Genomic DNA, 72,089 nt, shown 5'->3' with positions numbered 1-72,089 from the left:
GGAGTATGATGATGAGAGTGGGTTTGAGGATCTGAGAGGTGCTACGGATGGTGATCGGGTTGATAAAGGTAAAGGGGTTGTGAATGGTGATTTCAGTGATGAGGAAGGCTTCAATAGTGATGAAGTGGATTTGGATTATGAAGTTGGTGGTGGTTCAGATAAGGAGGACAAACAGGATGATGATAACGATGAAGCTACTCGGTATCCAACTCATAAAGATGTTAAGGACATGACGAGTTATAAATGGGAGGTTGGAACTGTATATGCTTCAAGAGAGGAATTCAAAGACACTGTAACAGCGTATGCGGTGCAAACAAGAAGGAGGGATCAGGTATGTCAAGCTTGACTTGGTTAGAATTAGGGTTGTTTGTCAAGAGGGTTGTCTGTTTTGGTTATATGCAGCAAAAATGAGTGAGGAAGAGACTTGGCAGCTTAGGTCGATGAACCTTAAACATACTTGTAGCCAGTCACATAGGGTTGGAATAATGCATACTGCTTGGCTGAGTAGAGCCTTTAAGAAGAAGGTGGAACATAACCTAAAAGTCAAGATAAAGGACCTAGTGAACAAGGCACAAAGGAAGTGGAATCTGACTGTGACAACATCAATGGAAGCTAGGTCAAGACAAGCTGCATTGGATGAGATACAAGGAACTTACTGGAACTTGTATAAGAGGATCGTTGATTACTGTTCGGAGCTGCTATGGGCTAATCCAGGGTCATCAGTGATGCTCAAGGTACAGAGGTTCCCTAATTTCGAGGTTGAAGAACAGCACGATGAATTGAACAATTTCTGCATATTTCAAAGAATATACGCGTGTCTAGCTGCTTGCTAGAAGAGCTTCTGCAATGTAGGAGGTTTATTAGGTTAGATGGCTATTTTCTCAAGACACCTCAAGGGGGCAGCTATTGACCACGATAGGTTGGGACCCTAATTATCAAATGCTTCCAATTGCGTATGCCATTGTGGAGTCAGAGACTAAAGACACTTGGAAGTGGTTTCTCCTGCTGTTGATTGATGATTTTGGTGCTGAGACAATTGGTAGATCAACATTCATGTCTAATCAGCAGAAAGTAAACAGTCATTGAATCATTTAACATCTATTTATTGAATCATTTAACTTCTATTCAAACAATTATTGTTATAACACAACTTTTTACCTCCTTTGTTAGGGGCTGCTGCCTGCTTTCGATGAAGTAATCCCAGGTGTAGACCACAGGTTTTGTGTCCGCCATCTGTACAGCAACTTCAGGAAGAAGTTTCCTGGGCTACACTTGAAGCAATTGATGTGGAGGTGTGCAAAGGCTACACACTGGAAGGAATGGGAGAGAGAGATGGCAGTCATCCGACAGATCAATGTGGAGGCTCATAGACATCTGAATGCTATTTCACCTAGATTTTGGAGCAGGTCCAGGTTTAGCTTTCATTCTAAATGCGACACTCTTGTAAACAATATGTGTGAAAGCTTTAATGGTGCAATAGTAGAGTCTAGGGAAAAGCCTATAGTTACAATGTTGGAAGAAATTAGGGTTTATTTGATGAGCAGATGGGTTGTTAATAGAGAAAGAATTCAAAATTTTAATGGTACAATTTTACCTCGCATTAAGAAGAACACACTACCAGTCGGTACTCTCCACCGAAGGTCCAAGATGAAGCCCATCAGAAGCTCCACACAGCACCCACCTGTACCAAAGGAGAAGGATGCATCTAGCTCTAGCCAACCAGCCAGGACTGTCTCATTCAGTCACAGCATTCAACTTCATGTCTCTCCAAGAAAGTTGAGGCTCATGGCAAAACTTCCACCAAGAGCTTAGGGAAAACTTTAGAGAATTATGATCATTTCAGATGTGTTATGTTATTAATGTATTGCTGAGTTGAGTACATTCAATGTTTGTGACTCTTTATTTTGTCTGAAACTTATGTAATAGGGTTTATGCTTCTTGTTTCTTAGATAGCAACGGAGTTGTTTTAGGTTTGTGGATTCAAAGGTTTTCATCTTTTGTTGTTGTTTCCCTTTAACTGGACAATATTTTGCACAAGTGAATTTGATGGTGACTGAAGTTTTCACATGTTGTTATTTTTCCGCTATGCTTATTAATGAATTTGATATAGTTATGTTCTGTCAAATGTGCTTGTGGTGCTCTCTGATGCCAGTTCATTTAGGCAAGTTTGTTTACACAATTCTTCAATATCACTTCCAGGCTAACAGATCCAATTTCATTGCCAATTTCTTCTCAAATTACAGATACAGCAACTCACTTACATAACTAATCACCAACACCCTAAACCGAACTCATTAACACAGACTCTGTCCACTCACAGCAGCAGATTCTCATTAACACAATACAAAACAATTTACAAAACTCATATTCATTCAAACACGCTTTAAAAGAGCCCTATTTTATCCCTTAATTTCATTAAGCATATTTCAGAGGTATGACACAAGGTAGCCCCTATTTCTGATTCAACTAAATCTGCAACAACAAAAAAAAAAAAAACCAATCCATCCAACCGTGCCCAACACTGCAGCTACCTTCAACTTTCACTCAATGTCCCTCACTTTTGCTTTCAGGGCTAAATTTTTTCTCTTCAACCTTGCAACCTGCAGATCTTCACTCTCACCTTTTGGGTCTGTCCATCAAAAGAACTCACACTCTTCTTTAATCTACAAGATCCCACCAGAGTCAGTACCCAGAAGTAAAACATTACCATCAATCAAGAACAAAAATTAAAAAAAATGAACCTCATAGTAGACGCAACCCCAAAATCGTTGCCCAGGGTTATTCTTCGTTCTCGAAGTTCATAGCACGGGTCTCTCACCATGTCCACAGAAAAGCTCCATCTTCTGCATAGATGACCGACTACGAGACGACCTTGAGCTCTCGGAAGCCATGGCTCCACCCAGCTTCTCCAACCGTAGCAGCCCCTCGATTACGTTGGTTGGGGGTGAGATTTTGATTTAATCGCACCCTCTCCAACCAGTTATAAAAAAATAATTTTTTTAATCATTAAAAGGCTTCAACTACCAATAACAACTGAAAGGACAAAAGTGTCCGAAAAAATTGTTTAATGGAGGAGAGGATAATTTTAAAGCGTTTCTGAGCGTTGGGGATGATTTTAATAACAAAAAAAAACTGGGGACAAATTTGATTTTCGCCCCAAACCTTAGGAACAAAAAAGTACTTATCCCCTAGTTCTAACAGCTTTATAACTAACTGTTAACTAGTTTATGTGTCCTTTACAAAAACTGACTAAATAATTTAGAAGTTAACAAATAAGAATAGCGGTAGATGAGAAAAATAAACCTAACTCACAAATCATATAGGAAACATCTGAACAAAGGCTTTCTTTAGGATTTAAAGTATATATGTAAATTAACTCAGCACAATGAATTTGTGTTTTTCTCCTTTTTACGAATTTAGTTTAGATACAAAATTATTTTGTTTATAGTATAAATAATAAATCTTTTATTTTTACTAAAAGAAATTGAGTAAATACTCAAATAGATCTTTAAGGTTGCGTTTGTTTTCGAGAACAGGATAAGACAAGACACTAAAAACAAGACATAAAGAATAGAGATACAAAATTTAGTGTTTTTGTATTTTCTTTGGTAATAAAGTAGAACAAATTATGAAAATCTAATTTATTTTCATTCAAAAAATTTGAGAAAAAAATATAATAATAAAAAGTATAATTATGAAAAATTAACAAGAATAATGAAAGAAAAAATGAAAAATAAGTTGTGTCTCGTATTAGTGTCTCTGTGTCATTCCTGTCAGGATGGACACAAAATACACTAATTCAATGTCTCTCGACACAATGTCTCTGTCCATGTCTCATTTGCCAAATACGATTTTGTGTCTCAGTGTCCCTATTTCAGTGTCCCATCCCTGTAAACAAACGCAGTCTAAGAAATTTTGCATCAGACATTTTTGTCTCTAATTAAATTTTATTACGTTGAGATTCCTGAATTTTACAAAAGTAAGACATATAACTTCATACTTTAGTTAGACTTGTTATTTTCACTTGGACTATTAAGGGAGAAGAAGTCAAAACTTAAGTAACAAATTACGTGAAGTCAGTAAAATTCTGTTATGAGAAGAATTCAGTTAGCGTGGCTGTTAGAGGTAGTTAGAGGGTGTTAGTGCAGTTTTTATTAAGCTATAAAATAGGAGCTAAGTGCCTTTGGATAACTACTCTCTAATAACACATTTTCCTCATTTAGATCTTAATCAATTTTTGGTCATTAATTTCTCTGCATCATTCTCTCTTCTTTGGTCATCAGTGTCCTTTCTCAATAGATGCAAGATCGTTCACATGGTATCAAAAACCGGTTGAAAACGATTATGGCTCTACCCCTTACAACTTCATCAACAAATCTCAAGAACGCACTGGTTTCTCTGGCAGACAAATTTGAAGAAAATAACTTCTCAACATGGAGGCACAACATCCTTCTAACAATTCAGACGCTTGAGCTTGAGGATCATCTCGATCCGTCAAAAACCTCATCACAGCAAGAATCAATTACAATTGTATGTTGAAGAAAGTAAAAGCACAGATTCTACACAATAAACTCCAACCCCTTCTGCTACAAAAGATGAGGTCCCTGTAACAACGTAATCCACACCTACATCAACAATTCAAAAGGACTCATCCAAATACAAAGAATGGAGGCAAAATGACCTTGCACTCATGACTTGGGCTGTGTCCTCCATAAACAGTACATACAAGAATAAGATGGTACACTGCGTTACTTTTGCTGAAATGTAGAAAAAGATTAATCACATCTTTACCATTTCTTCAAGAACACGTATTCAAAGTTTAAAGACTCAGCTTAGAGCTTGCAAGAAAACTACAGCAATTGCTGAATATCTCTCTACAATTCGCAAGATTGCAGACTCTCTCATTGCTATAGGTTACTCATTTCAAGAAGATGATCACATCCAAGCTATCTTAGATAGTCTCACTGAAGAATATCAAGGCTACATCACATCATTGATGTCTCGAATGACAAATTTCACAATTCATGAAGCTAAATCATTTCTGCTTGCCTATGAAGATATGCTCGAGAGATTTAAGAAGCCTGAACAAGGAATTGTTTTAGCAAATTTAGTTCAAGCTTCTCCATTTTCACCACCAAACTTTGGAAGAGGCAGCAATGGAAGAAGGGGCCGTGCTGGGAGATCTATGAGAGGGGGTGTTAGATTTATGAATTCAAGACCCCAATGCCAATTATGTGGTAGGATGGGTCATGTAGTGCAAAATTGTTATCACAGGTTTGATGCTCAATTTCAGAAATCCATCATCTTCAACATTTACTCAGACTGCAATTCCATATGCAAATTCACTTCCACCACCTCCTCCAGCATCCTTTCATCAACCTCGAGCATACATGACCACCTCTTCCACCCTGAATGACAGTGCATGGTATCTAAATTCTGATGCTTCACATCATATTACTACTGAACATGCCAATTTTCTGAATTCCACCGATTCATCACAAGGCCCTGAGCAACTTTGTTGGTAATGGTCAGGGAGTACCTCTTTTACATGATGGATCTACAATTCTTTATGATAAATATCAAAATATTTCATTTAAATTAAATAACTTACTGCATGTCCCTTCTATTACACAAAATCTTTTGAGTGTGTCCAAATTCGCTGAGGATAATAAAGTCTATTTTGAATTCTGGCCTAAATCTTGTATGGTTCGTGATCAGGTGTCCAAGGACATTCTCCTATAAAGAATAGCTAGAGGAGACATTTACTCGTTTGATAATCTAGTGGTGCCAACAACATCTCATCTGAATCCTACTACAAGCAATTTGTCTAATTCTGTTTCACATTGTAAATTTGTTAGTACAAAAGATCGCAAAAAATCACGTTTGTGTAATGAGGATCCTATTAATGCTACTGATTGTAATAATTCCTCTATCAATAGTAACATTGACACTAGTAGTGGTTCTTTCTTGAATAATAATGCAGTAAAGAGTTCATTTGATTATATCTTTCTATCCAATTATACTACACCTAATTCTCACTTTTTTATACATGATTCATTAGGATCTAATGCTAATTTTGTTACTTCTTCTATAGGAACATCATTAACACCTTTTATAAATTATCCTGTGGCTTATTATACTTATAATAAGAAAATTGATGACTTAGAGCTCTGGCATAAAAGACTTGCCCATAGCTCTCTTAGGACAGTAGCTCAAGTCATGCACTAGTGTGGCATACAGACCTCACCAATTGATGAAAATCATAAAGTGTGTGAGTTTTATACCATTGCAAAAATGCATCAATTACCATTTAAGACATTAGAATCTGTTTATACACAACCCTTAGAATTAGTATATGTTGACATTTGGGGCCAACTCCCTTTCCTTCTCATCATGGCTACAAATATTATATTAATTTTTTAGATGCATTTAGTAAATATACTTGCATTTTTCTCTTATTCAACAAAAGTTAGGCTCTGGAAGCTTTTCAAAAATATAAATTTTTCATTGAAAATCAAATAGGTTGTAGAATCAAGGCCTTGCAAAGTGATCATGGCCAAGAATTTCTATCTAAAACCTTTTCTACATTTCTCTCTAACAATGGTATATTCCATAGATTGTTATGTCCATATATACACCAATAACAAGGATCTATAGAGAGAAAATATAGGCACATTACAGAGTGTGGCTTATCTCTCTTGGCCACTGCTTCAATGCCTCTTAAACATTGGGATTCAGCCTTTCTTATTGCAGTCTATGTCATCAATCGCTTACCTACTCCAGTTTTGGACTCTAAAAGTCCTTCTGAGGTTCTATTTAAGAACAAACTAGATTACTCTACTTTTAAAATTTTTGGGTGTGCTTGCTATCCATTATTGATACCTTATAACAAAAGAAATTTTGATTTTAAATCTCAAATGTGTATTTTCTTAGGATATGATTCTAATCATAGTGGTTACAAATGTTTATCTAAAGAAGGCAGAATCTATCTTGCAAGAAATTTAGTGTTTAATGAGTTTCTTTCCCCTTATCACACTTTGTTTTCAACTATTAGTACTAATCTTTCAAATGCAACAGCTCCTTCCAAGCATGTCATTGACAATGCTACAAGTTCATACTTTCCTGTCTTAGAAGAAGTACAATGCCTTCATCGAGCACTTCTACTAATTCCAACAATATCATTTATATTACAACCCCTACAACCAGTGCTGATATTACTTCTAGTAGTCAAAATACACCACTTATGATTTTTGATTTAAATACTATACGTCTACAAGCTTCTGCTGCTAATCAGCAAACACACCACCAGTCCACGACAATTCCAATATCTGGAATTGAAACAAACCTTCTCCCCATTCCACAATTACCACCACCAACCACAAAAGAGTGTAATACCCACCAAATGATCACTAGATCGAAATCTGGTGTATCAAAACCAAAAAACTTTCTAGCAAAAACAGTTACAATATTGATTTAACAAAAGAAACCCTAACTACAGTTCAACAGGCATTACAATGCCCTCATTGGAAGGAGGCCATGGACAATGAAATCAAGGCTCTCTACAAGTGTAATACTTGAACACTAATAGATCCACCACCAAATGCAACAATGGTGGGTTGTAAGTGGGTTTTTTCAGTGAAGAAAAATCAACATGGTGAAATCCTTAGGTACAAAGATAGATTAGTTGCCAAAGAATTTCACCAAATTGAAGGAATTGACTATGAGAAAGTCTATAGTTTTGTTGTACGACCTATCATAATTTGAATAATCATAACAATAGCATTAACACAAGGCTGGGTTATGAGACAATTCGACTTTGATAATGTCTTTCTCAATGACAAATTAGAAGATAAATTGTTTATGCAGCAACTTTCGGGCTACACAACTCAGAATTCTACAAGAGTGTGCAAGCTACACAAGGCCCTCTATGGTCTTAAGCAAGCCCCTAGAGCATGGTATTTAACCCTAGCACACACTCTAAAACAATTTGGATTCTCTAAATCAACCTTAGATATAGCTTTATTCATTCGAAGATCTCATAATTATGTTATATACATGATCATTTATGTTGATGATATAGTGATTACAGGCTCTAACCCAAATGAAATTGATGATTTAATTACTTCTTTGAATTCAATTTCCTCTCTAAAAGATTTAGGCAAATTCAATTATTTTTTGGGGTTAGAGGCTCAATTTTTGACAAAGGATAAACTATTACTAACACAATCTAAATATGTACATGATCTATTAATTAGAGCAGGGATGAACCAGGCAAAATCAATGCCAACACCAATGGTGTCTTCATTAAGATTGCACAAGAATGATTTAGAAGGTTTTGACGAACCTTAGAAGTATTGATCAATTGTTGGAGCACTACAATATTTGACCATCACACGATCGGATATTGCTTTTGCAGTAATTAAGTGCTCACAGTTCATGCATCAGCCAACAATTGAACAATAGAAGGCTGTCAAGAGAATCTTGAGATACTTACAAGGTACCCCTAATCAAGGATTAGTGTTTAAAAAATGTACTGACTATAGAATTATTTCCTTTGCCGATGCAGATTGGGCGACAGATTTAGATGATAGAAGGTCGATCAGTGGCTATTTGGTGTTCTTTGGAAGCAACCTCATTGCTTAGAAGTGTGGAAAATAATCAAAAGTTAGCAGGTCGAGTACTGAGGCAGAATATTAAGCGGTTGCCTCTGGTCGAACGGAAGTCATATCTATACAGCAGCTTCTTCAAGAGTTGCAAGTTCCACAACAAGTGACACCAACGATCTACTGTGACAATAAGAGTACTTGTCACCTAGCTGTGAACCCAGTTATGCATAGCTGTTGCAAGCATCTTGAAACTAATATACATTTTTTGAGAGAGCTAGTTAATAGAAAGCAACATTTTGTAGTTAATATACCTACACAAGATCAGATAGCAGATATATTGACTAAACCCCTGTCTTGTAAATTGTTTGAATGGTTTAAGTCCAAGCTTATGTTGGGAACAAAGCCCCAACTAAGCTTGAGGGGGGTGTTAAAGGGAGAAGAAGTCAAAACTTAAGTAACAACTTAAGTAACAAATTACGTGAAGTCAGTAAAATTTTGTTATGAAGAAGAATTCAGTTAGAGTGGCTGTTATAGGTAGTTAGAGGGTGTTAGTGCAGTTTTTATTAAGCTATAAAATAGGAGCTAAGTGCCTTTGTATAACTACTCTCTCTAATAACACATTTTCCTCATTTAGATCTTAATCAATTTTTGGTTATTACTTTCTCTGCATCATTTTCTCTTCTTTGGTCATCGGTGTCCTTTCTCAATAAGTGCAAGATCGTTCACATGGACAAATAGATCCTCAAAAGTGTGACTTATTTTTGTAAGATTCAAAATTCTCAACGTAATGAAATTTTTTTGGAGACGAAAACGTCTGACTCGAAATTTTTTAGAGACCTATTTGGTATACTCAAAGAAATTAAATAAGAGGCAAAATAAAAAATATCAAGGATGCAGAACATGAAAATTGTGTTTGGAAGAGAGATTGAAATTGAGAGACTAAGAAATTAAATTAAGTCTCTGTATTATGTTTGGTGTAAAATATACTGAATTGAGTTATGTCTCAGTATTATGTTTAAATTAAAAATAAATATGGAGATTAAGAAAGAGTAGATTTAAAATTTAAAAAGTTAAATAAATATATTTTTGATAAAAAAATATTATTAAAGTTTCAATTTCTATCTCCAAAATTTTAATTTCTGTGTCTTTATTTTTTAGAGTTACTGAAAGAACTAAAATTTTAGAAACAAAAATTACCAAACACAATATTAAATCTTAGTCCTACAATCCTAAGTAACCAAACGCTACCAAACCATAAGATTAACTTCAATTGCAACTATGTTTTTTGGTTAGGACCGTGGGCCACAAAGGATCCAGACCCAGAAAACAGAAACCGTATTACTTCAATTGCATCTTGCAAGTGGAACTTATTGAGCCTAATGGGCCTTTTCCTCGTGGGCCAACTCTGGGTGTTTATATTTTGATTTTTTTTTTCAAAAACTAATAACATTGGAAAATGATAATAGAAACTTGTCAAATTACCAACTAATTATTTGATATTTATATTTTATTTTTGCTTTTTAGATCCTGTGAAAGAATAAGTAAAAACACATGAAATTGACAACTAATGCTTTTACTTTTGACTACCTTCTTAGTTATTTTTGGTGAAAGCAAATAGGAGAGCATTGATTTATTTAATTACAACATCTTAAAAAATATAAAAATGAAAATGAAAATCAAATAACAACGAATATATTTGAATTGATTTATTTTTACAAATACAGAAATATAAATTATAATTAATAATTAAAATAAAATAAAATAAATTGCCAAATGACCGAATCAGAGGTTTAAAGATTAGGTTCCGCTCTTTCTCATTTCTCTCTTTACTCTCACAACTCTCACTCACACACTCGCTAACACTTTCTCTCTCCTTTTGCGGCTAGGGTTTTTCCTTTTCAACCCTATTTTCTTTCTTCATTCCCAAATTCACCGAACCCTTTTTCTTTCCATTCTCTTCTCTACACTCCCATCTCAGTCTATTTCTCTATTCATGGAATCGTTACGCGTTTAGTGGTTCCTCTCTATCGTGTTTGGGGGAAAAAGGGAAGAGGGAAAAGAAAACATCTTATTGGTGTTTGGTTTTTGTTTTGGAATTGAAAGATGACTACCATGAACCCCTTTGATTTGTTGAAAGATGATACTGAGGATCCTTCTCAGCTCATCGCCAACGAGCAGCTCAAGGCTGCTGCTGCTGCCGCCACCGCCGTTCCGCCCAAGAAAGGGGCGGCGGCGGCTCCGCAGAAAGGAGGGCAGCAAAATAAGCCAGCTCAGCTCCCTACCAAGCCTACTCCTCCTGGTCAAGCTGGTGAGTTTTGATTTTCCTTTTTCCCCATACCCCTTTTTTTTTTTTATAATTTGATTGATTCATGTTTCAGTTTTGTTATCTTTTATGTTGTACATGATTTTTTTTTGAGATGATGTGGATGGAGTATTTTTAGAATGATATTCTTAATATATTCTTTTAAATGCATTTGGTATTGAACTATTGATGTGTGATTGTTATCGAGGCTTTTGGTAGTTATTGTGAATATTGAAATGTTAGTTGTTTGCATGGTGTTCTTTTGTGAGACTGAAATAGCTTATTTATGTTTTTAATTAAATCTAGTTGATTTTTTAGGGTTTTATTTGTAACATGGAATGTTTTGGGTTATGTTTGTTTTTCTTATCATTCTCATTTTAGTACTTTCTTTCATTTTTGGGGTACATTTTTAGTTTTGTTCTTTCTCTTTGCTACATATATATGGTACCGGTGTTGTTTTCGTATAATGATACTACAGAGTCATATTTCTTTGTGCCTCAAATTTGTGTGTACCAATTTTTTAGAAGTCAAATTCCTTTGTTGAATTGGTAGTATTTGTAAGTGATTGTAGATTTTGTTCAAGCTTTGCTTTCAAACATTGTAGAGTTGTAATTTGATAGAAGTTGCTACAATTGGATTGTTAACATGTTATATATGTGTGGTCTGGTGATGTTTGATTCCTCTTGATGCCTGTTTGCATGATTATCTTGTTCTCATCTATTGATATTTATATTTATTTTCCTGTCTTAATAGTGAGGGAGGCAAAAAATGAGGCTTCTCGCGGAGGCCGTGGAGGTGGACGAGGTGGTGGGCGTGGAGGTGGACGGGGTCGTGGTTTTAACCGTGACTTTTCAAATGATGAGGGCTCATTCCCAGCCTCTGGAGCCCCTGCTACTCAAAGTGGTTTTGAGGAAGGAGATGGTGGGAGGACCTCAGATAGACGAGGCGGTTATGGTGGGCGAGGCCCTTACCGTGGTGGTCGCCGGGGAGAGTTCAGCAATGGGGAAGCTGGAGAAGAAGGAAGGCCAAGAAGAACATATGAACGCCGCAGTGGGACTGGACGCGGGTAATGCTGTCATTAACTGGTGATTTTGATGCAGAACCTAAGTTTCTATCGGCATTAATTTCCCTTGTTCTATTTACAGAAATGAGTTTAAGCGTGAAGGTGCTGGACGAGGAAACTGGGGAACACAGTCTGATGAAATTGCTCAGTAAGCTCTCTTCTTACAATCCATTGCTTCTGTAACTTCAATCTTAATTATGCTTGTATTGGATTCAGTAGGATGAATTTCATTCGGTCTGGTCTGAAATTTATTTAGGGTAACTGATGAAGTCGTGAATGAAGCTGAAAAGAATTTGGGCGAGGAGAAGCCTGCTGGTGAAGATGTGGCTGATGTAAACAAGGAGAGTCTTGCTGAAGAAGCTGAACAAAAAGAGCCTGAGGATAAGGTGATTTTCTAACTTACTGAATTTTCTTTATTGATGACAATCTGTTTCATGCTTTAATGATGAATTATTCTGTCCTAGTCCTTCCCTCCGATACATATGTCAGAAAAAATTGAATGAACTGCTACATTTCAATTTGCTGTCTACTATGACCTCCATAGGATGGAAACGAAAAACTGCAGTGTTAATATCTGTATATAGAGTCGATAATATAACATTATATTGTTATTAAATTGTTTTAGTGTTTTTGCAATTTATTAACCATTAGGCTGTCGTTTTTCCATTAGGAGATGACTCTGGAGGAGTATCAGAAAGTGCTGGAAGAGAAAAGAAAGGCCCTTCAAGCAGTAAAGACCGAGGAGAGAAAGGTTGATATCAAAGAATTTGCATCCATGCAGCCCCTATCAAACAAGAAAGACAACAATGACATCTTCATTAAATTGGTGAGATTAAATACATGTGAACTATCCTTATTTCAATTATTTTCTGTTGGTTTTGCTTACTAATGTCCTTTAATCATCTTTCTTTATAGGGATCTGATAAGGATAGGCGCAAAGAAGCATTGGAGAGGGAGGAGAGATCCAAGAAGGTGCGACTTCGTTGCACTTGTTTGTCCATGTTTCTTTATATTTGTGCCTGCTTGAAAGATCTCATATTCAAATATCAACATTACTTGCTTTATATGGTAGATCATATATATTGTCTAGATTCAGTTTTCAAAATTTCTGGCTAGCCTAGGCTCATGAAAGATGATGACATGTTCTGTATCTTTTAGACATTTTACCCCTAGAGTATGTTTAGTTGCAGGATATAAAAGGTATGGGTAAATTTCATCCAAATGAGTTGTGTGCGAATTTAGTAATTTACAAATAAAACTGATTTTGGTAAAGTTTACCTACACTCTTACTATCTAAAGTCCAAACATACTTCTAGTGCAGATCTCGTGTTTCTTTGACTGTTCTGTTAATTCTACGTTCTCATGAAGTTTATCATGCAAATCACATTAAATATTTCTATGTTAGTATGTTTTATAGTTCTGAATACGAAAATGTTGTTACGTTAATATTGTTTGTCTATTGTTCATTTCTAAATTCTGCAGGTTTTTCTTAAGTATATGGTTGTCACACTTTATTTTCGAAAATGTTGTTTTGTTAAAATTGTTTGTCTATTGTTCATTTCTAAATTCTGCAGGTTTTTCTTAAGTATATGGTTGTCATGCTTTATTTTTGGCGTTCTTTTAGTTTTCTAATGTTTCTCCATGAGCTCTGATAAATTTGTAGTCACGGTGATGTTGAACATGTACATCTTAGTTACGAATTTGTATATGGTACTTTATTTGTAAAGTTTGTACAAGATTAGATAGAAGGTATGATGAAATATTTCCATAGTTGTCTCACATAGGTAATATGAAGTTGTGTTGATATAATTTTTATTTTTTGAAAGGTTCTGTTAATGTTGGTGTTTGATAGGATGTCTAGGAAATAATTACTGGAAAAAAAGATGGGAGAATCAATTCTTAGTAGCGCGTGGGTAGTTAATGTTTTGAGAAGGAGATTTTGATAACAGGTCTTACTAACTAAAAGGAATTTTTATTTTGATAGATACTATACTTTGTAACCTTGTAATTAAATAATTGTCTACTTTAAGGTTCCCTTTTTACTTCCGATATATTTTATTTTCCCTTTGTTTGGTTTGAAATTTTTTGGATTGTTTTGGTGGATGAACCTTCGTTATCATTGTTGATATTTTCAGGCTGTAAGCATTAACGAGTTTCTGAAGCCAGCTGATGGGGAAGTCTACTATCGTGGGCGTGGCCCCCGCCCCCGTGGTCCAAAGGGTAGCTACCGTGGCAACTCCAACAATGCACAAGCTCCCTCCATTGAAGACCCTGGTCATTTCCCAACTTTGGGTGGCAACTGAGAATTGTCCAGAACCCTTCCAAGCATATCTCTGTCCTATTTTCAGTTTTGGGTTCTCTCTTATTTGAACTTTATCAGGAAAAAAAAAAAAAAGAAAACCCCTTATGGTAGGTGGATTTCCTTAATTTAGAAGGGTCATTTTTAATTTTATGCCTTCAGATGTAAATTTAGGTTTGTTCTTCATACGGTCCTTTTATACCCTTATGCATCTACTTTTTACTGTGTTTGACATTTGGGGGTATATGGTGGCGGGTAAGACATAAAATGTTGAGTTTCGTTTTCTTTATAGATTGACATCTCAGTTTTGCATTATATTTTTTGTTTACCATTAATGCTTTTTTAAGGATCTTCACTTGTACAATAAGTCGACTTAAAAGTTATTTGAGCGATGTTAATGTAAACCACGTGGTTTGGCCTAGAGATGATTTAATTAACTATATAATAACTTGAGGTTGAACTAGCGTTTTCTTTTAAAATTTGTATTACTAATATTTACGCCACCATTCATTATATCGCGTGTAACGATTTGTTGCTTTACTGGTCCTATATAGTTTTAGTATATATATAAGATTGCTTTAATTTAGTGGCACCTAGTCTTTACAAGAAAAATTCTTATGATCGAAAAAGTTGATCTTAAGATACTTATGATTATATCAACTTTTTCCCCTTAAAGCATACGTATCAACAGATTCTGAATGTTAATTCGATAGAAGTCACCTAAAAGAAAATTAGGATTAAGTACGTTTTTTATTCCGAGCGATTGAAATAAAGTTTCGATTTTATTAATTAAGATAATGGAAATGTATAAACCAGGGAGTGCTATAAGAATAACGATGATAAATAGGAATATATCGTTATAAACACCAATATAAAGATGAATAATGTTCCTCCAATGACCTAAGTTATCTATATTCAAATCTCAAGTTGCATGTGGTTCATACATCATGTTTTTTCTCGACTGAGGATATCCCTTCTAAAAATAACACATTCTTGGCACCAATCCCACATGGTCGAAGAGCGTCACAATAAGGAATGAAACAAAATTCGGAGTCCTGAAATACATTATCACGAACTTCCCAAAGTATTATATCCCCATCATTGGTCAAACCCTAGTTCCTAGACATAGAATTCTTTCTCTGTAGAAAAAACTAGATCATATTTCAAAATTATAAAACCTTTGACATCATGGTTTTGCTCCATCACACCCCAATATTCTTTTAATTCACATTGAAAATCCTTCTCTAAGAACCCAATCCGAAGTTCATTAAAAACCAAATTAAACAATGTCCTTATGAATTAAACAATGTTTATCTTACTAAGTTGGCTATATGAATTAAACAATGCTCTTATATTTTTATGTTCTGTCATGTATCATGTATAATAATTTCTATTATTTCAAGATATTTTTTGGCAACTTCATACTTAAACTAGTTTTATTTGAACCAATTTAACTTGAAAGTTACTTCACTTTTAAATTTTAATCAGATGAAAAAAATTCGTTCTATTTTAATTATGCCATCTAGATTTTTCAAATGCTCGTCGTCCCTTAATTGTTAAGAGTTCGAACTTTATCTTGGACATTGAAAATTTTTAAAACCCCAGATCAGTTGTTCTACCTATCGAGGTGCATTGTGCTTATAATTTATAAAACCAGCATAAGATTAGTCACGATGCTCGATGATAGAAATCTTGGTTGCCAACCAAACTAGATTTTTCTTGGCGAATACCCCTGCCTTTTGACATTTTACTAGAAATAAAATAAAATATTTAAGAAAGTGATACAATTCGAAATCTATTTTGAAGCATTGTCAATATAAAATATTGTTGTGATAATAATGATGAAATAATTTGAAGATTGAAACAGATACCATTTCGTAATTCATGTTTAACCTGGCACATTTAAGTCATCCAGTAAACACATGTTCAACTATTTGTATTAGCACAACATTTTGTTTCTTCTGTTTTGTTGTATGGCTAAGTCACATTCGGCTCATTAAAGGAACAAGGAGGATCATAAGAAAAATAAAATGGATTGTAACCTTAAACTTGAATTGAAGTAGACATGAGCAGTAATAGATTTAGCATTAATGAATAGTAGAATACTTTGCACAAACCATATCATTTTCAAGTATATTTAAAGAATTGGATCATCTAGGTCAATTCCAAACCACAAACGAATTCTGAAATTGATCCACTATTAAGAAAAATTAGAAAGAAAGGGAAAAAATCTTACAAACAATACAATGGAGGGTGAGAAGCAGAGAAAATGAAATGGATCTAAATAACCCCTTTTTGTAGTTAGGATGAGCAGCAACCACTGCTCTGCTGAACTGGCTGTCCTCTGATCTGCACTGTTGGAGGCCTTGCATTGTTTGCAGGTTGGCTTGCCATTCTACGTTCAAACGAAAAAGTTGCCGTAAGACGATGAGGTACGAAGTAGTCATAGATGATAGATCAATCAATGGATTATTCGAAAAGAAAGGGTTATACATAGACATCCAATGTTATATTGCCACCTCGGCAAGCGTCGATTGTATGGCAATATAGTTTCACATTGTCAATGCATTGGCATTAAATAGGTCAAGAAGTGAAATAGTAGTACAAAATGGCATCTGTAATTGACTTTTCCCAGATATCAAAACTGACTCTTTGGAAGCAGCTACATCAAAATAAACTATGGTTCTGTGATTTTCTTCGATATCTATGGTTAAAATAAAAAGGAAAAGGGTACCTGGTCTTGATGGAAGCAGACATGGCCATGAATGCCTGTTCAACATTTGTAGCATCTTTTGCACTTGTTTCCATGAAAGGAATGCCTATTTCATCTGCGAATGCCTTTTAAAGAAAAAAGAAAGAAAAGGATTGGGGTAAGGGAGGATGAACAGGCTTGAAACTGTTAACAAAATATGAAAATGAAAAAAAATTCAGAAGGGTATGAAAAATCTATACTTTGGCTGTTTCATATGACACAGCTCTGTTTGATGTCAGATCACACTTGTTGCCAACCAAAAGTTTGTTAACATTATCACTGGCGTAACGGTCGATTTCGCTGAGCCACTGCTTCACATTGTTGAAGCTCTCTTCGTCTGTCACATCATAAACAATCTGCAAGCCGAACTAATCATTGAAGATGGAAATGGGAAAAATCTAGTTTTAAAAGTTTATGCTAAGAAAGTCATCACCCACAATGATGCCATGTGCCCCGCGATAGTAGCTACTGGTAATTGTCCTGAATCGTTCTTGCCCAGCTGTGTCCCACTGTATATAAAATCAGATCACAAAACAAAGTAAGGCCTAGAAACATGAAATAATATTAGCATATAAAAGAATTAAAACAAGGAACTTTACGTACAATTTGGAGTTTAATGGTTTTTCCATCCTGCTCAACAGTACGTATTTTCTACACAAAATAACTTGAAATGATCAGTACAGACAGCTCTTTAATTGGTCCGAACCTAAAAAAATCACAAAGCGGTACTCACAAAATCAACTCCAATGGTGCTTATGTAGCTCTCAATGTATGAATCATCCTGTACCGTAACATAAAAGTTATCATAAGTTAATGATCTAACTTACTACGTTAAGCAATAATTTACAATCAACAAGAGCCAAGAACAACCAACAAGCACTGAAATATACCAAATGTACATTCTCATATATTGTATAATATATAATAAGACACAAATGATAAACCCGCCACCGATACCATTCCAAAACATAGAATATATTGGTACACATTGGGAGAGAAAAGTAATATGATTCTATGAGAAAATACTAATCCGCCAATCCATTATTCAATATATTTCCCCCACACTCTAAGGAACCCTTTAACATGAGTAAAATCACAAATATTTCAACCAGAGCAGAATACTTAAGCGAGTGGACTATTTTTATATTGATAAAAGAATTAACTCTCGAAAAAAGGTGGAAAAACATGTTAAAATGCACATAAGAAGAATATGAAGGAAAAAAAAAAGGAAACATCGCTACACTATTAGATATAGAAGTTTGTAGTAGTCAATAATAATAACTAGCATAAAAATCAGCAGAAAGCTTACGGCAAATCTCAGAAGAAGACATGATTTTCCAACACCCGAGTCTCCAATAAGAAGGAGCTTGAACAGATAATCACTGCATAAGATAACCACAAAATCATTAACTTTCATGCTCCATAATGGATCAGCCTCATATACATACATACATCAATTCTCACAGATCCATAGAATCTTTTTGTAGAAGCCAGCACCTTCTATCTTCTTATGGTTTGATGATCAAGATGGTAGATCTCAAGGCCACATAGACCTCCAAAATCCAAATCCAAATCCCATACTTTGTGGGAGTTTAACTCCCACAACAATAGAAAAATTGCTTTTGAACTAAGATTCAGATCATGAATCAGGTAATATTTTTTAAATCCAATTGGACATTATTATTTCGAAGATCGAGTATTTGAGTCATCATCACAATCGTAGCAACAAAAATAGGACAATACATGCTCAAAATCATTGTTTGAAATCAACAAGGAACAAGATCAGGGTGCGCGCAGAAGAAGCTCCAAAATCAATCACGGGAGCTCAAAATCACGGCTTCCTCTCTAAATCCCGTAATTGAAAAACAGTTTCTTTCAATTTCAAAAACAATTTATTTAAAAAATCAATTGGATCAAAATTCATGAAAAGTGAAAACCATTCAATCTAGGGTTACATCCGAACACACCGACACCAACCCATAAGAACGAATCAAGCTAAAACCCAAAACACCCTTTCGAAGAAAGGATCGAAAAACCAAAGAAGACACGAACTTCTCTTAAATCGAATCTGATTGCAAAACAAAGAGACAAATAGAGGAACCTACTATTCGGGATTCATTTCCGGGTAAAAGCGAATTCACGAATCGGAGGGTGGTGACCGGAGATTAAGCTTCCGGTGATGGTGCGGCGGCGGTGCTTATCCACGAAAAGCGTCAGAAAAAGAATAACGGAAAGCAGAAAGTCTTCGATTCTTGGTTGTTTGTGTTATGAGTTAGTTTTGGTTGCTTCTTTCGCTTTTGTTTGTTGCTTTGATTTGAATGAATAAAACGCGTGGAGGAATACCAGAACGTGAAGTAAACGGTGACGTATTTGTAAAATTCTACGTTTAACTTTGAACTTATCTTTCTAATAAAATTTAAAAGACCGAAGATGAAATTGCCAATCATAGATTGTTTAATTATTTAATAATTTATAATATTATTTTTATATAAAAATGATTCATAAAAATAATCACTTAAAATTTACTATTTTTTTTAGTGATATATAATTAAGTATTTTATATTATTAATATATTAAAATCAAATTTTCTTTTATAATTTTTTCAGACACTTATTAACGAAATCTCATTTTCATAACGTATTGATATTGAATTATTGATGGCTGGAGGTGGGAACTTGATATGGACCGTGTGGTAGATTTTAACTCCATTGACCTTTGACCCTTTGGAACGTCTAATAAGTAGTTAGAAGACGAATTAAATATAGTATTTTCGTTATGCATTCTAGAAGAATTTAAGCACTATCTTTCGCAAACACTCCTAGGTGTTATTAATTATATAGATAAAACCATAAAAGTTCAAGTAAAAAAAAAAAATCATAAAAGTTTCTTTTTTTTTGGGTTTGATAAGGATTGTTCGTATGAATGTAGAAGTTAATCCTTTTTTTTTTTTTTATTAAGAAGGAGCTACAGGCCTAAAAGCAAAAACTAACTAGGAATTCACAACTCTAACAAATATCATCTGTCTTTTGTCAGCTTCAATCGTTGGCACTAGAAAGGAAGGGGGGGGAGGCGAGATAAATTGGTGGAGACCCGCCAGAAGATTATGGGCATGCTTAGCTAGGATATCGGCACTGAAATTGACTTTCTTTGAGACGTGGTTCACTCGGCAGTCACCCAGATTTGCTTAGAGCTCTTTAATTGCACGGATGAGGGAGGTGCTGTCATGGAGGTCTGTAGATGTATGCTACAACAGATTTACTGCAAAGGTAGAATCCGTCTCTACCTGTACCTTCTCCATTCCTATATCAATTACAATTTTAAGACCTGTGTAGATTGCCCATAGCTTGCATTAGTGATGGTTACCTTTTCAATATTCATCATGAATCCAGCCATAACTAGGCCGTTTGAATCTTTGAGAATGCCGTCACATGAGCCAGAATTTGAAGTTTGGAGGACCGAGCCATCAATATTAAGTTTGCACCAGCTAGCTTTCAGTGGCTTTTAACCAATTAGGATCGAATTTGTCACTCTGAGGGTTATGATACTTCTCTCTGTAAGTTCTAAAACTTTCTTATAATTCCTGGCCACCCTTTTAATTTATGGGATTACTCTTTGAAAAGGAATGTTATCTTGATTGAAAATTAATTCATTTCTCTTTCACCGAATGGTATTGCAAGAAGTAAGAAAGAAGGTGGGCCATGAAGTCTCACAGCTAGTGCGACTTGGACAGGTTATCGTGGAGCTAGTCTTGGAGATTCTAGCCGAAGAAAGGGTCCTGCAGGTTTCTGTTTGAGTTGCTCATCCAGACTTCTTGGGCATACGGGTAGTCCCTCAGCACATGGAACAAACTCTCTTCAATATTCAGGCATCTTGGACAGCATCCATTATCGATAAGCCCTAAAACTCTTATTTTTGAATTAGTTAGAAGTGCGTTATGGCTTAAGAGCCAAGCAAAAGTTCTCAGTCTTGGAAGAATCCTGATTTTTCAGCAAATTCTATAAATCTGGTCTAGATCCCTATCTTCAACATAGTAGCTTTTGTAAGCTGATTTGATAGAAAAACTGCCCTGAGGTTCTAGTAGCCATCCTAAGGAATTAGGTCCGAGGGAATGGTTGAGTGCTTTCAAAGTACGAATCATATCTATAACCTCCTCTGGGAGCAGTTGAGCTAACCTCTCCCAATCCCAACATCCTTCCACCGTAGAATTGGTTGCTAAATCCTCGTCAGCTCTGTCTTTCCCGATCTGTTCCAGCGATAACTCACTCAGCTATGATATTCTAGGAATCTAGCGATCTTTCCAAAATCTAATGCTCTTTCCATTTTCAATCCTCCAGATTAAATTGCTTTGAAATTGATCCCAAATTTTAACAATACCTTTCCAAGCATTAGAACACTTCGCTCCTTTAGCAACCTTTGGAATAAAACTGTCCCCGCAACCAAACTTCGCCTTCATTACTCTCACCCAGAGAGCTTGATCATTATGCACCAACCCCTAAGCCAATTTCATGAGAAAAAGGTTGTTGAATTCTTGTGCCTTTTGCAATCTTAGCCCTTCTAACTCCTTTGGCTAGCAAATGGTATCCCAATTCAAAAGATGAATCTTCTTGTTCTCCATATTAGATCCCCAAAAAAAATCTCTGCACATTTTATCAATTTTATTACAAACCTCCTTAGGCATCTTCATCATCTGCATAGTATAGCTCCGAATAGTAGTCAAAACCGCTTGAACAATGGTGCATTTTCTGGCAAGAGAAAGGGTTTTCATGTTCTAACTCAACAATTTGGCCCGCATCTTATCTAGAATTGGTTGAAAATGGTGTTTTTCGCACTTCTCATGGATGAGCGGTATGCCGAAGTACTTTCCTAAGTTGCTGGTTGGCGGAATACCGAGATCTTTGTTGAGCTCCTCTCTTCTATTGTGATTAACATGCTTGGAGAAAAAGATGTAGAATTTGCTGGCGCTGACTTTCTGACCAGAAGCTTTACAAAAGGTCTCTAGCGCTTCCTTTATGACTCGAACCTGCTCCTTGTTTGCTTCCGCGAAAAGAATGAGATCATCTGCAAAACAAAGATGAGGACCATTCCTAGTCAACTTAATAGGTTTCTATTTTTTTGCTCTATTAAGGAGTTAATTAGTTGAGAGAGTCTTTCGATACATAAGAGAAAGAAAATAAGGGGATAAGGGGTCCCCCTGTCTAATGCCTCTTGTTGGGTTGAAAGTCTCTGATGGAGATCTATTCCAAAGCAAACTCATAGTGGGGGAGGAGATGCAGAAGTGAATAACATTCAAAATATTTCCGGGATGCCAATATCTTTGAGGGTGTCAATGATAAAGTTCTAATTAAGACGGTTATAGGCCTTCTCGAAGTCTATTTCGACTGCCATGAGCCCTTTACCGCTAGCTCTCGTCCTCGTAGTATTGACCGCCTCCTGTGCTACTAGAATGTTATCTGCACTAATTCTTCTTGGGATGAAGCTGGCCTGGGTGTTAGAAACAATGTACCCCAAGTGCGGTTTTATTCTTTCTGTAATAAATTTAGTAATAATTTTGTAGCAGATGTTACAGAGACTGATTGGTTTGAACTGTGTAAAGTTTTTAAGTGAGAGAATTTTAGGAATGATAGATATTAAGGTTTGGTTTGCTCTAGCTATATTCTCAGGATTTCTAATGATCATATGCACCCAATTCACCACTAAATCAGTTATAATGTCCCAGGAATGCTGGAAAAATTTTGCTGGTAGTCCATCTCTTCCTGGCACCTTCCAACTACCCATATTGAACACAACATGTTTAACTTCCTCATGGGTGATATGTCTGCTCAAGTGGTTTAAGTCAGCCTCAGCTAGCCCAGGCAACTTACCTGTGACAGGAAAATCAGGTAAAAATAAATCATAGCTATTAGGAGCATATAAAGATTTGAAAAAGGATACTCCAAGCTCCTTTAGCTCTTCCACATCCTCAATCCATTCGTCATCGTTGTTTTTTAGTGCAGTAACATAGTTCTTTCGTCTCCTTCCATTAGCTTTCTGATGAAAGTATTTAGAGTTTTTGTCCCCCTAAATTAATGATTTTACATTTAGCCATTTGCATCCAATGGCTTTCTTCTTGTACCATAATCATTTTATATTCCCTCCAAATGTCCTTTTGAAGTTTTTCCAAAAACGAATTATTATTAAAGGAAAGATGAATGTTTTTTTATGAGATCACCTTGTTTGCACCAGTTACTCCTCACCAAATTATTGTAACCCTCATGGAGCAGCCAGGGTGCGAGTAGCTTGAAAGGTCTCTCTCTCTCCTGTTTTCCACAAGGGTGTCAAAATCTAGGAGTATAGGTAGATGGCCAGACTTCAATTTAGGTAGATGTTTCACCCCAACGGATGGAAATAAAATATTGAACTCCAAATTGTATAAGAATCTATCAAGCATGCGTTTAATCTAATTTCTTTGCCAACTGAATGGCGGGCCAAAAAAGCCTAAATTGTTTAGACCATAGTTAAGCATGCATTCTTGAAATCTGTTTGAGTCTTGCGATAAATTAAAACTGCCCCCAGTTTCCTCAAGAGAAATGATAGAATTTAAATTCCCACCAAGACACCACAGCGCTTGATTAGTTGCTGCTATATTTTCTAGCTCCCTCCACAAGGTACTTCGCGTTCCAATTTGGGGGCTGTCGTAAATACATGTGCAATGCTAGATCTGAATATTATTATTTTTAATCTTTAGGTGAATAAACTGTCTCTGGACATTAACAGGCTCAATCTGTTAATCCTTTCTGTTCCAAAGATACCAAATCCCTCCCGAGAAGCCCTTTGCATTGCTAATGCACAAAGACTCAAACCCTAATTTGTGGATGATCCCTCTACTTTGGTTCCTAAGACATAGGTTTCAAGAAGGATACACAATTTCAGATTGTAATGATAAGTTAAGTCTCTAATCATAATGGAAAATCCTTTAGAGGAAACCCCTCTACAATTCCAAGCTAATATATTCATAATAACCATTAATAAATAAAGACGTAGAAAAAACTCCCTGAAGAAATGTCAGGAATCTAGGCCTCAATCAGCTTGTCATTAGTGGCCTGTGCCACCTCTTCTATGCTTCGGATATACTCTTCTCCCCTCTGTTGTTCTTGTCCCTCCATTGGGACATCTTTTTCTGCTTTGGTGCTGGATTCTCCTGGATCTGGAGGGCTTTTGGCTTCAGTATTGTTAAGATACTCTTTATTCCCACCTCCCATGATAGTTGAGATGAGGTTTCTGGTAGTATGATCTAAATGGCCTCCCATTAAAACAGGTTGCATACAGTTAGCACTTGCAACTTGTTTAGTAAGATATGAGAATTGTCTCCAATACTCCTAGTGTCTCTCTTCTTTATCTTTTTGGTTGTCTTGTACCTTCTGGTTATTCTTCTGGTTTTCTTGGAAAAAGTTATGGCTGTCCTGATTTGTATGGAAGCTCTTAATGCTTTTCTGGTTATGGTTGGGTTGTTTTACATGTTTAGAGAGTGTTGGAATTTTCTTACTAATGGCAATATTCTTTCCTTTCATGATGGGAATGGGGTTTTGTGTTTCTGTTGGCTTTTCTGGTTGTGAGGGTTACTTCCATTTTTATTAGTCTGTTTGGTAACACTTTTTTCGCTAGTTCTTGCTATTTGGGTGTCCTTCCAAGCTTCCGACGTCTCTACAGGAGCAGTACCGGGTTATTTTCTTCCTTTTCTTGATTACCTTCCTGAATTTCTTCTGCAAGGATATGAAACCTTGATGTTTGTATACTTTCTTTTTTAACCTTTTCAAAAGGATCTGATTTTGGTTTGTTTCTTCTTTGGTTTTTCTTAACTATCATCCATGGTCCAAATGGGTTGCCTCCTTGATCTTCCTTGATTTATTTCTGATTGGTTTTCTAATTTTGTGAAGCTTGCCTATTTTGTTGCATCCCTCCTAAAACGGTTGGTGTGCTTTCCTGATTTGCCTCTATTAAATCTTCTTTCCTTTTTTGAATACTTTATTAATTTTTTAGGTTCTGATTAGTCTCTTTACCGTTGTTGCTCTCATCTCCACCGAGCTTTCTGCCTTCTGTCCGATCCGTGGCGGTGTTGGTGGTGGTTCTGGTCATCGTTTTGCTACACTGTTCGATTATTCTATGCCCATATTTGCCATATAGTTGAAATAAATTTGGTGTAATCTCTCATAAACAATGTTAAAATCTTTGCTAATAGCTGTGAAGGATGGAACAATCTTCTTTCTCAGGTCAATTTCTACATAAATTCTAGCAAATTTACTGTGAGAGTGTATAAACGTGAGCTCGTCCACTTTTAGCATTGTGCTAAGCGTCTTTCCAACTTTTCCGAGGAAGAAATTGTTATATAATTCAACTAGAAGATTTGGGATTCTGATCCATACAGCAACTTTCTGCACATCCGTTTCTTGTGGTAAGAAAAGCGGGCTCTACCTCTGCATCAATAGATAATGATCTGCTATCATCCAAGGCCCTTCAAATAGTACATGCGCATAATCATCCTGATCTGTGAATCTAACCAGAAAAAATTTTTCAGCCAAATCTGACTCTTATGGTTCCTTTTTTCAGACTGTTTCAATTATTTTAAAATTGGAATATCTTATTTGTTGAAAAAATGTAATTTTTTTGCAACACTTGGTTCTTCGCCATTCAATCTTTCCTATTAATAACTTGTGTCTCTTGCTTGAAAATTTGATATTATAGTAATTATATTTTAGTAATTATATTTATTTCTATCTTTATGTTTATTTTGAACTAAATAGAATATTGAGACATAACTCAGTCTTGTACATTTTACACCAAATACAATATAAAAATTTAATTTAGTTTTAGTCTTCTAATTTCTATCTCTCAGTCTCAATCTCCTTCCAAACACAATCTTAGGTAGTATTTGTTTCCAGAGATTAGAACTGAGACTAGAGAATTGGAATTTAACATTGTGTTTAGTGCTCAGAGAACAAAACTAAAATTTCAATCTTATAACACAAAATTTTAGTCTCTCAATACTTTCAAAAAAGTGGAGAATAGAAAAAGCTGAAATTTTTGGGATTGGAGACTAAAATTTTACTATTTTTTAAAAATATTTTTATTTAATTTTTTAAATTTTAAATTTATCCCTTAATTTTCATATTTATTTATTTTAAACCAAATATAATACTTAGACATAATTCAATTTGATATATTTTATACCAAATACAATATAAAAATTTAATTTTAGTATTTCAATTTTTATCTTTTAATTTTTATTTATTAATTTTTATCTTTTAATTTTAGTCTCTCTTTTAAATACAACTTTGCGTATGTGCTTCATTCTACATAATATCTCGTTGATTCAAGAGTTATCAACTTATCATGCATGATACTTAATTGGTTGTTAACATCACAATTACAATATTCTATCTCCCCCCCCCCCCCTCTTTTCTATTTGAATTTTACTATTTACTCAAATATCACAAGCAACTGTTAGCAATTAAATCAATATTATTATCTATAATTATTAGAAGTTGTGTAAAGTTTATGAAGCTGTAGTCACATAATTATTAGTTTAGTCAAATTTGTTAGGATTTGGTTGAATTAGTCCCACATTGCTTAGGATAGCAAATGGAGTGGGTGGCCTAGGCTATAAATATGAGGCTAAGTTCTCCATTTGTTTTTGCACCAGTCAGAAACACTTTAAGCTTGTATCTGATTTTTCTTTTCCTCTGTACTCTTTGATTAGAGAGTGTTGTGAGGTGTAGTTAGATATTTGCTTTGAAAGAGTGTGGGTGTACTGGGGTGCCGGTGAGAGAAAGAAGTCTATGTGTTGTAACAATTTTCACATAGTGATATTCTCTGGTTGTCATTTGACAACGGCCGTGGTTTTTTCTCCGGTAATTGGAGTTTCCACGTTAAATTCTTGTGTTGTGATTGTGTCTATTTTATTTCTCTGTCAAAGGTGTTTTCTCAAGGGGGAATTGTGTCTTATTCCCAACAAGTGGTATCAGAGCTTCGGTTCGGTGGGATTTATTCTTAGTATGCTCTGTGGTTGCAGCCTAGTCTGACCTTCCACATCAGAAAAGAATTTTGTCCTGTGGCTTGAGGTTGATCTTTGGTTGCTGTTGTTGTTGCTGGAAGGCAGTGTGACTCTGTGAGAGTGCAGTTTGGAAAAGGTTCTGGCTAAGGAAAGACTTGGTATTTAAGTGTGTCCATTGTGACCCACCTCTCTTTCCTGGGGACCCTTCCTAGTGCACGGTCTACAGTTGAGTTATAATATTCCAGTATACGGTTGCAACAATGTCAGGATATTCAAGTGCTGTGAAGCTTGAAATAGAGAAATTTGATGGAAGAATCAATTTTGGCTTGTGGCAAGTACAAGTCAAGGATGTGTTGATACAATCAGGTTTGCACAAGGCGTTGAAGGAGAAGATCTCTGGTTGCTCTCTCTATGAGAGAAGATGATGTTCTCTAGAAGACAAGAAGTATCCTCATGGTATTACCGCACTGCCATGGATAAGGATGAGTTGTGGCAATCAGGTCCACAATTGCACACGGGCATTGGTTGGCGTTGAGATGCAAGGTGTGTGGCGGAGTTAGGTCGATGGCTGAAGAACTTCCAGGAAAAGCCAATTTGGAAGTTGCACCATGAATTTTCAGCAAGGTTTCGATCTGTACCAAGGCGAAATTCTTGGAGTGGTCTAATTCCAAGTGAGTATACTTTCATGGTGGAGTATGATAGTTCTCTGAACTATGATTGTCGGTATAGACAATGGCAGCAAAGAATTGTCGGTGTTGACAATGGAAGCTGAAGATGTGTGACTATTTCAATCAAGGTGGAGATTGTTAGGATTTGGTTGAATTAGTCCCACATTGCTTAGGATAGCAAATGGAGTGGGTGGCCTAGGCTATAAATATGAGGCTAAGTTCTCCATTTGTTTTTGCACCAGTCAGAAACACTTTAAGCTTGTATCTGATTTTTCTTTTCCTCTGTACTCTTTGATTAGAGAGTGTTGTGAGGTGTAGTTAGATATTTGCTTTGAAAGAGTGTGGGTGTACTGGGGTGCCGGTGAGAGAAAGAAGTCTATGTGTTGTAACAATTTTCACATAGTGATATTCTCTGGTTGTCATTTGACAACGGCCGTGGTTTTTTCTCCGGTAATTGGAGTTTCCACGTTAAATTCTTGTGTTGTGATTGTGTCTATTTTATTTCTCTGTCAAAGGTGTTTTCTCAAGGGGGAATTGTGTCTTATTCCCAACAAAATTGAGGGTTAGTCAAATGAAAGGCTAATAATCATATATAACTACAACTTAATAAATTCAGAACTCACATAAACTTCTAAAAATTATAGATAAGAAGATTAATATAATTGTTAACACAAACTTTTATCTATCCAGGATTTTGAAGTTGCTGATAGTGGAAGAATGTGAATCTCAATGGGGAAACTTAAATGTTGAATAATCAACCAAAAATTAAGTTAAGAATCGGCCAAAGTGTAGATTCTCTGATTCTCATACACCATTTAATCATTTATTATAAGTAAAAATGTAAAATAGTTACCAAAGAAAACAACAACAACAAAAAAGAAAAAAAAATCAATCAGAAAAATCCAAACGAAGAATATATAAGTGTAAGTTACAAAAGCGGCAGGCTGGATGTCACTTATCCACAATAATTGCACGAAAAATTAGCAAAAAATAACTATACATTTTGTTCTTAAAATTTCAAAAATTGTAAAAAAACTTAAATTTTTAATATTTAAAAATTTTTTTTGTTCTTCTTTAATTTTTAGGAAGGTTTATAGGTCGAATCCGATCCGCATATTTAAATCTAATTTGAAAATTGTTGATATCAATCTGATCTGCAAGCTATCGAATCGGATCGGATTGCAAATTTTATATAAGTATCCACATATCTACGAATTTGTAAAAATAAATAAATAATTAAGTAAATATTCTTTTTATGTTTTATTTCAATTAATAATTATCATATATATTGTATTATTTTATTTTTATTATTTAAAAAAAATATATTTAATAATATTTTAAGAATAAACATATTTAAAAAAATAAAAAAAATTTATATTGATATTTTTTAATAAAAATAAATTTTTTAATATATTTTTATATTTTACAGATATATCTGAGATCCGATTCCATCCTATCCAAGATCAGATTTTCATCCACACACTACCACCATGATAATAACACCACTTGCCACCATTGTTTTTTTAAAAAAAAAAAAAAAAAAAAACTCAACACGTCAAAATGAAACGAATAAAAAACACACAGACGAAAGTAGAAAAAGAAAAAACTAAAGTAAAAATTTAATTCATTGTCATCCTACATCGTTATTAACAATCAAATAGATCTACAACACCATACCATTTTTTTAGCTCAAGAATAATCTGTTAATAATAAACCTCATCACTTGACTCTTTGTTCTTAGAATATTCTTTCTTTTCTTTCTAACTAAATATTTTAAGTTACCACAAAAAATCCAATCTACCACCATTGTTAAAACTACAGGCGCGTGCTGAGTTTTATAAGTGAGTTGCAGTAATTTTATCGTTTCAATGGATTATTTCCACTTCGGTTTGTTACATGGTAAATGACTAAGAGTAATCCATACCGAAATTTCTAAGAGAACTAGCTAGTTGTTTTATTTCTCTAAATTTTATTAGTATGAACCTCATTTTAATACTAAAATCTTTTTGTTTAGGGGAATAAATACATTATGGACCACCACATAAATTCATCACAACCATTTGTTCTGTTGTTCAACAACAACGACATTTTAGCTTTAACATTAAGAACACACAACTACTTCAGATTTTATTCTACAAAAAACATATTTCTTTCTTCTTATAAATAGCCGCACAAATATTGTCTTATTTCTGAATTATTATTAGACATATAATTATTTATATTGTCTTATCATAACACTTTAAATTTTTGAAAAAATAGTATCATAACATGATATTAAAATTTTATGTCTAAAAAAAATTTAAAGTTTAATTTTTAGTAAATTCATAAAAAAAATGATTTATATAAAAAATCAAACAAACTCATTAAAAGAGATTATTACTTGAAAAGACGTATTAGAAATATAATTATAAACTATTCATGTTATTTTTTTTATTTATTTAAATTTTTAGAAGAAGTGTATATCTTTACATAAATTTTTCACTTACACTATAAGTAACTTCGTTAGTCACCACTTACCTGCAGTTTTAAATAAGGAGTTTTCACTCTTTCATCTTCTGCAGTTTTTGTGATAGTCACTCACAAAGGTGACCCGTACTAGTGTATCAAACTATTTATTTCCTTCTATTTTAATTTGGAATACCAACCAACTAATTAATGAAAGGAACCATATAGATACATTATAATGTTAAACAACACGTGTTAGCACATGCATATATATATATATAAATGAAAAAAAGAGAAGGAACCATATATATACATTATAATGGTAAACAACACGTGTTAGACATGCATATATATAAAGATGAAAAAAAGAGCCAATGACAATGGTAACAATAATAAATGAATGATTTAATTATTAAGCGAATTTTATAATTTTATTAAATTTTTAATTAAATTTTTATTTTTTTAATTTAATTTTTATATTATATCAATTTTATAATTAAATTTTTATCGTAATAAAAATATTAAAATTAAAAAAATATTTATTAAACAAAATAAATATGTTTAATACTTAATTGAATACTTTATTTTATATAACGAAACATTCTGTTAATTCTAATATTTTTATTAGAGTAGAGACTTGTTACAAATTTGATATAGTATAAAAATTTAATTGAAAAAAAATATAACAACTTAATTAAAAATTTGGTGTATAAGGACAGTAAAAGTAATTAAACCTAAATGAATTTATTATTGTTTGATCAAAATAATTTTGAATTTTGCTAGAGAATCAACTAGAGGTGTAGCTAATTATAGTCAATTAGTTAAAAAACAAACTAGTTACATAAAAAAAAAATTTGTACTATCCTAATTTTTTAAATTTTAAAATTCAAAATAAAAAAAATTAACTGAGTTGACTTAGCCTAAATTTTTTAAATAATTTTCTATTGATATATAATGAGTAAATTATTATTTTAGCTCTTTAAAATAATTTAATTTTTAACAATGAAAGAGCAAAATGATATTTTGACTCTCCAAATATAATTTTTATTTGATAAAATGTACCAAATACAAAAAAATCATATTTGAAAAGAAAATTATAAATCAAATTCCGATACAATTTTTTTGTAAACTTGTTTAAAGAAGTGAGATTTTTTCATATTCTGAATTTGGTGTTTCTACGCTTACTAGTGAATTTTTTAAATTGTTTTATGCAAATAGTAAAAATAATGAAAAAAGTTTGAAAAAATGTTTAAAGATCGAAATTTTTCTTGTTTTGTATGTAATTTTAAAATAATTCTTAAATGTTCTAACAAACAATTGGACCGAATATTTTATAAAATTTAGATCCTCTTAAAGAATCAAAATGTCATGTAATTCTTTTGAAAATTATTTTATGAAAAATTAAATTTTTTTAGACTAAAATAATAACTTACACGTATATAATAAGAGAGAATGAAGCTAACAACATGAATGCAAATAGACTCATCAAAATCATGGCCTATAAATTGTTTGATACACTAGAACGGATCACCATTGTGCCTAACAAATTTATGAGAACATATATATGATTAAAGAAATGGGTAGAACATGAAGAGAAGAAGAAAAAGAAGAAGAATAATGGGGGACAAATTGTGACTATGGATTATTTGGCTTATTATTCATTGTGTAATGTTTCATTGATATTTATAGATGGAGTTGCAAAGATGTATGGTTAGAATTAATTGTCCTACCTCTCTTAGACAATGTCATCTCAACAACCATTCCCTTAGAAAACACTACAAACCGCTCATTCCATTCATTTTTTTCACACATATCTGACACTCAAACCTTCTTTATTTGTACAATCCCACCCAACCTATATGTTATTGTTTGGGAATAGTTTCCCATTACCATTATCTCCTATATTAATTATTTTTTACACAATATTATCATATTTAATCTCTTATTTATTTCAAATTTAACTCCCGGATAAAACATGTGACATGATGAGAAAATAAGAAATATACTAGGGATGAGAGTTAACATAGATAATCATAAAGGTTCCAAATATATCTTAAAAGATATATTTTTTAAGATATATATACCATAAATATTACAAAGAAGAGATAGATCTAGCTACTACTCTAGTGAAAAGATAAGGTAATAAAACTCGTACAAAAAATTAGGTGAACGCCAATAAGATCAGAGTGCAGCAAAATTTAAGAAAGGACTAGTACCGGTGGTGGGGATTATGTGACCACATAACTTTCAGAAACCAAATTCATATAGTTACCTAAGAATAATATTATTGAGATAATAGTATGCGCCAAGATTCAATCTATTATGATTGGTTTTCGTGCAAGTGGAAGATTGTTGGGAATAAGGAGTATGATCACAATCTAATCAATCATGTGTCAAATAATTTGTTATTGTTATTATATTAAAATGTTAATATAATAAGGTCCTTGATTAAATTTAGAGATTTATCATTGTGATAGTGATCATAATATTGAGAGATAAATTTTTTATAATTTAATCTAAACTATTTTTAGTAATAGGATTATTAAAAAGGACATTAATAATCTGGAAAGACTAATATATATATAATTTAATAAATGAGATCTATTAATCTTCATCCAATGAAGACCATTATATATATATATATATATATATATATATATATATATATATATATATATATATATATTAGTCTTTCCGGATTATTAATGTCCTTTTTAATAATCCTATTACTAAGAACAGTTTAGATTAAATTATAAAAGATTTATCTCTTAATATTATGATTACTATCATAATGATAAATCTCTAAATTTAATCAATGACCTTATTATATTAACATTTTAATATAATAACAATAACAAATTATTTGACACATGATTGATTGGATTCTGGTCATACTCCTTATTCCCAACAAATATAATTTTTATTTGTTTCAAAGTTTTAGAAAATTAATTTTTGGTGCATTACTTGTTTTCAAACGGTATTTATTTCCATGTTTTAATGAAACCTACTTTTGTTAACTTTGATTAAAAGTGTTGAAAAATATATTTTTTAGAACTGGATCATTTTGAAATATGTACTAACATATGTAACAAAAACCAACTTTAATTTCAAGATAAAATTATAATTGAAAATAAGTTCCAACTTTATTTTTCACTAATTCTTTTATCATTGAAGTCAATATATATTTTTATCCTTTTATATACATTAAATCTCTCAAATAATTATTAGTGTCGGCCACATGTTGTAACCAAAATTACAAATTTAAGCTTGGGTTCTTAAGCGGTTTTATACTTCTATAAAAAGTAGCCGTGAATGAGTAACTAGTATCGTCTATATTTTTATTATATAAAAATTAGGATAAATCACTAAAAAAGTACTCAAATAATTTTGTTGTTGATAAAAATGTACTTAAATTTTGTTATCGATAAAAATATCTCAAATAATTTTAAAATGCGACAAAAATAACCAACATTAAATATGTATTCTCAAAAATGCTTTAAAAATTAAATTTTGATGCGATTTTTTATAAATATAATTTAAAAAATAAGATATTTTTATCCTTAAAATTTAGAAATTTTTCGTTAAGTATATAATTTTTTTTTGTAATTTTTTGTCAATGACTAATAATACTTATAAAAAATCACAAAAAATACATAGTTAGAAAAAAATCACCAAATTTTAAGAATAAAAATATCTCACTTTTCTAATTATACTTACAAAAAACAGCATCAAAATTTAATTTCTAAAATATTTTTTAAGAAATACATATTTAATATTGAATATTTTTATCGCTTTTTAAAATTATTTGAGGACATTTTTGTCGACAGAAAAATTTGAATGCATTTTTTGTCAATAACAAAATTATTTGAGTGCATTTTTTTATAGTTTATAATATAAATCTATTATAAAATAAGCTTATAATATATTGATTTTTATGATTGTACTACATTATCAATTTTATATAGATAGTAATTTTATAATTTTATAAAATAAAAATAATAAATTTTTACATAATAATGATATAAAAATTGTTAAATTTAATATCTGTCATTACTCAAGTGAATTAAAAAATAATAGTTAAATATAATTAATATCTACAAAAATAAAACTATAACAATAATTTACAAATATTTAAAATTTATAATCACACATTAATATTATTTATTACTATGCATATATTTCAATATATCATGATTAATAAAGTATATTTATAATGTTATACTACATTTTTGTATTCTTATTTTCAATTATTTTTTTTAACTCTTTTTTTTTAAAATTATCTCCAAATACAATAAAGAAAAATGTTAAAATTACACTATAGAACACAATCTAATCGAAAATATCAATAAATAAATATAATTTATTTTTTAAAATAAAAAATATTTACACCAACAAATAAAAAGAAACCTATCTTCTTAGAATTGATTATATATATATTTTAGGACTTTTTTTAATATAAAATAAAAAAATTAATTAATTCCTGAAACACGATTTTTAAACTTTATTTTTTGAAATACGATTTTTTTTTTTTGGTAATTAAGGCAAGTTCGCCGCAACCCCGGCAAACTCTAGGATGAGTTCGCACACTATATAAAGCTGGCGGGTATTTTCATTTATCCATTTCTTTTCCAATCTTTCCTCCAAATTTACGTTGTTCCTCCTTTCTATCTTTTCGACGTCCGTGAAGTTCGTTATCGATGACATTCTCAGTTTTAGGTAAGTAAATAATATGTTAGTTAGAATTATTATTTTTTTTTGCTTAGTTAGAGTTACTGTTCACATGTTAGATAAAGTTACTAGTTAGAGCGAGGTTGCATGTTAATTAGAGTTATAAATTTATTGTTTACATGTTAGTTAGACTTACTTTTAAGTTTTAACTGTTGACATGTTAGTTAGATTTTTTATGTTATTATTTTTAAGTACAGTTGCTGTTTATTGTTTACAATTAGTATAAGTTGTTAGTCAATTGTTAGTTAGTTTAGTCATAATAGTTAGTTTAAGTTGTGAATTATAAAGTAATTAGTGGAATAATTAATTAGGTTAAGTTAATTAGAAAGAAACATGATTAGTAAAATTTAGGGTTCAGTTAATTATTAATTAGGGTTGTTTAGGGTGTTACTTGACGGCGTCATGTAGTTGGGTTAAATTTAAATTAGCTAGTAAGTTTATAAATTGATTACGAACTAAGGTAGACAATTATAAATTTAAATATATTTTTACTAATTTAGTTAACATAAAAGGAACTGAGTTCAGTATATGTGATTTTATTTTACTAGAGTGTAGTTAGATGGAGCAGCAGTTATTAGGCTACGAGGATATGATGTACAGATTGGATCAGGCTGAGCACATTGCTGACAGGCTTGATCGAGTGGTACAATTTTATCACTGTTGTTTATTTTATTGTAATTAATAAACAGTGAACTTGTTATCCTATGTGTTCACCATCCCCTTTTTTTATTTTTTGTTTTCATTTGGTAGGCACCTCAGATTTTGTGCACCAGGCGGAATTTGATGACACGGCTAACGGAGCAGATTAGGCCATATCTCAGACGAGTCGTGTTTGAGTATGTGACCTATATGGTCAAGTTTGAGCACGACTGACCACTTGCCTTAGCGTTGATAGAGAGGTGGAGGCCTGAGTCCCACACGTTTCATCTATCATGCGGGGAGATTACTATCACCCTGCAGGACGTGGCCTATCAGTTGGGACTCAGGATCGACGGTGATCCTGTGAGTGGATGCATAGGTGGTTGGGAGCAGCACCATCAGGGATGGACCATTGAGGAGTTATGTCAGCAGATTCTGGGTGTCATTCCCGGCCCAGATGACAGGCAGTCACAGACCAAGTGGACTGCGAAGCTCACTTGGTTCCACAATACGGTTTGTGGAGAGTTGGAGTAGGACGCCACAGAGGAGATAACACGGTTCCACAACACGCTTGCTCGGAACCCTTCCTAGCAAAAATTTCACCCAAATGGAAATAACTTGACTTAACAAGAGCTGTGATTGGTAAATTGCGAGAGCCTTTCATCACAACATTAATGCACTCGGAGATATTCGTCGTCATGTGACCAAATTGACGACCATCATCAGCATACTGTGCCCACTGTGATCGTGGCATTTCTTCAAGCCAGTTTGTGATTGCTACATTTCGCCCCCTCAGACAGCCAAAATAATGAGCGAACTCACGCTGCCACTTCGCATACGCTGCGTTAATCAGAACCTTATTCAAGTCTTTGTTCTTGAAGTGAGTCATGAAGTTGGCTGCAATGTGTCTTGTACAAAAAGTTTGGAAGGCGTGAGGTGGTTTCCATAAACTTCCCTCGGCGTTTAGTGCATTATCAATGGATTTGTGTCTATCTAAAATCAATAAGATCCCAGGTTATGGTGTCACATGCTGCCGCAGATACGAAAGAAAGAACGACCATGCCTCCTTCGTCTCACCCTCAACAATGGCAAAGGCAATAGGCAAAATGTTTGCGTTGCCGTCTTGAGTTATGGCCATCAGCAAAGTCACACCGTATTTACCATATAAGTGGGTGCCATCAATGGAAATAAGTAGCTTGCAATACTTGAAAGTCTCAACACACGGTGAAAACATCAAAAGAATCCGATAAAACATGGCTGTGTCGGCAGAACCAGACCAAGACTGTGTCATTAGCTGCATCCAAGTACCTAATGACACATTTTTAGTTAGCTTATTGTACATGGCTGGATTGTTTATTAGCGAATAACCATAATGAAATAAATCTTACAAGGAAAGTACATCTGCATGGCGAATAACCAACGAGAAAACTCGTTATATGACTCCTCCCAATCGCCATATATTCTAGGAACGACTCTTTGTTTTGCAAGTCAAACCTTTCTGTAGGACGTCTTGTAATCAAAGTGATTCTCCACACCTCATTGCAGAACCCTGATGCTAATTGTTGGATCGGCTTTGACCATCATAAAAATGTGTTGAGCAATCACCTTCGAATCCAACCTATGATGGTCTTTCCCCATCGATGTTTGCATGCAAGTATGATGACCAGTGTATCTCCTAACCTCCCACTTTTCTTACTTTCGGCGATATGATATGAATATGCTCCAATTACAACCGGACCCGAACTGGATACACTGTGCATTATACCTCAACTGGTCACTCTCTACTATTTTGTACTCCGTAGCCTTCCTGATGCTGTACCGCTTAATTGCAAACATGACTTCTTTCTTGTTCTTAAATTGTTGTCCAACCTCGAACTCGTTGCTTAGATCCTCTTCGGGACCCCCTGGGTAAACGACCAATCCGAAGTCATTGCATCGAGATTCAACCTCGTGAAATGATCCGGCCGGTCATATGGTCGAGAAATGGCAGGCTGTGTCAGAGCGATTCGTGTGTCACCGTAGTAGTTCATCTCTTCTTCCTCGTCACTATCATCAGGAATTTTGGGTGGTTCTTCATCAGTATTGTCTCCGTCATCGGGGTTAACTTTATACTAATCCATCATCAGATCCCTGATAGCAAAACTCTCATGACTTTCAACATCGTCATCCATCAAGTCAACATTACGAACTTCAACATTAGACCCTTCTTGACTACCTTCAGATGACATATTTAGATCCACCATCATCCTTCTGATAGTTTATCTAACAGCTTTACTCAATGAATTATCATTGACAGTATTTGCAGATGATCCTCGGCCACCCAACTCAACGAGAAACATGAATACTTCCAATAGATGAACATTTGTCCATCAGTTGTGCCACGACCTTATAAGCCGTACGTCCTCGTCGTCACGTAAACGACACCTAATTCAAAACAATAGAAATATTTCTCACAACCGCGGTCTAATAAATATACAAGCAACAGAGACAAGACAACTGTAATATACCTTTTATAAAACAAACTGACATCTACTTCAGTCAGATATCTGTAGTAAATTTTCTTCACCCTTTTTGCCTCTTGCTGTCCGACGGATGGCAATATCAGATTCTTCAACGCTGTTAGACTGTTGACTTCCGGTATCATATAGGTAATTGTCGGTTGCCCCAATCTAAAAATGATAGAACCTTCTTCATCATACACTATTTCACCATCGTAATGAATGGATAACAATGGATTCCTTGATATTGTAGAGAAAAAATATCAATAATGAGAACGAAAGTGGACAATGAAATTATGGTTTTCTGATCCACTCTCCAACATGCATGCTTTTATTTTGGAAACTTATCCTAGAGTTCGCCGGGGGTGCGGCAAACTTGCCTTAATTATAAAAAAAAATAAAATCGTATTTCGGAAAATAAAGTTCAAAAATCTTGTTTCAGGAATTAATTAATTTTATTTTATATTAGGAAAAAATTGTTATATTTTATGATTAAAAAAAAATCTTGATTCTACCTAAAGAAGATGGTGAAAGACTTTGAAAGAATATATGTATGTTGAATTCTATTGTGCATCAATTCACTGAATGTATTATTCATTGTGTTATGGAGAGAAAAACTCCTCTGCATTATATATCTCACAAACTAGGAACAAATACAATCAAACTAATTGTCTAACCACTCCTAACCATTTCTGTTATTGGAGTTTAACTCCTCTGTCCTATCATCCCCCCCAACAAACTTAAGGGTACTCTTGAAGTGACCTTAAATTTGTTTTTGAAGCGTGTAAAGGCTGATAAGGAGAGGAGTTTAGTGTAGATATCAGCAACTTCATCTGTGCCTGGGATATGAATTATGTGTAATTTTTGCTGGTTCACTCTCTCCCTAACAAAATGCAGTTTGAGTTCGAAATGTTTGCTTCCATGATGAAGAATTGGATTGTGAGATAATTGAACTACACTTGCATTGTCAAAATATATAACTGCAGTGGTTGGAATGTTGTATTGAAGTTCAGATAACAAATTTTGGAGCCAAACAATTTCTGAAGTAGTGTCTGATAAGGCTCTAAACTCTGCTTCAGCACTTAATTTATTAACACAGTGTTGTTTCTTGCTGGACCATGCAATCAAATTATCTCCTATGTAAACACAATAACCAGAAGTGGAGCGTCTGTCATCCATATCCGAAGCCCAATCTGCATCTTAGAAAGCAAAAATTCTCAAGTTAGTGCAGGGGTGAAACAAAAGGCCTTGGTGAATAGTTCCAACTAAGTATATCAAAATTCGGTTAACAGCCCTCCAATGAGTTTCAACAGGGTTATGCATATATTGTGCTACTTTATTTACTGAATAGAAGATCTCTGGTCCAGTGAGGGTGCAATATTAGAGAGCACCAACTACAACCCTATAGTGTGTAGGATCAGAAAAGAAAGCAACACCACCTTTTGTTAATTTTTCTGATGTAATCATGGGAGTGGGACTGGCTTGGCATTAAGCATGCCAGTTTTGTCAAGTAAATCACATATGTATTTGGTTTGGCATAAATGGTATGCACTTGAATCAAGCTGTTTAGCTTCGATTCCTAAAAAATAACTAAAAGTGCCTAAGCTTTTTAAAGGCAAAATGTTATGTAGCTGATGAATATAAAAAAAAAAAATCATAGGGCTGTTCCCTGTTACTAAAAAATCATCTACATAAACAAGAACATAAATAATAGAGTTAAATATTTCTCTAAAAAACAAGGATGGATCAGATTTAGTGTTTTTGAAGCCAAAAAGTAGCTAAAGTAGCAGATAATATGATGTACCAAACTTGAGGAGCTTGTTTTTAGGCATAAATAGCTTTATTCAACTGACAAACCATATTAGAGTCACCATGTGTAAATCCCAAAGGCTATTTCATGTAAATAGTTTCATTGAGCTTGCCATTAAAAAATGCATTGTTAAAGTCATATTGTAAAATTGGCCATTTAGATGATAAGACTATGGTTAGAATAAGACGAATTGTAGGTGGTTTAATTACAGGACTAAAGACCTTGATAAAATCTATTCCCTCAATTTGATGTTTTCCTAAAGCTACTAAGCTGGCGTTATATCGGAGAACAGAACCATTTAGACTTCGCTTAATAGCAAACACCCATTTTAAGCCAATTACAAGAGAGTTAGATGGTATAGGAACTAATTGCCATGTGTGATTCTTATCTAAGGCATCAATTTCAGCTTGCATTGCAGCTTTCCAGTGAGAAAGTTCAATGGCTTGCTTAGCAGAAGAGGGTACAGTTTGAAGAAAGTTAGGATCTGAATTAAATGTAGATAACTTAGTGTGCAAAATTCTAGGCTTTGAAGCACCAGATTTTGACAGAGTAAGCATAGGATGTTGATTAGAAGAAGTTTGAGGGAAGGGTAAGTGTATCTCAATTCTTGAGATGGAAATTGAAGGAGAATCAGTATGAGATGTTGAAGGATTAGTTGTATTAGAAGGAATTAAATTGTTGTGAGTAGGTACAGATGCTGAATTATTAGAAGAGGCAGGATTAGATACACTATTAGGTTTGGGAAATTCACTAGAAGTAGCATTGGTATTAGGAGTAGTAAAAGAAAAAGAGTGATTAGTATTGCTTGCTGAAAGAGTAATAAGAGGAATAGGTAATGCAGTATGTGAAAATTGTGTAGAAGATGCAGGAAAGTGAGAATTAGAATTAGGAAATATAGAACATGTCTTGTGATGATTATCTTTCCTGATTTTGTAAGGCATTTTATAGCCCTTGTGATTGGAAGCATAATCTATAAACACAGAAAGTTGGGATCTATAATCTATTTTAGTAGTGTTATAAGGTCTCATATAGGAATAACAAGCACAACCATAAACTTTTAAGAATAAATAATCTGGAATACGTTTGTATAACATCTCATAAGGTGATTTATTTGAAAGAATAGAAGATTGGTATGAATGCCTTTGCAAGCATAGCAAGACCAACCTCAACTACATGTCTACATATCCGGTGCATGAATCAGATTTCTCAAGATAAAACATTTATTATTATCAAGAGAGATGAGATAACTATAAGTCTATAACCAATGTGTTCAGTTTTAGTTCCAGAACCATTACCTAAAAGAACTTAAACTCACTTGCAGTAAGAAGGTTATGTTGGTAAGGAGTAACGAAAATTGAGCTTGGATCTGGTGATTGAATCTGTGAAAGCAGGTTAATGCGGTGTGTCCATAGCAGTCACAAACTTGACATTCAACACGAGCAGTTTATTGGGAAGGAAAGCGACCTCCACGACCAAAACCTCTACCTTGACCCAATAGTATGAAGTATGAGTTGCTTCCAGGTTCGGAATGACTTATTGTCAAGCTTATCAAGAATGGATGGAGTAACAAAGGTTAATGATGGAGGTGTGGTGGGAGTAGTGATGATTTGTGCCATGGATCTTGTTAAGCTTTAATACCATCAAAGAAATCTTGATTCTACCTAAAAAAGATGATCAAAGGCTTTGAAAGAATATACGTGTGTTCAATTCTACTGTTTATCAATTCATTGTGTTATGTAGAGAGAAAATTCCTCTGCATTATATAACTCACAAACTAGGAACAAATACAACCAAACTAATTGTCTAACCACTCTTAACTGTTTTTGTTGTTGGAGTTCAACTCCTCTGTCCTATCAATGATCAAGTATATAAGAAAGTTTTCTATTATATAAAAAGTATTAGAATTTAGAAAATACACATAAATCACTATTTAAAAAAGAGATAAATCTCACAAGATTTTTGTTGTTATTATCGTATATTTTCTTTTGAATAATTATATTAAATTATATACAAATTATAAATATTTTTTACAAATAAATTTTTAAGTTTAACATTAATTTACATATATTATCTAATTAATTTTTAAATAATATAATACTTTTATATTTATACTATATAATATAATTAAGGGATAAGCATGATTTTGGTCCCCAACATAGAGGCTGAAAATTTATTTCGTCTCCGGCCTTTTTTTCGCTCTAAAATGACCCCCAAAGTTTCAGTTTGTTTTAAAATCGTCCTTCGGACAAAAATACCTTCTTCCTTCAACCCAAAATCAACCACCACCACCACCACCAGAACAGAACTACCACCACCACCACATTATCATCATGGTCATCATCATCATCATCATCATCATCATCATCATCATCATCATCATCTGAACAGAACCACCACCACCACCAGAACCCACCACCACCACCACCAATTTTAAAATCATCATGGTCATCATCATCATCATCAGAAATCCACAACAATATTCCACAACAAATTTCAACAACAATAATATTCCACAACAAATTTCACAAAAAATCCAGAAATTTCACAAACAAATCCAGTTAATAGAAGAAGAAGAAGAAAGAAGAAGAAGAAGAAGAATTGGTGGTGCGAAGGTGCGGCGGAAGAAGAAGAAGAAGAAGAAGGAGGTGGTGGTGCGGTGGTGTGGCAGAGCGGCGGGGCAGCGACAGCGAAGAGCGGCGGCGTCCGTGAAGACCGGTGGCGGCACCGAGGACCCTTCCCCTTCCCCCTCTTCTTCCCGAAACCCCCTCCCCCTCTTCTCCGTTCACGTTCCCTTCCCCCTTTCCTCGAGGAGCAGAGCGGCGGCGACAGCGAAGAGCGACGACGACAGCGAAGAGCGGCGACGGCAACGAAGAGCGGCGGCAGTAATGAAGACCGGTGGCGGCGGCGAGGAGAAAAGAAGAAGAAGAAGAAGGTGGTGGTGGTGCGGTGGTGCGGTGATGCCCTTCCCTCCCCCTCCCCCTCCCCCCGGCCCCCTTTTTCTCGCGCCCCCTCCCCCCTTTCTGTCTCTCCCCACCCCCTTCTCTGTATCTATCCCTTTCTTTTTTTATTTATTTTATTTTATAATTTTTTTAATGAGAGGTAGTTTGGTAATAAAAAATAAAATAAAATTGGTAAAAATGATGATTTTAAAACAAACTGAAACCTTGGGGACTATTTTAGAGCGAAAAAAAGGCTGGAAACAAAATAAATTTTCAGCTTCTACGTTGAGGACCAAAATCATACTTATCCCTATAATTAATTTAGTTCTCTATACATGATGCGGGTCTTAGTATCATTATCATAACAATCCTGCTACGTTACCAACAATATTTCTGCTAACTTCTGCCAACTCCTGTTTATGACTATATTTAATGGAAGTGTCTTTGTGGATGTGTCTAATAAAAATGTCTTTTTTATGACTGTGTCTAATAGAAGTGTCTTTATAGATGTATTTTCTAGATGTGTCTCTTTATACATGTGTTTAAAATATAATAATTAATTATTATTGGTAATAAGTTAGCAGATAATATATTGGTACCCTATACTTTTCCTTATCATAATGATCAAAAATCAAATTAATAATTGACTAAGTTAAAGCATGGGTTTTTGAATTAGCGATTTAACTAATTAGTAATGAACTATTGATTAAACTACTTGTTTTGAATTTAATTACGTATACAATTATATAAATTATATTTTAATTAAGAATTTTAAATAATTTATATATTAACAGTCAAAATCACAACACCAATAATGTTGGTCTAATGAGAATTGTGGGATTTAAGAAAGGCTTTGGATTTTGTGACAAAATCACAGCTTGCATTACAAAAAATAACTTGTTAAATGGTTATATTTTTATTATTTTTCTTTAAGTAAAAGTCTATTTTAAGTTTGCTTGATTATTATATAGGTTTTTTTTTATTTACTTAAATAAAATTTGAGTAAATGCTAAAAATGGTCTCTGAATTTCAAATCGGTATTCAATTTAGTCCTTGATTTTTTTAAATGACCAACTAAATCCCTTAAAATCAGAAACGTGCATCTCCATTAGTCCCTCGCAGAAGTGCCGTCTAAATGTTGCTGATGTGGAACGTTAACTGCCATGTGGACATTCCATTAAACGACGCCGTTTAAGGAGTGGATGCCCTAAGTGTGTAAAACGACGTCGTTTCCAATAACACCTTCTCCCCCTTCCACTTCAACGTTTCCCACCAAAACTTCAGAAAAGCTTTCTCTTCTTCTCTGTCCGTTCATTCTCCCATACTTCCCACTCACATTTGCTCGCCGAGGATCATCCTTAGAATCTGTTCTCTCCGGTCAATGAAGTAGTTATCGACGAAGCATCACCTTCGTACACTGCCGACGGTGAGAGGTAACAGTTCAAGTTGATTATTCTCTTCCATTTTTTGTATTTCATTGAAGGTTCTTGATACTTATGTGTGAATGCATTGTTGTATATGTAAGGGAGTGGTTTAGAATGTTGTAGTTGTTGATGGCGCAAATGTTAGGGTTTAGGGTTTCTAATATGAAACTTGTAACCACATAAATCATAATCTGGTTTAAGTTATAGTCAATAGGAAGTAAATATATGCATTCTTATTACAAATATAGTTTGATTTCTAGTTCTTTGTAATTTTTAGTTATCTCTTCAGTTTTCTATGTTATTATTGATGCTGGGTTTTTTGTACTTCGGATCAGATGATAGGACAAGTAAATAAAGAGAGACTGGCAGAATACCTTGGAGAGCTATAGCAGAAGGAGAACACGAATGATCGATATGTTGCTGCTCTAAAAGGGGAGACTTTAACCAGAAAACCTTATGTGAGGATTCAACCGGTCCCAGAGAAAACTGACACCAGCTCCAGCAAGGAGTAGCGGAAGTAGATAAGTATTTTATTGCAAGATATTGCAAATACTTCGAGTTATCTGTACACTATTTAGAACTTGGAAGAAAGGCTTCAAATATTTATTATGTACCTGATGCTGTTCTGCTCTAGTTTTCTCTGGTTTTATCCTTGGATTTGTTTGTTTAAGCAATAAACCAAAGCAGATGTTGTTAGATGGGAATGAGTGCCCAGGGTTCTCTGCAAACAATATATTAGTTAGGTTCAGGCTAGTGATTTTATGAAATTCTTCTACTATTCTCTTTAATTCTCCTTCCAATGCTGTTTCTGTCTTTGTTCACAGAGGAATGACTTTCATTAAATTTTAAATTTAGCTTTTGCAGTGTTTAATTACTTTGTTTATATTTTGCTTTGGTTTGGTGATAATCAGGGTTTGAAGTTACTTTTCATCTTGTCCATAATGTTTGTACTTGGCAGCATTGTATGATTTTTTGGTCATATGTATAGCCATTAAAATTGAATAGGTAAAACAGAGGCTTGTGTGAGAACCATGAATCGTGTATAGCATTAAGATGTGCAGTCAGACTATCTTGATCATTGCTGCTATCTTTTGATTAATATTTCTTGGTGCTCATAAATTTTCTGCATTAACTATGCACCTCTAATCATGGAGTTTGGGGGAAGTTATGCGAAATTGGTGATCTAGAATCATGTAAAGCCATGTCTTTATATGTGTGTTGACTGTGAACTTGTGACTCTATGATCTTGTTTAGGTTGTGGCTTGGTGATCCTCCAATTATTTAAAGTTAAAGCTGTAAGATTGTGTAAGCACTACAATCAAATGAATTTGGGTTTTAGGGCGAAGAAGAGAAGGAGAGTCGAAGAAGAGAAGGTCGAAGAAGAGAGGTCGAAGAAGAGAAGGAGAGTCGAAGAAGAGAAGAAGAGTCGAAGAACAGAAGAACATAGCATATGGTTTGAAGAAGGGAAGGCAATTAGGGTTTTATAATTGAAATGGACTAATTTAGGTAATATTAGGCAATTCTAGATACCAATTTGAATCAAATTCAACCTTGGCACACATCAGCATACAGCTGGAATGCCCACATGGCAGTTAACGTTCCACATCAGCAACATTTAGACGGCACTTCTGCGAGAGACTAACGGAGATGCACGTTTCTGATTTTAAGGGATTTAGTTGGTCATTTAGAAAAATCAAGGACTAAATTGAATACCGATTTGAAATTCAGGGACCATTTTAGGCATTTACTCAATAAAATTTTGATACCCAATAATGAACTTAGGTGAGAAGGAGGAATAAGTTAATATTTAATTTGACTCCTAAAATTTGAAGTTGGGTTCAATTTGGTCTTTAAATTTTTAAAGGACTCAAATTGGGTCTCAAAATTTATAATCACAACTCACATTAATCATTGAGTTAATCTCTGTTAACGACGTGTTGATTTAGTACATTAACTTATGATTTGTATTCTTCACCTAAATTCCATGTGATCGATAAAGATTTATTAGAGTTGTAGAAGCTTGATTGTTATTCTCAAAGCCGCAAAAATTTCAAATTGAACTTATTATTATTGTCTTTGTGAGGATGTTAGAAAGCCAATCAAACTTCTAGGAAGTCTAGTAGGTCTTAATCACATGAAATTTAGGCAAAAAGTTCAAATCACATGGAATTTAGGAGCCAATCACTCGTCTTAAAAGTTTAAGCAACATGAATAATTATATCTCTAATAAATTTGATTAGTGAGTAATTAGATCAGACTGATTCAGGTTTAATTTAATAAAAAAATATACTGAAACTAATTAAAATGTAATTGAATTAGTTTAGATCGGAGTTAGGAGTATTTTTTTAACATAAAGTCTAACCTATCGAATTCAATTTAAAAACTGAATTGATTTGGTTTGAGTAATCGAATACCTAATTGAAATAAAAAATTATAGATAAAATACCGAGAAATGCTACAAATATTAAAAAAAAAAAAATAAAACTACAAATTATCATTATAAATAAACACGATAACAAATTAATATTGTAACATATTAAAACTATAAATTAATATTAAAGATGACTACTATAAATTATATTTTTTAATTTACTATATAGAGTAATTGAGTTTGATAGATTTTTGCAATATTAAATTCTTTTATACCTGATCCAAATAAAAATTGGTTTAATTGTTAATGTTGCAAGTGTGAGGCGTATGAAATTAGTCCCACATTAACGAAAATAAGAAAGAGTGAGGAGTTTATAAGATGAGAGATAAAAAAAAACAAGAATTTATAAGATAAAAGACCTATTAATTTTGATTCATTTTCGAAATCTCCACATCAGATTATCTAGTCTAGCTCAATTATGATAATTATAACTAATATTATGTTTTTAACTTTATTATACTTTTATTTTAATTTTGCTTCTTAATATCAAACATTAAAACTAAAATATGATATCAAATTCAATAATTGTTTAGTGCTTTTGATATATTTTTTTTCAGTAATTCTTTAGTTAATAACAAATTCCTAAATAAAATTTTGATATGCAATAGATTAATATTTGGCCAACTGAATTGAGAGATACAACAGGAAATAATAAAAATAATGATAGTTATATCTATGCGTCAGAGTGGCTGGGTCTCGCACAAAATAATCCTATTAGAATATATAAGAATCTCTCATGTAAATTAGGAAAGCAAAATAAGACCAAAAAAAAAAATGGTGTTTGCTTCGGTACTACGCGATAAATTTATATGCACCAGGACAATAAAAATATGAATAAATTAAAATATGACATATAAATTATATTTTTTACGTTAATAATTATTTTTTTTTAAATATATATTATATTAATAATTTTACTAAATCATCTTTATAATAAAAATAAAAATAAATTTTATTTAATTTTTTATAAAAAAAACTTAAATATTTTTTTTATTAGACAAAAACAACTCTAATTCTTTATATAATTTTAAATCTAAATTAATTTAAAAATTAAAACTAAAATACATTTTCTTATTTCTATACACTAAAAAATTACTTTATTTATGATGAACCCTAAAATCCTAAATCCCCCACCACAGTTCAATCCCCTCCTGACTCCTCTCCTCTCGAAAACTGAAAAGTGAAAAGGGACAAAGAACTCTAGCACCCCCAGCCTCCCGCAGCCACCGCAACTCTCGCAGCCACCGGAGCCCCTGCAGTCACCGCAGCTCCCGCAACTTGCCATCGGGTTCAACCTTGTTGCCCGAACTTGCATTTGAAGCTGTCTCCTCACAACATCCAGCAATAGCACCATGCAACAAAGTTCTAATGGCACCCAATTCAAGTTGTTCCAAAGCGTTCAGGCCTTGACCCTCATCTTTCATATGCTGGAGTCTTCTCTTCCCTTCAGGTGAATGAAGATATGCTGACTTTAAAATATCGTAAACACCGTAGAAGACGGCACCTGAAGGTGCCATGCTAACAATAGAGGGTACTAAACCCTTGTAAAGAGAAAAGAATCCCTCGGTTTTGATCATGTGGCGGAAGGCACCAATTACACCTCCCAAGGCTTCACCGCCAGGTGCTACCATTACCGTTCTGATCTGAAAGAAATCAATCTTAGAATTCAGCTACAACTAAGCAAGAAATTAAAGGAAATTGTAACACTATGAAATAGAACATCTAGGCTGTTTACTCTCTTAGAATAATGAAGACACACTGACACAGACACAACGAGAGACATTCACATAGACACAGATGTATATAAATACATGATAGTCTGTTTGGTTGTTAAGACACTGAAAAAGAGACATAAACACATTTGTTACCAATTTTATCTCTAATAAGGAAGAAGTTGTTGATATAAGTGGCGAGGTGAGGTTAGAAAGTGGAATTTTTAAAATTTTGAAGAGATAAAATTATAATAAAAATTTATATCTCATGTCTAACATTTATGTCCTATACTCCTATGATACCATGTTTGTCTTTGATGGACATGGAACCGAACACAGCCCTAGGAACCATAGACATGTATTCAAAAGATAGGTCGTTCAAAACGGCAGGAAGTAATACTCTTTAATTTCAACTAACACAACACCACCCTATTCAAAAGAGAACCGGATTGAACTGGTGCTTTTGTGCTAGCAACCACCTTTTTTTTTTCACAAAGTAGTACTCATGGTATGGTAACTACAATCTATAATTCTCTATGACTGCAGCATATCTATCTGCAACCAACAAATGCAGCATCGACAAGCCTGCCTTGAATTCCCAAGATATCACATTTCTCTAAGCATAACAAGCCTAACAGAATGAATCTATGTTAGCAATAAAGTTTTGATAGCTTCAGAGACCCATGAAAATTTTGAGGTCTTGGGGACAAAAGCAAGAAAGTTATAAGAAAGGACAGATAAAAGTAACAGAATCTATATCTCCACTCACAGTGTCCATGGGCAAGCAGAGAAGCGTAGCCGTAATTCCTGCAGCAGCACCGGCAACAAATCTCTCAAAATTTGTGGATTCTTGATGCCCCATCATCCTCATTAGTTTATTTCTGTAAGTATCATAGACATAAAAATTTATAGCCTTAAAGGGTGCTGTCCGAAGAATATTTACAAAGTTTCCTTTCCAAAAACCTTTCAGCCTTTGAGAAGCCGTAATTGCCTGGATGAGCTCGAACTATGTACTCCAGCTTAAGCCTCTCAAGAGGTGCAACAAAAGTTCTGATAAATCAAAAAAGAATACACAAGATAACAAACTGTGTATGATCTTCAAATCAAAATCATAATGCACAGGCAAAGAGAAACAGCAATTGGAAATGTAGCTTTCAATCTTGTCAAACCAAAAATTGAAAAGGAAAAATATTAATAGTAAAATGCACGATAGCTTTCTTAGAGCAATGAATCAGTGAAGTGCAGCGCAGTAATTAAATTCACCAAACAAGATTAAGAGATAGATCAAGGGAATGAAGACCTTGAAAGTTGAAACCATGGCAGCCACAGCTCCAGCCCAGAGATGCTTGGTCATGTTGATAGCACCCGATCCATTCTCTTTCTCTCGAGCTTCCACTACCACCTTCTCAGAATCTGAAGCCACCGTTTTCTCATGGTGCTCCTCCACCAGAACCTCGCCAGAAGATTCTCGAGAAGCGTACCTCTGATCCACATCGCTTCGATCTATGGACAAGCTCAACGACAAGAACCCACCACCACCTACCCCACAAACTCTACCTTCTGACCTGAATATTTCGAAACCTACCCTTCTTCTAAGATGAGATTGAGAAGGACCTGTGCGCGTGTCTTCTTGTTAGGCAATTGAAATGAAATGAATGAATCGATGAATTTGAATAGCTTACACCGCCGCACCAACAACGCACACTCCACTTTATGTCTTGCAGGTTGGTGGAACATGGTATCATGCTGCTCATTTTATTAGATTGATTATCTCGATAAACACTGTCGTTCTTAAAATTTCAATACAACTCACAGTAGGAAATTTTATCTCAAATAATTTTATCTCACTGTCGTTCTGATTCTGTATGGCGAACAAGGTAAATGATTAATGAAGTTTGTGTGAATTAGGAAACGAATTCTCTAATTTAAATCTTTATTAAACTGAAGTTCAGAGTTCTCAGAAACATTTTATCTTGGTCTCTTTGGAACAACCTTAAAGCCAACTAATGTCAAACAAACATTGGATAATTATCCCACGCATATAAAGATATTTTTACGGCTGTTATTTCAGTCGGATTTAAGTTGTAATGGTCAATGTGTTTCTCAAACCTGACGACTCTGTTTTACATAGGTCCAAGACTCCAAGTAAAAGTTCACCAGAAGAAATGGCAGAGTTGGGTTAACAACTTTACATATGCATTTCTTCGTGAATATGAATAACATCCAGCTAACTAACGATAATTTAGAGGGCCTTGTTTATTATCTGTATTCTTACGTCGAGGGACTAATTGTACAAAATAACGGGGAAAAAAGAAAAGTTAACTATCAATCTCCGTATTCTATATCAATATCATTGTAGCAATTTGTGCCCCTCATCAAGTGAACTGAAGGTTTCCTCGATCAACATTTTTCCATTAAAGTAGTCATCACTCATCAAGTAAATAACCTTTCTAGAATGCACAACCTCCTCCTTGCTGATCTGCCTGTGACGCATTCCCTGTGGAAGAAAGACTATCCATCCCTGGCAAGGCAGCAGCGATCTTTCGAAACAAAGGCTGCAATTGTGCATTGGCAGAAGATATTGCAGAAACATGTGAAAAAGATGATAAGCTTGAAAAAAATATGGTAGTTGATTGTGAATTGATGACCCACCCCAGATGAGATATATTCTGTATTCTATGTAAGAGCAAGAAAGAATAATGCCAGGAAATAGCAGCTTGACAATCTAATGAACCAAAAATATGGGGATAACTAGGAGGACTCATTAATTTTCACCTTGATGTTGAAGCCTGCTTTTGCAGTGGTTTCTATAAACATGACTTCTAACTCACGGGTTTTGGCTTCTCCTTCCTCTATAGAAACTTGCCTGGTTTTAAGTATCAAAATTGCCTTATAAGATTTCTTACGGAAAAATCACATACTTGAATTCTAAACACAAAGTGCAAGCTACCTGGTAAATTGATTAATAATGCTTCCCACCCATTGTTTCTTCTATTAACATATCCAAATTCCACGTCCTTAATAACTAAAACAGTTTTTCTGGCCATCCTAAAAATTATACTTAACAATAGTCTACCAGACTTCTTCATATCTAGAATGAAAATTAACAGAAACTCCAATCTAGTAAACATGAACTTTTTTGTGTAAATATATTACTATAATAACGTATGATAATTTGGCAAGAATTAAGAAACACTTAATTTTGAGTGGCATTTTTTAATCTATCTGGTACAACACTTATATTCTATCATAGTAACCAGAAAGAACATGATAAACTGATAATCATTTGTCGGCCAGGAATTTGTGAACTAAGCAAGATGTACTACAACATAATATGAAGACTTTGGAATTGGTGACAAATTGATTACCTTGGCGACGGAGCTTCCCAGCGGAGGAGAGTTCCGCGATGACAATGAAGCAAGTGGGGCTGCGGGAGCTGCGGTGGCTGTGGGAGTTGCGGTGGCTGCGGGAGGCCGCGAGTGCTAGAGTTCTTTGTTCCCTTTTCACTTTTCGAGAGGAGAGGAGTCAAGAGTGGGATTGAACTGGATTGGGGGATTTAGGATTTTAGGGTTTTGATTTTTAAATTGATTTAAATTTAAAAATATAAAATTAAAGTTAATTGAATTTTTATTAAATTAAAGAATTAGGGTTGTTTTTGTACAATACCAAAAAAAAAGATATTTAAGTCTTTTTATAAAATTAAATAAAATTTATTTTTATTTTTATTTTTTATTAAAGTATAAGTGTGATTTAGTAAAATTATTGATATGATATATGTTTAAAAAAAAAAATTAATTATTGACGTAAAAAATATAATTCACATGTCGTGTTTTAATTTGTCTATATTTTTATTGTACAGATATATATAAATTTATCGTCGTACCGAAGCAAATACAAAAAAAAAAGGAGAAAAAAAAAAAAAAGCTATGCATGGTGACAAGAAAAAGGAAAATAGTACATGCGTATTCAATTTGCACCGATTCAAGTTTTCTTTAAAAGAGTGTCACCTTGAAGTCTTCGATTGACAAAGAACCTTATCTTTTATTGCTTTATAATTATTTCACTTACATATACCATGTATAGTACTAAAATCCTTAAACAAACAATTAGGTAAGGTGCATGGATGTTCCTATTTATATAATCAAACAGCTTTTGAATTAGCTCTTTGAAAAAACCTTGCATCTATCTTAAAAGTATATTTGCAAGTTCAGATATATTTAGAAGGAGAAATAATGAAAGGATAGAAAAACTTATTAAGTGATTTGAATGTATTTTAATTACTCTTCAAATCCTTTCATTATCTCCAAAATCTGAAATCACAAACAAACTCAAAAAAAAGAACATACATACCAAAATCTATATATGGTTTAATTATTTCATGATCTTCAAAGTGTCTAGGAACCTTTCTTTTGTAATATCATTGTTGGAAATGAAATGAAGAAACTCACTGAAGCTGAATTCATTGTAACACTTTGGTAATTGATGATGATCATCATCAACAAGCTCTTTTGCTGGCCCTATCTTCTTGTCCATTGCAAAACTATGAAGACTCACAATTGAAAACCTCTTCTTATCCACATTCACTGTTGCTCGGTGAATCACACTCTTGTAAACTCCATTGCTCAATACTTCCATTTGATCACCCAATTGCACTACTAGGCCACCTTCAACTAAAGGAACTGCTTCCCAATTATTGTTTTTGTTCTTGAATTCGAGCCCGGATCGAGTTTGGAGTAGAACAGTTATTGATCCATAATCGGAATGAGGGTGGATCCCTAGGGTTAGTTCGGGTTCAGGGCATGCTGGGTAGCAATTCACAGCTAGGAGTTGAGATCCACCATTAACTTCTTCTTCAAGGTAGCTAGGGTTTAACCCTAGGCTCTCAAAAATCATCTCCATTAGTTTGGTTTGAAGATCTTGCACTGCCTCAGCATAATTTCCCATGTTCTTCCTATTACCAATTATAGTTGATTGAATTATTTTTTTCTTAAAAATTTGATAAAATAATTAATATACCATAGAAATATTTTTATGAATGAACCTTTTTATTATTGGTTCATATATAGAACACTAAATTCACTAAAAAAAATAGAGTATAATGAAAAAGAGAAGATAGAAAAGGAAAATGATAACAATAGATCCTAAATGTTTTTTATAAGGTGAAAACGACTTTACGTGAAGTTAATACCTGAAAGTCGTTGGATGAAAATTTAGTCAAATTAGTCAAATCATCTAACTGCTCTCAGGTATCACCTTCACGTGAAGTCGACTTCACCTGAGTTTTTACCTTTTTATAAATGTAGTAGCTGGTTTATAAGAAATAAAAATATTCAAATTTTTTTATATTAGCAGAAAAAAAAATAGTTTTTTAAATACCTATAACTTGGTGGATTTGAAGGCCACAAATGAAGCCAATCCGATAGGGGATGAGAATAATGTTTGATGAAATCTCTCCAACAAAAAACTTCATCCCTAGCATGATTAAGGCTTGTTCCATATCTTACAGGCTTATGAACATCATCAGAAAACAAACACATCTTTTCCTCATGAGGGAGGTTGAAAAACTCCTCTGCAGCTTTTAGGGCTTCATTTATTGCTGATTGATCAATTCCATGGTTAATAACCTACACAAAATAATAATCATAAGTCTTGTGAAGAGAACTATATATTATTCATAATTGAATTTAATAATAACAATATTAATAATATCTAATGTATTGTAATTGGTTCATGCATGAAGAAAAGCCATATACATGTATAGGAAGAATTAAGAATAATAATAATGATATGAGTACAATTCCATTCTAAGGGGGAAAAATTGCTTTGTTTTTTTTTTCTAGCTAGTTGCTGTTATACATAAGGAAGGAAAGTACATTTGATATTTTGTAATAAGCTATGATGATTCATTTATAAGCAAGCAGCCAAAGACAGTGTATCTTAAATTGCGGTATGGGAAATGGAAGTAAAGTATATATCTGTGGAAGTCAAGATCAAAGTTGCTATTATTATGAGTGTGTTCAGCCACTTGACATATAAATTCATGTTGTTATTACCTAAGACAATTGTTTAATTTTATATTATTATTATTATTCGGTGTCTATGTTGTCGCTTTGAAAAGGGGCATGTCATCATCTGTGTACATACCTATTCAAAGTCTTTAAGGGCTATATAACATACATGCAACCATCAGAAATACATACAACTTGCATAATAATATTTTCACTTTAAATAAAATATTATTGGTAATAATAAGTTTTGAGGAGTGCTAGGGAGCAACAACTTTTGTAATTTGTAACCATCAATGATGATTTTAATGGTGTGAGATTGATGTGAGATTTCATCCAATGGCTCACTTTTCTTTGCTGGTTACATGCTGACCAAAATTTGAAAAAGTTACTGGCTCCTAGACTTTTCCATAAGTTTTAACTAATTGATAATTTCTAACTAATAATGTGCCTAATTGCAATTAAAAATAAAAAATGAGTACATCATCATTGTTTAAATAATATATAGTTATCCAAATATGTTAAGTATTTAGAGAGTGATAATTATTATTATTGTTATATTATTATACACTAATAATGTGTTTTATATTGCCATTAAATTAAATATTTTTAGTTATAAAATTGTTAAAATTAAATAAAAAGTCAATTGATATTAACCAAAAAAAGTTGATTACTTAACGTTACTATTTCATTAATGTTGTAACAGCTAATTAACAATGTAATTTTTTTTACACCAGCAGAGTGTAAAAAAATTTTACACTTAAAAGAGTGTAAAAATGAAATCCACTTATACTAAATCTTAATGTATAATAAACCATATTTTTTAATTTGTAACGGTACCCAATTATCCACAATCATGTACAAGCTAACGTGAACTCGAATATATAATAATGAAATAGTCTACAAAATCTATATTTATACTTGCACATGCATTTTTCCAACAAAATTATTAAACTACTCTTCTACTTTAACTCATGACAATAATAAAAAAATTTTGTGGCCGACAATCCTAATTCACTCAATCAATTCTTTTTCTATTCTTCCACAATTTTATTAAAGAAGAAAAAAAAAACGTGTAATAGAAGAAGCGTGTTGTGAACAAATTCGTGAAAATGAGTGACATTGAAGCAGTTGCATCCCTCAAGAGAAGAGCAGAGAGTACAGTGGACTAAAGTGAAAGAGTAGTTTAATAAAAATTAAATGATATACAAAATTGAGTAACATTGTGCTATATATATATATAAATACCTGAAAGAAACCAAACTCCTTGCAAGCATTTCTGATTTCGTTGATAATTTGATATCTACGAGATTGATCATGAAAATCAGACAAGTCTATTATAGGGAGAGGAAGAACATGTTCATCATGATGAATGATGTTTGGGCGTTGTGAAGGGGGTAGAACATAGCGTTGAGGAATAGAAGACACTCCTTGTTGGTCAAGATTCATAGCACTAGTAAAAGAGGAAGCACCACTACTCTTTGCTTGATTATCCATGTATCTTTCTTTTTTTTGTAAAATGAATTCGATTGAGATATTGAACTATGATGACTAGCTGACCCTATACATGTACTATTTATAAGCATCTATTGTATCATTGATTATCGATACATTTATCCTCTCTATCCATAGTTCCTATATGTGTTCACTTACATTGTATATGCAAAGCGAAACAAGACAGAGATTTACTTTCCGTTGAAAATTGAGTGCGGATTATTATGCTTAGTAGTTTTATATATATATATATTAGGAGATAGATGGTTCGAAAAAAAGGAGGCATTTGACGAAATTTTTTTTGAATAAAACGTCACATAGCTAGATCCAAAAGAATAATGTTATTTATATACATATACAAGCTTAATTTTGACGGCTTTATACACTCTTACATGTATGCACTTTTTTATTTTTAATATTGGATTAACAATAATGTTTTTTTAAATTGTGATCTACTGTGGTATTTTTTTAAAGTGTGGGATAATTTAATGTACGGAGTACAAATCGGACCGTCCGATTTTTAAGAGGCACAGAAATCGGACCGTCCGATTTTTAGGTACACAAATCGGACCGTCCGATTTGTGTTGAAAAAATAAAAAAAATTTGGAGTACACAAATTGGACTGTCCGATTTGTGTACTCCAATTTTTTTTTTATTTTTTCAACACAAATCGGTGGGTCCGATTTGTGTACTCCAAACTTTTAAAATTTTTTAAACACAAATCGGAGGGTCCGATTTGTGTACTCCAAACTTTTAAAATTTTTTAAACACAAATCGGAGGGTCCGATTTGTGTATCTCCTATAATTTTAAAAAATACCAAAAATTACTACGTTAAGGTATAACACTCATTTTATTTCCATATCCAAATTTTTTAGCCTACATGTGTGTAGGGAAATTTTTAAGTATACCGTCATACCGGTGTTTTAGTGATTTTTAATCGTTGATTTTAATTATAAAAAATATATATAATATATATAATTAAGATCAACGATTAAAAATCACTGATACACCGGTATAACGGTACACTTGAAAATCTTCGGTATGTATATTAGAAGAGTATAGTACATTATCGTACTAGCTACATGAATTGTAGGCTTCTTTTGGCATAGCATACGATTTGCGTGTGGGGTGTGTATTATTTTATTTTATTCGAGGGTGGAACTTGTGGGCTGGTTTTGAAATATATATAGACCCTTGTATTTTAGACTATTAAAAAAAGGAAATTTATTTGGAGATGAATGTAGTACTTATTTTTGTTTCGAACAATCATGCACCAACTTGTTCTTAATTCACAATTTGTTGTTCCAGATGGGACCAATAAAGATCAGGGGCAAGAACGTATCTAATGAAATATAGTATCATGTTCATATAACATATCTATCTTGTGCTTTTATTTGGCGGCTGCTTTAATGTTCTTTGCCTCTCTTTCTGGTACATGCATGAATATGTTGTTTTCAGTGTTTGAGCTCCTCGCTACTTGTTAATCGAATTATTTTATTGGTTTTTGACTTCATGATTTTGTCACATCACTTACTCTTCAGTGTGCTTTTTTCTCTCTTCTATTTATTTTATTTGTTTGTTGGACTTTTTTAGCTTGGAGGGTATTTGCCAAATACGTTTATCTATCCCCTCCCTCTTTTTTTAATTTTAATTTTTTTTATACAGCTAGTATTATATATTGTGTCATGCATGCATGTACAAATAAATTATGCACAACATGCATGTTTGATGTATGTTTAAGATTTAACATACTTTTATGTAAAATAATTAGAATAATATAAATAATTTTATATAATAATTTAATCATATTTATGTATTTAGATAAATTAACAGTATATTATGATGACAAATATCAGTTGGACTTTGAATAAATAACCCAAATGATTAGTATAGTTTGATGTGTATGTTAATGACGTAGGTAAAAAATTCAGAACATAAAAGCTCATGATGAAACCTAATTAAGTAACGTTGAATTAGAGTGCTAGGCTTAATGCTAATAATTCAGAGCCAAGAAAAGAAAAGAATGATAATCTGGCAGATTTATTTACAAAGTCACTTCCAAAATTCTTCTTTGAAAGATTAGTACATGAGATTGGGATGTGCCGATTTCGAGACATTAAATGATGTCAGCAAGAGGGGGAGACTGTACTCTTTTTTCTTTGGTCAGGTTTTTTCTCATTTGATTTTTCTTGACAAGGTTTTTAATGAGGCCGTCCCCATCACTAGAGGATATTGTACTCTTTTTCCTTCACTAAGATTTTTTTCCATTGGATTTTTCTTTAGTAAGGTTTTAACGAGGTAATAATCCTAAATGGTCATCCAAGGGAAAATGTTGTGATAAGAGCTGATATGGATGACAATTGATTACATGGACAGCTAATTTTTCCAAGCCAGACTAAACTTTAATGAAGTTTGAAAATAATGCCCATGTATGTCTATAAATAGAGAATCTGATATAAAATAATACACACAGCAATAAACAATTATCTCTCTCTTTTCGTTGCAATACTTCTTTCTTTTTCTTTATATTTCTTTTTTTTTATATTTGTTACCTCTTCTTTATTTATTTATTTATTTAGTTATTTTACAACACAACAAATAATTTTAATTTTGAAAATTGGTATTCATCTATCTATATAGTTTGCATTTTCCAAAATTAAAAGGTAATAAAAGAGAGTATATATCTTTTATTTTTTTTAATTAGAAACGAATCTCTTTGGATTTTTTTAGCTTTTCGTAGAATTATTTTGTTTTTTAGTCTATCTCCCATACTATCTAGAATAACCAAGTACTAGCGATAATAAACATTTTCCCAAAAGCTTAAACTAATTTTGGGGTTCACCAAGGCTCAAACTCTTGACCTTTCGAATCTAGCGCTCTAATACCATGCATGATACCACTCATCCCAAAAGTTTTAGCTGATGAGAAAAGGTAACATTAATGATTATATCTTTAATACTCTCTAAACTTCCATTGTACACATTGTATAAATATTCCATTGGCTCCTCATACTTTTCCTTATTAAAATGATCAAGAGAGAATAAAAAAGCCATGAATTGAAAAGATAAGAGAGTTAAGATGGAAAAATTATTAAATTAAGCCATTATTCAGTGTAATTCAATTTTTGGAGATATAAACTTAGTTTGAATTCATATAGTCTTCCTTTCCTAAATTGGGTCAACGTTTAGAAATTTGTTATGATTGATTTGAGTTAAATAATTAGGCATACTTGGTTTGAAATTCATTGGTTTAGTATATTTGATTGTTTTAGTAAAATTGATTTAAACTTAGGTAGTTATTATTGTTTAACTTGGTTTGAATTCTTTTGAACTAGTGTATTTCCGCGCGATGCGCGGATGGTGCTACACAGTATATTTTATCTTTTTCTACATATATACAGCTATGTTTAATAAAATTAATATTAAATTATAGTGCAAAACTTAATAATTATTTTGGGATATAATAATATTAGATAAATTTTATGTGATTTGCCTATCGCGTAAAAAAATGTGTGACGTGATATTACACATAATAATATAATTAAACATAAAAATTTATTAATGATTAATTATTCCTACTTACAATTTTATATACATGTTTATTGTTACTAAAGATTTAGTAACATTTTAATGACTATTTATTTATTAATTTCGTATGCCATTTGTTTCATAAGAATTTTGTTTGAATAATAATATGCTTAAAATGAATACTCATTTTAAAATCTTAGTTCTTAAAATGTTGTTGGAAGGATTTAATTAATGGATATGGATATTAAAATATTAATGCTTGTTTAGTTGTGCAAGATGGATATAAATTTTGTATAGAAGGTAAAAAACGCTTCCCTATAAAGAAGTTCAACTTTTTGGCTAGCCAAAAAAGAGTAACACTGGGCCCATTAAATGTGAATTTATGGAGATATTATTATATATTAATTTTGAATTGGCTGAACCCACTTACTTCATTTACTCATGACCGTTGGCTCATAAAAAGGTTCATATTTCTTCATCTAAGTGGCAAGGGAAACGCCAAAAAAATGGAAAAGTTTTTTCATGATCATTTTTCAACTACTTCTAAATAGCTTCATATGTTACTCATGGGAATCTCTTAGAATTCATTGGTTACAGCCGCATACACGCGCAGGTAAGGTAATCTGATGAATATTTATACATGTTTATATTTGTTTTCCTTCGAAGTTTGAAACAGTAAAATATGTAATTAACAATTGTTGGTTGGTTTGTGAAATGAGCAGGTGACGAAGTGAAATCATGTTGTAATGGAATAATCATCTAGATGAAAATGACAATAATTTCTTTATTACTTGACTGGCTCCTTGTACAGAGTAGTATGTACAAACCTCTCACTGAATTTATTTATTGAGCACAGTAACGGTTGAGCTCATAGAGGTAGATCTTAGTTTTGATTTGTTTTATTTTTTCGTTATAATTAGGAAACAAAAACTGTGAGAACTGTACATTTTCTCCATGGAGATCGGTAACCACCAAGTTTGGGTAATAACATAATCATCGCATATCTTTCCCTTTCTACCAATGTTAATTTTATATTTTGTTAAAACAAAGTTAGATAATTGATTTAAGTTGTTGTTTTGTCTTGCAGTTCTTACAAATTGGTGCTTGGTTGTGATCCGGATCTGGAAAATTCCATTAATGATGAAATTGTTGATGATGGGTGTGATATAATATCTTTAATTATAAGTGGTCTACTCAAAGGTATGAGACTTCTTCCATGCTTTAGTTACTTGCTTAGTCATTCATGTTTAACCAAAAATATCATGATATCCAACTACGTTGTATGCAAAATGTTAAATGAAGATTAATACTTATGACATGGAAATGAAATTGGGTGGATACAAAGTTGATTAGAGATGCTAATTATGTTTATATATAATTGGTTTACATGAAGAATTAGTAGAATCTTTTACAGTTTGTAGTTGTTCCATTAGTTGAAATATCACAAAGAAGGTTTATGTTACAAATAAATTCTATGTTGGGAAAGGATTGCTCCATTAGAACAAAATTTATCATAATAATTAAATCATGCTAATTAAATGCATATTTAATCTGGTCTAAAAATAATCTGAAAAAAAAGTTGTCATGTAATATGTAGTGGTTTAGACTTCTCTAGTCTTCTTATTTTAGATTGTAAGAGTAATTGACCGTTTTCGAAGAAATATGACTGATAAAAATGTGTATTTTTTAACTGGTGTATGAAAAATATTTTCTCTTATAAAAGGAAAGGCATAAATAATAAAAATTCGTAATGAAAATACAAATCTATTTGCAAAATCGGAAACAAAACACTGAATTGGCACCAAAAGTGTGAATGCTATAATTTTTTTTAATAGAAAATGTGGGCTATAATAGGAGAAATAATCCTAACATGTGTTGTAGCTTTTGGCTAGCAACTTCTGTTTCAAAAAAAAAAATATTAAACTGAGTTTAAAGAAAAGTCGAATGTCCCATTGAGAAATAGATATTTTGAAAGTTAATCTTTACCTTAAAATCAATGGGATTGTCTTATCTGGTAGCAATACATGAAGAGTACAGTTTGTAAATAAGTTTTGTTCCCCGATTGGCTTATAATTAAAATTGAGCCGCTTTTTGAAATGATAGCTTTTTTCTTACTGTATGGCCAAACATTAAAACAAATGTGCTATCATAGATTCTCCAAAAATAATTAAGCAATATAATCTGCAAGATATGGGTTATAAATTAAAAAAAGCTAAATATTGTAAATTGCCTATTGCATATAAACTTGAATGAGTAGATAAGAACATGTACCTAACACATTGTGCATCATCTTATAGATTACCTTGTACGTGTAATCATTGCTGGAGCACTTTGATGATTCAGACTGAATCCCTATTTTGAAATAAAGTTGTACAACTGTCTGCTTGAAAAAATGAATGGACTTCAATGAGTGTTTAAATGAAGCATTTACAATCCTAAAAAGCTAGAGTTAATTCATGAGAGTTAGGGTTAAAATTTTCAATCTTCTAAACAATAAGTTGTTGCATAAAAGTAATTTACAGAATAAACAAAAAATTTCAATATAGTTTGATTAATCACGAAACTTAAAAAATGGCATTAAAACATTCTAAAGTTGTAAATATACATGTATACTGGGTTAGTTTTACCTCTGTGTCTTATGTGAAATAACTCTAGTTTAAATTCCTAAACACCTCCTTGTATACCACATTGTCTGTTTTCCTCTTCTCATGTTCATCATGACAAATCAGAATCTTGAGACCTCTCCTATGAGTGACCCTTGAAAGTGCAACATAAAGTTGGCCATGCATAAAACAGGTTTTTTTAGAATCAATCCTACGTTTGACAATGATTGACCTTGGCTCTTGTTGATTGACATTGCATAGGATACCATTATTGGAAACTGTCTGCGTTGAAATTTGAATGGTATTTTATGATCGGATGGAGTGAGAGTCATCCATGGTATGAATACCTTATTACCGTTCCCACTGCCTAAAAAGCTTATTGCTTCAATGATGTGTCTTTCGAGTTTAGAAACTACCAACCGTGTCCCATTACATAGTCCAGCTGAGTGGTCTATGTTCCTTAGTAACATTATCGGGGTCCCTACTTTTAATGTTAATTCATGGTTGGGAACACCTGAACATCTAATGCTATTTAGAAACTCGGGTGTATGAAGTGATGCCAATAAGTCATTGTGCGCTTCTGATTGACATGCGGTGTCTGAACTATAATAAGTTTTAGATTTTTCACTGTTCAAACTCATCATGAAGCTATTGATTTCATCAACCATATGTAGAGTTGGTGCAAGTATAGCTCTTTCCTTCAAATGTGATACACAATTTACCCCTAGAAACAATTCCGGGTATGTTGCCTTGCAGATGGATACTATAGGGTCATCCCATTGATCAATGAGAATATCATCAGGAATTCCTATCTTGTCTATCCCATCAATAGGATCACCACACCGACCATCTCCAATTGACAAAATCTAATCAACAAACTGTTTTAACTCATTATTCCTTTCATCAAGAGTGTCCGCCCGCAACCGCATGTTCTGTGTTAGTGACAACAACTTGCAACTATCCCAAATATATGAAGAATTGATTGTTGCATTGACAATATCTTGCCTGCTGCCCTTGGGTATGACAGGCAGTATTTGTCGAAAATCCCCGCCAAATACAACAGTCTTGCCTCCAAAAGGTTGTTGAAGACTATTAGCATTCTTGAACCTTAAAATGTCTCTCATTGTTCTATCAAGTGCTTCGATACAAAGTCTATTGACCATTGGAGCTTCGTCCCATATAATAAGCTTACATCGAATTATCAACTCTGCCAAAGGGCTGTTCTGATTAATGTTACATGTTGAAAACTCATCAAGGTTAATAGGGATTACGAAACGCGAGTGTGATGTCCTTCCACCAGGGAGCAAGAGAGATGCTATCCCACTCGAAGCAACCATCAAGACAATTTGACCTTTAGATCTAATTGCAGCAGCTAATGTTTTCCAAACAAATGTCTTCCCTGTACCGCCATATCCATATAGAAAAAACACACCACCATCACCACTGTTGACAGCTGCTAATATTTGTTTATACACTCTCTTCTGCTCATCTGTTAGCTTTTGTAATAAATCTGCATGTTCCACTACCAATTGTCGCTTATCATAACGAAGCTCATCACAAATAAGCCTATTGACACCATTGGACATCAATTGTTGATAACACATGTCCATGTTAGGGAATGGCATAGAAGGGATGTCTCTTAGGCTCTTATTGTATCCCTTTAATAAGTTCTCAATTTCAATAAGAGTCAAATCTCTTATTTCTGTCTCTGTCATATGTAAATCTGAGGTATTAAAATAAAATTTCATTAGTCACACATATAAATGTTAAATATCAAATTTAATATTCAAATTTTAATTTTTGATAAATAACAAATATAAAAAAGCAATTGATAAGAATGTAAAATTACTTATTACATATATGGCCATGTAAAAACTAAAGATTTGAATACCTGTGCTCCCATGGTAATTCTAATTGGCTTAATGTGGGTTTAAAATCTACATATACTGAGATATAAAAAATCAAACATATAACAATCTTATACGGAAAATCATACCTTATATATAAGTCTAATTCATATATGTAGAATTGCTATGAATATATGTATTAGTTATAAATCATTTGAAATTATGAGGCTAACTATATTCGTACTATTATATTAGTGTACCATCCCACTCTAGTTCCAAAGCGATACTTCATGCATCAGTGTAACCAATCAACGACAATTTTATATAGATGTATATAATAATAGTTTTTTTCCATGTGTTTCAAATCAGATATTAGTGTTCTCATCCACACTTATATATCAATATAAGTTTTTGAAAATATATATCGATTGCAAATTTGGACACATAATACAGAGGCATAGAATGAAAATTGGTTTACTCCATGCTAATTAGATTGTATTTGATCCAACATGCTATTACCTCAATTCAGTGTGTCATGTGCTTATAATCCGTGTTCTATAGCTGATATTTTTCTAAATCTATTCTTATACAGCAAATCTGATCGCAACAATGGAAAGGGTACAATTTTCTTACTAAAGTGATGCAATCAATGATGGGTATTGAGAAGAAAGTGACATCATAAAATTCTGCAGTTACACTAACAAAAGGTATGGAAAAAAAACACATGCTTCTTTATAAAACTACACGACATTTTTTGAATGCTATAATGAATTTGACATGCTTTTAAGGGAGACACCTATTAATGGGAATAATGTCACTTTCTATTTATTTTAGTACAGATATGGTCATAAACAAAATTTTACCCTAAATAATAAAACCTATATTTGAATGTTACCAAATTTAGTTTAGAACATCACTTAGATTGAGTCATTATACTAATCCTTTATATGGTGTTAATTACAAATTTCATTAGATGCGAAAACTAATATTAAACCATTGTACCAAAAATACTAAATTTTTTCATAATATCAAAGAAAACGAACCAATAAACTAATAAAGTTTGTGGTAGTTAGTAATTACCTTGATTGTCAAGTATCCTCCTTTGTTTATGTAGGATATCATCTGAAAGTAATTTCCATGTGTTTTCCCATTGATGAGAGAACTTTTGCGTGGTCTAAAAATTTGCGGATAAATTTTCGTTGCAAGTATAGTTTCTAAACCTTCAAAAGTCCTTTCATACAAACGTTTTGGGTGTCACAAGTAACAAACCCCTTTAAAAATTGTTAACCGAGTATTTAAACCTCGGGTCGTCTTCTCAAGGAACTGCAAGGAAGTTTGTTCTTATTATTGGCTATAAAGGTTGTAATCGGGGTTTAGAAGGTGAGAAGCAAGTGATTTAAATGACAAGTAAAGTAGGTGGCAATTAAAATAAATAAAACTGTAAAGCAAACTTTTGGCAAGGTAAGAGAAATTGGAAGTCTAACTTAATTATCTTTCTCAGCAATAGTGAAAGTTGAATCTAAATTTCACTTAGTTAACCTTTACTAAAGCAAAGGAAAGTCAAGGGACTAATTAGTTTGACCTTCGAATCCTATTTATTTCCTAAGAAAAAGTTGGGATTATTGAAGTTCAGTTCAATTAGCAAGATAGCGATTATCAATTATGCTGAGTTTGATAATATTGAGTTACTGATTTCTTAACCAAGAGCAAAAAGGGAAAAGGTAAAATTGTTGGAATAAAATATCCTTAGATGGAAAGCAATGGTAACACAAATTAAAGAGAAAACAATCAATAACTGAAATACCTCAAATAATCATTAATTCAAATCATAACATGGAAATGGTTCATAAGTCAAGTTGGCAACATTTATAGATACGAATAAAAGCATTAAAGTAAAAGTAGCATAGAAACATAAATTAAAGTGAATACTAAACCTGGATCGAGAGTCACTCTTAAAAACTAAGAGAAGTCCTAAATCCTAATCCTAATCCTAAGAGAGAGAGGAGAGAACCTCTCTCAAACTAAATCTAAATCATGGAAAGTAGTAAAAATGCGAGCTCTCCTTGAATGGATGCGTTCCCCCACTTTATAACCTCTGGTCTATGCCTTCTGAACTTGGATTTGGGCCAAAAAGGGCTTCAGAATTCGCTATGAGCGTTTTCTGCAATTTCTGGTGCGTGGCCTCTGTCACGCGTCCGCGTGGGTCACGCGGTCGCGTCATCTGGAGCTTTTCCTTGCCACGCGGTCGCGTCAGTCACGCGTCCGCGTCGTATGCGTTATACTTAAGGCACGCGGTCGCGTCAGTCATGCGGCCGCGTCGCTGCTTCTTCGCTTTTGGCACGCGATCGCGTCGTCCATGCGATCGCGTGGATGCCAGTTTCTTCAAAACTCCGTTTCGCACTTTCCTTCCATTTTTGTACGTTTCCTTTTTCATCCTTTAAGTCATTCTGCCTTAGAAAATCTGAAACTACTCAACACACTAATCACGGCATCGAATGGAAATAAAGGTAATTAAAATAATTAATTTTAAAGCTTAGGAAACATGTTTTTCACATACATCACATAATAAGGAAGGGAAAGTAAAACCATGCAATTAATATGAATAAGTGGGTGAAGGATTGAATAAATCACTCAAACTAAGCACAAAATAAACCATGAAATATGGGTTTATCACCCATACATGTTCCGGTCTAGTTATAGTGTTTGAAAACAACAGTGTTGCAAACAGTTTCCTGAGATATTGACCCGACCCCCAGATACTTGCTTCCTCAATAGCATCGATATATTCCTTGTCATCATCTAGAATACCTTGTGCATAACATGCATCTCTAAATGTAGGGTATAGAATACCGTCAATAGTTCTAATATCCTCATAGCTGGTTGGGCCTCTCACAAAATTTAGGAGTAATCGAAGATAGTATATTTCTCCTGATCTTGGCGGCACAAAGAATATCCGTCCAATAACTGAATGAGACTTGCGTGGGAACCATTTCCTTGGTAGTGGCTTCCACACAAACTTGGATGGGAATTCTGAATATGTTAAACTTCGAGCCTCACCGTACTTCTTGTTTGCCTCGAACCATCCAAGAAACATAGATTCCTTCACAGAAGCCTTCTTAACAACATCTTCTAGATTTTCATGATCTTGAAAAACAACAGGTTGCTCACCTGGCAAGTGGAACCCCAAACGTACCACAGAAGGGTCTCTAAAGTGGATTCCGTACCCAAATATTCTCCAAGCTGCTTCACATGGAGATATATATCTACAGTCATAATACATGCTAACTTCATCACACTCATCATTCTCTGCATCGGCTGTGCCACTGCCGTAAAACGAAGCAGTTACTCGATCGTTTCCTTTATTAACATACTTGAATAAGTACTTGATTGATCTTGATTGGTTGCACCATTCAACATTAATGTGTGCCCCATATCTCAAAAGAAGCTTCCTATTGTGTGGGACAACATAACGATTGTCAAGTTCAACCCCACATTTGCTAATTATCTTTCCATCATCTCTTCTCCTGTAAACAGGATATCCATCTTCATCAATAGTAGTGTTGTTGACGAATTTCTTAGGAAAGTGTCTAATGCACTTCCCATTCTCCATGCACGATGAGTCTTTCTTGATGCTCCCACATGGACCGTGCATCATGTGTTTTTCTACAGCTTCATAGTATAGTGGATCTCTGTCCTTATCTGGTATTTCAGCACTTATGATTTGATCAATATCATCTGCAGTTGGATACTTGTCATCTCGATGTAAAAACACCAAGATGTGTGCATGGGGTAAACCACGCTTCTGGAATTCGATAGTATATACAAATGAAATAATTAAACAAATTTAGTTCACAGAATAACCTTGAAAGTATGAAGTAATTTGATAGAGTGAAAGAGCATGTGGTTTTTAGATTATCCATCGGCCCCCGGTCCAAATTTTGTGCGTAATATAATTCTTATGGAATGTTCTCAAGGTGAGTAGTTGAGTTGACCATAAATAATTAAAATTAAAAACCATGTCACATTGTACCGAGGGAAATAAGACACTACAACCCTTAAGTAAACATCAAAATATATTTTAGATTACAAATAATTTTACCTGCAACGACCCTTCCAAATATATTGTTCTTTCTGATGTCTTGGATTAGACGATCCAATTTGACCTTAAAGGCTCGACATACCATATCAGGACGGTCTTCAGCATTTAGATCCTTATTCTTTAGAAAATCCTCAAGCTTAGGCCACTTAGGATTGCAAGTAAAGGTTAAGAAGAGGTCTGGGTATCCAACAACATTACAAATTGCCATGGCATCTTGATAGTTCTGTATCATATATCTTGGCCCTCCAGTGAAAGATGACGGAAGTATGATACATTTACCCCTTGATGAAGGTGTTGTTTCACCCATCAATACAGCTTCACTTATTCCCTTGTACATCTCACACCTAAATTTGTCCTGGTCTAATCGAATGTATGTTAGTCTAGCAGACTCAACCATAGAATATCCATCCACCAGAAATTGTTGGAATAATCTTCTTGAATATAGCAATGGGGAACCATCAGCTAACCTTTCTTGTATTCTAAATGCAAAAAAGTCCTTCATCGTTACATCTTCGTGGCCCTTGGTCGAGTTAGTACGTCCTTTGTTAAGAGGTATATGCTCCTTGAAACCGTCCTCCCCATAAGGAAAATATAAAGGATACTGCAATCCTAAGTAGGAAGGATTAAGCTGATTTATTCTCTGAAGTCTTCCACTTCGAGTCTCGACAACAATATCCCTATCTGTTTTTTCGAGATCAAAGTCACCCACAATCAATGCTGCCACCTCGTTTGTTGATGGTAGGTTATACCTTCTACCATCGTTTCCCCGCTTTCCCAACAATCTAAGCTTCACTGACGATGTGGCATCACCGTTAATCTTTTGGCCAGCCATACGAAATGCCTTTACCAACACATTGTGTTGATCCAACATGATCTTCAAATCTCTAACAATGTCTTCGTGAACTTTCTCAGTGTTTTCTCCGCTGCAAGACACCCATGTAATTTGACATGTAATTTTGATTTTCCCCCTAAAAATGTAAAGTATAAACCAAAGGCATCTCCAACAAAATCATTTTATTCCAAAGATTCATACCTTATTGCTGAAATGCGATTTTCAATCTCATTGTGCGTGTCAAAGACATATAGCTGTGCAAATTTGGCGTGATCCCCTTCTTGTGGTATGAGGCTTCCCATTAAATGATAGTTTTTCCCATATAGAATGAACGTGCGTGGACCTTTATCCTTTGCAACCGTTCGGTCAATCTTAGCACCTAATGAGGTGAATTGAAACATGCTATTGTAGGTCCTAATGTTGTTCTGAAAGTGTTTGCTTCTAGTGTCATTACCAAACAACAAATCATACAACATTTTTGGGGCTTCTTGTAGGTGAGGAATCTCAACTTGACCTCCCCTACAGCACAATGTATATTTCGGATCATTTGTGTTGTAGTGCTTTTGTATCCTTTCGTCATACCAAAACAATGCATGGCAATACTCGCATTCATGGCTTGTATCTCCCATGTGCCAATACTCTGCAATTAAATACATCACCAAAAGTCCAATGTATAATAATGAATGTGACTGACAGGGATGGATCTACATTAGAAAGTGTGGGGGCAAGTGCTCCCATTAAAATTTTATAGAGTTACATGTAGTATATGGGACAAAAAATTATTTGCCCTACTCAATAAATAAATTTAACCCCATTATATTCTTTTAAATTTATCTCGTTTCTATAATGTACAGAAAAAAGATCTCACTATTTATAATAATATCATATTGATTATAAAAATAATTAAATAATAATAAAAAGATAATTAAAAATTAAGTCAGTAGTTTAAATTTAAGTACTAAAAGCATAATTCTTTTATGCTTTCTAAATTTCTAATTCTCTTTTTTTGCTGTTCGTTCTTGACTCTCTGTCTCCTAGTAAAACTCTTTAACTCCATTCTTTAATTTCTTTTGATTCAATAAAGATTTATTTTTATTTTTTATATTTTTAGTTCATTCAATTATTTTAATTTTATTTTATAATTATATTGTTATATTTTTTTATTACATGGTTAAATATTATTTAATAATAAGATCCATTAGTTATTTGAATTTTGAAATATAGTAATATTAACTAACAACAAAGAACAATTAAAATAAAAAGTAAGATCCAAATATACAGATATCTATAAATGTTTCTTCTTTTGAAGTTAGTTCTAGTTTTGTTAGTAATAATGACATCAATTAAAAAAATTAATTATGAATATTATAAAGAGTTAATTTTGTAATCTTATAAGACATGAATTTTAAATGATTATTTAGTGATATATATAAAAATGAAACATTTATTTGTGTTAACAATGAAAGAATTATTCAATCTTTGTAAAAGATCAAATTTGAAAGAATAAAATTCTAAGTTATATGTTATTATTTAAATTACTATATAAGTATTTTAATTTATTAGTTAAATAGCTAGAAGATTAATTAAATTTTATAATAATAAAATATAGTTATAAAATTATTATCATGTTATAGATATTTTGTTTTCACTACTAAATATTTTTGGATCCGTCACTGGTGATTGAGATAATCGGCTAACTTATAATACATTTATCTAAAGCAATTTTCAAATAATACCTTCATTTTGAAATGCGGGACAACTTGCATCAGTTAAGTTCTTGGTCCGAGGTCTACCGACTGCAATAATAAAGAAATCAGATCCAAAATCAACATATGAAGCCTAACGACTAAAGATTTGTACCTTGTTTGTTTGTTGTGTTGTGACTTTTTCTTGTATTGCCTAAAAGCACAGCCCTGTCTCTTCTATTTTTTTCCATTTGGTCTACATCACCTTTACAATTTCCAAGGAAATAATTGGTCAATTTACCAACTATATATATAATCTGGAAATTAGTTTAATTACACTAAAGCCTAATATTTTTGAATTTATAAGTATGGAAACTGATTTAGAATAACATGTACTTACCTCTTCTATCAACTTCCTTGTATGATGAGTTAACCTCTATATTGTCACAATCATGAGTGTTTGGCATATCACTCTGGAGGCTCCCGTTTGCTATGGTGGTTGTTTCAGAGATAGTGTTTCTTACGTGTGTAATTGCATTGAATACTCTATCGCAAGAGACTGCAAGAAAATACATATTACCAACCTTTCATTTTCTTCATAAGATCACTATTCATATTGTCTTGATCAAATTAACTAAAAATAGTTAACAGAGTGAAATTTTGATATACCTAGTAGTTTATCTTGCAGTTGAAGTGGCCTATTTGACGTAAGAGTAGATGTTGTCTCTAAATTTAAAAAACAAAAATCAGCGCGTTGTAAAACCATATTAAGGCACAAACTTGGAATTTGTCTAAATAAATTTGTGATCCATATGATTTAGTAGTACTACTTTTTATCCCGAACTTGATTGAGTGGGTTTATTAGATGGTTGCCTTCTGCCAGCAAGCTTAATAGCTCTTTCTCTTATATTCATTCTTGTGGCTGAATCAAAGAAATTTTCAAATACTCAAAAAATCATACTCTTTCAAACTGATAGATGTGAATAGAGTTTATAAATAACTGTCATCTAAGACTATTGCTTTTACTCTATCCATGGTGTATTTTGGCAAACTCATTGTTGGATCTTTCTATGCTTTTGAATTAACTATACATAATCCAATGACTAATTGCTTCTATAAGACAATTGGATGGTTGGTTTATTCTTTAAATACATTTCACTGCACTCCATGTCCGTGATCTTTGTTAGGACATTGTCAGCAGCGAAGTTGTTTATATAAGAAACTTAAAAACTTCAGCAAAATTACCAATCCTAAAAAATAAACCAAACATTAAAGCTTAGTGTGTGCATACCTTTAGAATTACTCATTACAGGTGGTCTATTCAGAGCCAAAAGTTGTAATGATCAAATTGTTGTTAACAATGGTGGTGAAGAAGTTGTGATTGATGGTTTAAAAAGCATACTCCCAGAAACTTGCTGATTTTCCTTATTTTCACCCAATATTATTGATTGAGTCGATTTTAAGTTTTTCTTTGTGCCTAAAAAAATAATTACAATCAGATTTTAGTATTAAGATTGCCCTTATTGTTAACATATAATCTGTAGTAGTATTCTTAATAACTTGCGCATGATACTAACCTTGCATCTCGAAATCTTTGATACATGTATCAGCTTTTTGTTTGTTTTTTAATACGCTGGAACTTCCTTCATCTGA

General features: G+C 33.2%; 4 protein-coding genes, 3 long non-coding RNA genes and 1 pseudogene across 8 annotated transcripts; 1 reads left to right on the top strand and 7 right to left on the bottom strand.

Moving 5' to 3' along the window:
- The first annotated feature begins 10,387 nt into the window (after window positions 1–10,387).
- Window positions 10,388–14,585, top strand: LOC112744393 (RGG repeats nuclear RNA binding protein A). The gene is made up of 7 exons (XM_025794000.3): window positions 10,388–10,914; window positions 11,662–11,974; window positions 12,054–12,119; window positions 12,228–12,357; window positions 12,642–12,797; window positions 12,887–12,943; window positions 14,107–14,585. The coding sequence occupies exons 1-7, from the start codon at window positions 10,710–10,712 to the stop codon at window positions 14,272–14,274; spliced, it is 1,095 nt and encodes a 364-aa protein (XP_025649785.1). The 5' UTR covers window positions 10,388–10,709; the 3' UTR covers window positions 14,275–14,585.
- A 1,751-nt stretch (window positions 14,586–16,336) lies between these two features.
- LOC112744394 (ras-related protein RABD2a) lies at window positions 16,337–19,458 on the bottom strand. The gene is made up of 8 exons (XM_025794001.3): window positions 19,128–19,458; window positions 18,332–18,404; window positions 17,756–17,803; window positions 17,626–17,673; window positions 17,460–17,531; window positions 17,223–17,378; window positions 17,005–17,108; window positions 16,337–16,665 (listed from the first exon to the last, which is right to left on the bottom strand). Exons 1-8 carry the CDS (start codon window positions 19,139–19,141, stop codon window positions 16,572–16,574), a joined length of 609 nt encoding a protein of 202 aa, XP_025649786.1. The 5' UTR covers window positions 19,142–19,458; the 3' UTR covers window positions 16,337–16,571.
- A 4,242-nt stretch (window positions 19,459–23,700) lies between these two features.
- LOC114925162 (uncharacterized) lies at window positions 23,701–30,558 on the bottom strand. Its single transcript, XR_003813792.2, has 2 exons — window positions 30,235–30,558; window positions 23,701–25,551 (listed from the first exon to the last, which is right to left on the bottom strand). It is a non-coding gene; the product is annotated as an uncharacterized lncRNA (long non-coding RNA).
- Window positions 30,559–36,022: 5,464 nt separating this feature from the next.
- On the bottom strand, window positions 36,023–36,820 carry LOC140178763 (uncharacterized). Its single transcript, XM_072216005.1, has 2 exons — window positions 36,607–36,820; window positions 36,023–36,522 (listed from the first exon to the last, which is right to left on the bottom strand). Exons 1-2 carry the CDS (start codon window positions 36,818–36,820, stop codon window positions 36,023–36,025), a joined length of 714 nt encoding a protein of 237 aa, XP_072072106.1.
- A 1,759-nt stretch (window positions 36,821–38,579) lies between these two features.
- LOC140178904 (uncharacterized) lies at window positions 38,580–41,681 on the bottom strand. The gene is made up of 2 exons (XR_011871896.1): window positions 41,133–41,681; window positions 38,580–39,226 (listed from the first exon to the last, which is right to left on the bottom strand). It is a non-coding gene; the product is annotated as an uncharacterized lncRNA (long non-coding RNA).
- Window positions 41,682–47,663: 5,982 nt separating this feature from the next.
- On the bottom strand, window positions 47,664–50,097 carry LOC112743286 (probable mitochondrial adenine nucleotide transporter BTL3; annotated as a pseudogene).
- A 288-nt stretch (window positions 50,098–50,385) lies between these two features.
- LOC140178371 (uncharacterized) lies at window positions 50,386–51,905 on the bottom strand. Its single transcript, XR_011871453.1, has 3 exons — window positions 51,712–51,905; window positions 51,119–51,209; window positions 50,386–50,898 (listed from the first exon to the last, which is right to left on the bottom strand). It is a non-coding gene; the product is annotated as an uncharacterized lncRNA (long non-coding RNA).
- Window positions 51,906–52,364: 459 nt separating this feature from the next.
- On the bottom strand, window positions 52,365–54,342 carry LOC112743285 (2-oxoglutarate-dependent dioxygenase 21, chloroplastic-like). Of its 2 annotated transcripts, none has more exons than XM_072215139.1 (3): window positions 54,217–54,342; window positions 53,720–53,967; window positions 52,365–53,294 (listed from the first exon to the last, which is right to left on the bottom strand). In XM_072215139.1, the coding sequence occupies exons 2-3, from the start codon at window positions 53,878–53,880 to the stop codon at window positions 52,715–52,717; spliced, it is 741 nt and encodes a 246-aa protein (XP_072071240.1). In that variant the 5' UTR covers window positions 53,881–53,967; window positions 54,217–54,342; the 3' UTR covers window positions 52,365–52,714. The 2 variants fall into 2 exon arrangements, with proteins under 2 accessions (XP_072071240.1, XP_072071241.1); XM_072215140.1 differs by lacking the exon at window positions 54,217–54,342 and adding an exon at window positions 54,097–54,211.
- Window positions 54,343–72,089: the final 17,747 nt, after the last annotated feature.

The sequence above is a fragment of the Arachis hypogaea genome, chromosome 14 (assembly GCF_003086295.3).
Source record: "Arachis hypogaea cultivar Tifrunner chromosome 14, arahy.Tifrunner.gnm2.J5K5, whole genome shotgun sequence".
Taxonomy (NCBI): Eukaryota; Viridiplantae; Streptophyta; class Magnoliopsida; order Fabales; family Fabaceae; genus Arachis; species Arachis hypogaea.
The sequence above is the reverse complement of the archived record's forward strand: the minus strand, read 5'-3'. Positions and strand labels throughout refer to the sequence as shown.

Excerpts from the sequence above, each read along its gene's own strand:
- LOC112744393 (XM_025794000.3), top strand. The coding sequence starts at position 10,710 with ATGACTACCATGAACCCCTTTGATTTGTTGAAAGATGATACTGAGGAT. Across the intron at positions 11,975-12,053 it reads CGCAGTGGGACTGGACGCGG|AAATGAGTTTAAGCGTGAAG; the intron begins GTAATGCTGTCA and ends TTCTATTTACAG. Across the intron at positions 12,120-12,227 it reads CAGTCTGATGAAATTGCTCA|GGTAACTGATGAAGTCGTGA; the intron begins GTAAGCTCTCTT and ends AAATTTATTTAG.
- LOC112744394 (XM_025794001.3), bottom strand. Across the intron at positions 17,804-18,331 it reads GTCTTCTTCTGAGATTTGCC|GATGATTCATACATTGAGAG; the intron begins GTAAGCTTTCTG and ends GTTACGGTACAG. Across the intron at positions 17,109-17,222 it reads TGTCATATGAAACAGCCAAA|GCATTCGCAGATGAAATAGG; the intron begins GTATAGATTTTT and ends TTTCTTTAAAAG.
- LOC140178763 (XM_072216005.1), bottom strand. The coding sequence starts at position 36,820 with ATGACACAGTCTTGGTCTGGTTCTGCCGACACAGCCATGTTTTATCGG. Across the intron at positions 36,523-36,606 it reads TGCCTTTGCCATTGTTGAGG|ATAGACACAAATCCATTGAT; the intron begins GTGAGACGAAGG and ends TATTGATTTTAG.
- LOC112743285 (XM_072215139.1), bottom strand. The coding sequence starts at position 53,880 with ATGTGTTTGTTTTCTGATGATGTTCATAAGCCTGTAAGATATGGAACA. Across the intron at positions 53,295-53,719 it reads TCAAATCCACCAAGTTATAG|GAAGAACATGGGAAATTATG; the intron begins GTATTTAAAAAA and ends AATTGGTAATAG.